Consider the following 72,089-nt stretch of genomic DNA (forward strand, 5'->3'; position numbering starts at 1 on the left):
AGTAGTATTAAATTTTTATACCACCCCTATACCTTCTTATACCTCATATCAAACGACCCCTAAGTAGGTGATGCACCTACTTGTCACCTACTTAATCAAGTAGGTGATTCATGTTAGTTCTTTTCCTATTTGAAACATGTGTCTCATTCTCATTAAATAATTTAGACATGTGTCGAGTAGCTCAAGCAAGTAAAACGGAAAGTAAGTTGGTGAAGCAGGCGCGTCGTGTAACAAAACAGTTCATTTTTATTTGTCCAAAATCTCCTTTCTCACGTTTAAGTGCATTCGTTCTCAACCTAGTCCTTTGTATGTTGAACGGAAATATGAGATGTAATATCATTAGATCACTTTATATACTTTCAAAGAGAATCTCATTTTAGAGCTTACATTAATTGACTTACAGCGTATTTTCACGTACGAAAACATGGAGTGTAACATCATTCCCCCCTTTGGAACATTCGTTCTCGAATGTTGACTGATGCACTTATCGTTCTCATAACCTATAGCTCTTGCAAGTACTTTAATACTCTTCTTTCCATCTAGGCAACTATTCTGTGAATAAATCCAAAGGCCAGGCCATTCCCCCCTTTAGGCCACTTTCTCACACCAAGACTTGTGGTCGGAATTCTTCCAATATCGTAACTATTGCTACCTTCTATCATGCAGTCTGTACGAATTTGTCCGTGTATGTGCGCCTATGCGACTCTTCTCTCCTTTTTCCTCCAGCTTTTAGCCAATATCTAGGCCTCACTTTGTGAACATATATAGAATTATGACAAGTTCTCGCTCTGGGAATCTATGGCTTTACTACATCTAATTCGGTCATACTATACCATAACTCTTACTTCAGTTTATTGTTACTGAGGTCTGTTACCAAAGTCCAGGTTACTCTTGTTGCTTATCGTATATGTATAAATCTAAGTCCTTTAATGCTTCCTCATTATTGTTCATCTTAAGAATGACGCCCTAATCTTATCTCATACTTTGTAACTTTTATCTATCTATTGTTCATTTACCTCAATGTTGATTTATAATCTGCAACTGATAACTTAAAACCTCTTATGTAATACATTGTCACTAGGGCTTATGTCGCATCGAGGAACATTTGAAATGATTTTCTTGATCCACCTAGGGACAATACTACACTTAAATAACTATATTTCATAGCATCCTAATGTGATTCATCTTATGGGGGTATTCTAATCCCATGCATTTCATGAAATCCTTTTTGTCCTTCAAATAATTACTCAATTGAAGGCCCAAACGTCATCCTTTATCTATCACAATTACATCCTTACTCCACTACCATGGCAGTATTCCATCTCTTCTAAATTTTATTTGTCTTAGATTCCTTTGAGTTTATCCAGGCTATACTGAGCTTTATATAACTTAGAGAAACCATCAGCTCTCTTGTTGTCATGGGCTTAAGCCCGAGGACTTATCCATTCTCGTCACCTTCTCACTCACCTTTTCTTATCCTTACTCCTGTCTTCCTAAAACCTTGTCGCTCTACCATACTTTAGATTGCGACCTACAAATATTTATTTATACTTACTCGCAACCTTACTTCAGTTTGCTTGCGCCATATATTTCCTTATGTTATTCTAGAACATCAAGCGAGACATCATATCGTCTCTAATTCTTCTTTAATCTTTTATCTAGACCTCTCGGTACCTAGAAACCATAGGCCAGAAGATAAGACACTAGTGACACCGCTATCATTCCTGGATATTGAATCCCAATGCTTCTAGCCCTCTATCTGAAGTATGGATTATTCACAACCTTCTGCACCTGAGTATCTCATACGTTGTTCACCTTTACCTTACTTACCTTCAAATCTCACATCATATCTTCTATCTCTTTCATTCCCCCCCCTTCCACATAGGTATAATTCACATCCATAACTTAAAGCTCTCTTATAATACTTGCACCTCTGCTGCATATATAATCTGGTGGGAGCTCTTACTGACTTCTTATGAGGCTGATACTATTCTAACTGGCTTTATCTTATTTCCCACATATGCCAGGATTTTTGTGCAACTCATATGATCTCGAATATTACTTTTGGTTTTAATTCCCGCTCATTAGCCACGATAGGTGTCACTTTCTTATGGAGTGCATACAATGTTGTAGTGCAACTGATATTACAAGACCATTTCTTCTTCAAGTTACTATGCTTAGGTTGAAGCTTTATTCCTTATTTCCTTAGCTAATCTTTTGTTATAGTACTTAGGGATACCTTCTGGCTCTAGTAAAGTTGCAAGCTAATTACATCATATACTTGATGGATTTTTTTAATGTTCTTACTCATCTATAATTATCCCTAGTTACTTACCTTCGCGCCCTTGTGCTCGTAGGGTTGCTTCTAAACTAAAATTTTTGACTGTTTCCTAGTGGAACTCTCTTTCATTTCCGTAACTCTTATATGACATCTTTAACTACCCTAACTCCAATCTAAATATTTCTCAAGGACCATGATGTCATATCTGCGAGACTGAATTCCCCATGTTGAGGTTCACTATGTTTATCTTGCATGATCTATTGATTTGTTTGTATCCTCTTGTCTATCCATAACTAGGCTCTTCCTTAATCAACTACTAACTACTCGTTGGCCCATTCTCATATCAATATTCCACGTAATCTTTCTTGGGTTATTTCTTTTGCTTAACTTACCTCTCGCACTGGCTCCTTATTTATCAATAACATCTCGAGTCGGAACCCTTACTTCCTCTCCTTGATGTCGTGCTTGCATAATATTCTGGAATCATAGCATATCTGTAAGATTTGAATAAGTTCAATCTCATCCCTTTTTCATTTTTATCGCATTCATCCTTTACCATTCCATAGTTACTAGAACCACTTAATTCTAACTTAATTCCACATCACTCCATATTCCCCCCTTTGGGAGAGTACTAAGATTTAGTGCTACGACGATCTATCTATAGATGTTTTACCTCTTCATCTTTGGCATCTTTTCACATCATCGATGATCCTTATGTGCCTTGAGGTAATCATTTTGTACCAAGGATAGCGAAATTCCTTACTTACGAGGGTGACACCTAGTGTAACTGGCACACATAGTCCCTTAAGCTTAACTTTGCTCACATTGCTTTCTTTAGGGAAACGCCTTCCTGAATGGCATTTAAAGGGTATTCTCATGTCATCCATTTTATTATCGCCGGAACGCTATCTCTGAAATTCTCATGATGCCGACTGTTATCAAATCACACAGTCTCTAATTCATGTTTGGTTTATATTATTTACCAGTGCATACTAATTTTTATTACTCTGGGGGTCTAACTTTTCCTTCTGGTAATCACGTTAGAGTTATGAACTTATATCTCGAAATGAGGATATGACTTTATGGCCTATACTCTTTTGTTGTCTCAAGGCCTGTCACATCTCGTCTTATCCTTCCCTTGACTATAGACTCTATAAAACTGCCATTTTTGCAATATACCGTTGTTATCCATGTATCACATCTTACTCATAATGATTCATTAACTTTCTTCTTATTTACCTGCTAACATTTCTATCTATCACTTTATTCTAAAAACTTCAACACAACATTTTTTTGCTTTTATCTCCATTCAATGGCTCTCCGGGTTGAGTAACATTTTCTCTCTACTAGGGATGAGAGCCACACTAAGGTAATATTTATCCCTTCCAGGATTCCAGTGCCTGCCTTTGTGGTAAATATTTTTTTTGAACATTCTAGTATTCATATCTAGCTTTACTATTTTAGAGTACACCATCTGGGTGTCTCACAAGGAGATCTATTAGCATATTTGCAATATCCTTCAGAAATGTCAACTAACGCAAATATTCCATCCACCATTTTGGGTTACTCTATCCCCAACTAGATCCTAATATCCTGTCCTTCTCTTAAACTATATCTGTTAGTTCCCAAAGGTCACAACTAAGATGGGTGTGGCCAATTGTACATACCTCTGTTACTGCTGAAGGTAACTTAAAATGCTTATATTTCTCTTCCTGAATGGTAAATAATGATAATATTCACTAGCTGGGTACCTCATACCCTTTTTCACCTTGCCTTTTTTACTTGTTGAAACGTGTATCTACCTTATGAATCTCTCGTTGCTTTTTATCAAAAGTGTGGATAGATATTCGTACCTTAAGGCTCCTTATCAAAATTCTTACACGTCTTAGTACATACTGATCTGCTAAAGACCTTACATTTACTCATCACAAGCATCATGAAAAATCAAGTTACTCTGAATCAACACTTCCACAGCCACATGCAATCTCTTACCAACTGTCTTTATGTATGTAGGTATCATTGTTTTACGAATAAAATAAAGTTTAGGAGTTTGAATTCTTACAACTGAGCTCTACCACACGATCAAGAGTAAGAATAAAGAGTGACAGTCCTAAATTCCCCGTAGCCTCCTGCTTAGAAATGTGGTGCACAACACACCCATAAACAAGACTCTACTAGACGGCTTGTAGACTCCCTAAGATAGATCTGCTCTAATATCACTTTTGTCACGACCCAAATCAGAGGGCCGCAATGGGTACCCGGTACCTTACTCAGCCGAGTACCAATGTAACATATCCTTTCTTATCGTACTATCATGGGTGAATGGGCCAAAAGGGCCGCCATGAGATAACCAGAATAAAACATAAGGGAATACTAGACATCGGACAACCCAACATGATATAGAAACTTATACATGTGATATATAGGCCTATAAGGCCGACATGATCATTTGTAAACTCAAAACATATACCGACAAGGCCATACAAGTATCCATATACATGACATCCGTCTACACACCTCTAAAAGTACATAATCATCATAAGGCCGGGACATGCCCCGACATAACAATCAATACATATCCAAAGCATACTAACCAAATAGGCAACTTCGAAGCAAGTGGAGTGAACCAACACCTTCCACTGAGCTGATAGCCTATTAGTAGGACTGCCGACTTGTCTATCGGTACCTGCGGGCATGAAATGCAGCATCCTCAGGAAAAAAGGGATGTCAGTACAAATAATGTGCTGAGTATGTAAGGCATGAAAATTAGTATATAAAAGACATGAAAGAACATGGAGTAAATGACTTAACCTATAAGTCTGAATCTCTCTGTGAATCATGAAACATTTATAATGCCATGCATATACGTATAAATGTCATATCATGCATAGGTATATGCATACATAACATCATCAAGCCTCCGAGGGTATCCCATTATTTCATCTCAGCCTCTATGGGTGAAATCATCATCATATACCAACTGATCAGGTGGTGGTGCATATATCACGATATAACCTTTTCCCATACCCTATATACATATACTATACGAATATATAACACCATCTAGTCATGAGTCAATATACATCTATAAATGAATGCAATGCATAACGAAGTGACTCAATAAGACCTCTCGAAGTGTCACGAGACCTATGAACAGGAGATATGATAGTAGGACACATGGGCAATTAAGAACATAGGCAACCCTAGTACTTCTAAGAATAGAATCATTTGTGAAAGTTGTGTGCTTGCTCGTTTCGTTGTGTCATATAGATCATGCCAAAAGGAAAGAAGGGATAGCCTTAAGATACCTTTGTCGTTTCCTTAACCATGCAACATCGGTTTATCCCATTGGTACTTCAATCTAAAACAAACAATAAGTTACCAATGTTAAGCTTACGAAAGCTAGAACTCAACACAATGAGTGACTAGCTCATCTATGAAATTTTGGACAACACCTTGTTGCGCCCCCTTTTTCTCGTGAAATCAGGTTTATGACATTTGGGAGGATAACTCATTCCCTTTTGGGAATTGTTTTTTTTTTGATTTGACGAGTCTCCACCTAATGATTAAGTGCATTAGGACACTAGGAAGAATTTGTTTAGAAAAACTAGAGTTTGGGTAAGGGCTAGAAATTATCTCGAGGGGAAGGTGTTAGACACCCCTCAAGATCCACTAGTGTGGTTCCCGACCATGCTACAATTATGACTTAAGTACAAACAATAAATAAGCAATTAAGGGTTTCAAATATGAGGGGTTGTCACATTGTGATTGCAAATAAGTTAAAGTTTGAAGAAACAAGGAAGTTGAAATTTGAGAAAAAGGAGTTTGAAATTTTGAAAATAATAAAATAAACAAGTAAAGGGAAGGGGAGGTCCTAGGTTTATAAATAATATGGATCACATCAATGCAATACCCGGTAATCACTCCTCAGAAGAGGGGTTACACGTGGTATTAGCACATCGGTCATCATATCCATATCTACCCTTTCCCACCCCGTTGAGGTATTTAAACGCGGAATGGTTTTGTTACTTATTGCATGCTAGTAGTAGAGCAAAATTGCAAACACACAGCCAGAAGATTTCAGAAGAGAGTAGAGTGTTGAATTGAGAATGTAGGAGTATTGAAATTGAAAGTGTTCAATAAGTATTGTCAGAGTATCGAACTCAAGGTCTTAAAGAGTATTGAATTGGAAGTGTGTAAAAGTGCAGAAGGGTCATGCCCTTTAGAGTGCCGAAAGCAAGTAAGAAAAGGTAAGAAAATAGTTTCGAAATCAATCACATAAGGTCTCCCTTCAATTAAGGGATTTTGATTTCAAACGGGCAAGAAATTTAAGGAAAGAGTTTGATCAAAATCTTTTCCAAAGTAGCACAAGAAGGGTAAATACACAGAAGTTATGTAAGGCAAAAGTCCAGTGGTACATGGTTTGTGCATATAAGGAAAGACGATCACTCAACAGCCAGTAAAATCAAAATTGCAGGCTTTGTTCGAATGAACCAAGTCAGAAAAAATGAGGAAAGGGTTTTACTTAAGGAAAATCAGTAACAATCAATCAAACCTTATTAAGAGGAATTCCGAATCAATCACAAGTTGACAAAACCTTTTGAAGGCAAAATTCCTCATATATAAAGCATACAGACATATCGAACAAGAAAGAACTATCATGCGAAAAAGCCTAGTATAGAAGAGTTCCGGGTCATAACAAAGAGGCTCAAATCCAGTACATAGACTCAGAATGAGATTGAGAGTGTCCAGGGTCCTAAATAGAACCCTAGTCCATAACACAAGATCAAACTTGCCAAAAACCCCCAAATCCCAGGGTTTTCAACTCGAGTTAGATACAGAGAAGAGAAGACAAATAGCTGAAATAGGCTCAGAGGTCTCTTTCAGTGATTCATGTGAAAACAAACAGATAAAATAGTAGGTTCAAGGCAAATAGAATGAAGAACTGCTTTGAAGCATAAAGAACACGTTTTAAGAAAGCTTGGAACTTAAACAAGTTTCAGAAGAGAAACGAGATAGTATAGCACTTAAGATAACAGTAGAGGAAACATGTTTAACAAAGAACTCAAACAAAATCCAGAGGAAGGCAACTAAAGACCTAAAAGTTAGTAGAAAATACAGTAAAGGAACGTAGGGGTAAACGAATACATAAGATAAACATGTGAAAGCATGATATAAAAATCAGTAGAAGAAAAAACGGAGCACAATAGAAGGACATGCAAAATAAGGCAAACATAAGAATACAGGGGAATGACATGCGAGGTAGAAAAGAGAACATAAAAACATAGCATAGACAAATTCACACAAAGAGAAGAAGATGAGGAGTCAGAAAACATTTTAAAACCTTTTGAGAGACCCTAAATCGAAGAGAAGTAATTTTTGAAAGAAAATTAGGGAAAACGTTTAAGAACTCAATTAGAGCACAGACATAGCATAGATATAAGAAAACAACCAAAGAAAAACCTCGAATAGCTTAGGGTTTCAGTGAAACCCTAGAAATGAGAAAGACTTGGAAGAAGGTCCGATCTTGAGTCGGAGAGGTCAGAAATAGGCTTCTGATGCTTGAATACGCCAGAGCCAGGCCGGAGAGGCCATAGAACCTTGGATCTGTAGAGATCTGAAAGGACACCATCGAGGTCGGACCTCAAAACTTCGAACACCCAGGGTTTAATGGTTGAGGAGGGTGAGTACAGGCCATCCATGGCATGAGAAGCCATGGGTTCCAGTGAGATTCCGGTTGAAGGGGGGTGAGAGAGGCTAGGGTTTCAGGAACCTTCGAGAGAGTTTGAGAGAGGGAGAGTATTCAGAGGCGGCTGAGATATGGAAAGGAGGGTATTAGGGTAGGGTTAGTGAATTAAAAAAGGTAAGGGGTAATCGTGGCCATTGATCTAAATGATCAACGGCCTGGATTGAAAGAAAGGGCCATGCGGGTTAATTGGTTGGGTTGGGGGTCGGGTTAGATTAGAATTGGTCCAGTCCAATTGAGTTTCAAAATTGGGTCAATTAGGGGGGTCAATTTGGCTATGATTGAAAGACAAATGGGCCAGATTTTAAATAGCTAGTTTTTCACTTTTTATTTTATAAAAAAATAGTAAAATGATTTTGAAAGTAAATTAAGAGTACTGGATCAGTTAATAATATATAAATATTGATTTAAAAATGTTGGAACCAATTTTATAATTATAAAAATGCTATTAAATCTTAAAGTAGGCTAGAATTGCAATTATATGCAATTTAGCTTTAAAAATACCAAATAAATTTGTAAAAATATATAAAATTTACCTTAACTATATTTTGGTGTATATGGGAAATAAAACAAATTATCCACCAAAATGATAATTTTGGGAATAATTATTGGTTTTTATACTGTTGAAATGAGCAATAAATTGATTTTAAAAATATTTAAAAAATGGAAAAAATGCTAAAACAGTTGGGCATGCTTATATACACGTACATATGTTATTTTGAAAGTATTTTGTATATATGAAAAATATACAGGGAAAAATTGGGTATCAACAACTGCCTCTCTTTACCCGGGAAGGATGAAAGAGTTGTCGGGTAAAGATATGATGGCCAATTTTGACCGAACGAGATGGTTTGAAGAATTTGACCATGCTCTGGTTCCTGAGCTGCCTACATATCCCTGGTCTTATAGGAATCAGGTCATATGTAGTTCAGGATCCATCGACGGAATATGCTGACGGAGGTTTTACAAGAGCATACACGGTATTTAGGTCAAGAAGGATAGTTAAGGTCTAATCCGGGCTGCGGGAAATGGAGTGGGATCGCTCCTGCTGAGACGACCGTTGCTAGTTGGTTTACTTGCAAATGAGCAATACGAACATATATTGTGCATAATTTTATTGGATCATGAATGTTGTCTTTGGACGGTTAAGATGATGTCCTCAGACCATGACGTCTTGGGCCATGAAGCGTATAATAAAGGATTCGCAGGCCATGAAATGATGCTCTTGGGCTATGAAGATGATGCCTCCGAGCTATGATGCCTTTGAATAATGATATGAAAAAGATAAAATGGGGTCCTCAGGCCATGACATGTCGTTCTCGGGCAACGAAAATGGTGCCTCCGAACAATGATGCCTTCGGACAATTTAGCGATCTTTCAGCCCATAAGATGCAGAAGGATGCGATCTTTCAGCCAATGCAAAAAATGTAAATGCGGTGGTGGTATTTCAGCCGATGCAAGATGTAAATAGAAAGTGGCGATATTTCAGCCCTGCAAGAAAAAATAAAGTGGCGATATCTCAGCCGTGCAAGATATAGATGAAGGTGGCGATCTTTCAGCCATGCAGGTGGAGACATGGCTTAGTCTCGAAAGGCAGAATGGTAGCCTTATGCGATGCAGCGAAATGCAGATGGAGGTAGAGCTTCACCTCGAAAGGCAGAATGGTAGCCTTATGCAATACGGAGAATGCAGATGAAGACAGAGCTTAGTCTCGGAAGGCAGAAGGGAGCCTTATGCAATGCAGTGAAATACAGATGGAGGTAGAGGTTAACCTCGGAAGGTAGAATGGTAGCCTCATGCAATGCAGGAAATGCAGATGGAGGTAAAGCTTAACCTCGGAAGACAGAATGGTAGCCTTATGCAATGCAGATGGAGGTAGAGCTTAACCTCGGAAGGCAGAATGGTAGCCTTATGCAATGCAAAGAATGCAGATGGAGAGAGTGCTTAGTCTCAGAAGGCAGAATGGTAGCCTTATGCAAGAACTAAAAGGCAGGTGGCAGTAGAGTTTTTTTAGCTGATATCTGATTTCGATATTGTGGCTGCTGAGGATATTGTGTGCGTATAGCAACTGTGAGTAGGTGACGGTTCTGAGAGTTGTATTCCTAATCAGTATGAGTGTATAGTATTTTCGATGATTTTCCAACTCAGGTTCCTGCATCCAAAGAAAAATCGTGAGTTTTGTAAAGGGGAAAGGTAAGTTCGTATCCCCGCTGACTTTGCTTGACCTGCTCGGCTCTGTTTCGGTGATACTGTGCGTATTATTGGGGTAGCATTGCTAAATAAAGCAATTTTGGTAACAGACATGCATGATTTAGTAAAAGCATAATATAAGTGCATAATTAAGAATAATTTTCTTTAAATGAACCGACGACTGCGACGTGGTTCAAATCATTGCAACTTTGCTTGCTCTGGAATTATGAGTGTCCTCCTCAAAATTCTGCCCCAGTTTACTGGGATGCTGCTCCTGATGGTTGTTAATGATAAATGGCTGGAATCGACTTCGGAACCTCAAAATTCTGCCCCAGTTTCCAATAGCGGGGAAAATGGAAATTTTATTGAATTGTGACCAAAACCATAGGGCTGCCTACGTATCCCCTCTTAAACGGGAATCTGGTCAGGCGTAGTTCAAATTACATCCTAAAAGAAAGCATAAAGGTCACACATAGTATCGCTTGACTGCGTCTTAATTGATCAACTTTGGCGAAACTTCTCCGTCCATTTCTGGAAGTATGAGGGCTCCTCCTATTAGAACTCGGTGAACCATGTAGGGACCCTACCAGTTGGGAGAGAATTTCCCTTTGGCTTCCTCTTGATGCGAAAAATTTTCTTTAACATCAACTGCCCCGGTGCGAATTGTCTCGGCTTGACTCTTTTGTTGAAGGCTCTGGACATTCTGTTCTGATAGAGTTGACCGTGGCAAACTGCATTCATTCTCTTTCCGTCAATAAGAGGTAGTTGCTCGTAACGACTCTTCACCCATTCTGCATCGTCGAGCTCTGCTTCCTGTATGATCCTTAAGGAAGGAATTTCTACCTCAACAGGTATGACTTATTCTGTACCATATACCAACGTGTAGGGAGTTGCCCCAATTGATGCGCAGACTGTGGTACGATATCCCAATAAAGCAAATGAGAGCTTTTCGTGCCACTGCTTATGCTTCTCTATCATTTTCCTTAGTATATTCTTGATATTCTTATTGGCAGCTTCTACGGCTCCGTTCATCTAAGGTTTGTAAGTTGTAGAATTCTTGTGTTTGATCTTGAAGGTTTCACACATGGACTTCATCAAGTCACTGTTGATATTGGAACCATTATCAGTAATGGTTGATTATGGGATCCCGAATCGACAAATGATGTGGTCACGGACAAAGTCTGCCACAAATTTCTTAGTCACTACTTTGTATGATGCTGCTTCAACCCATTTGGTGAAATAATCAATTGCCACTAGAATGAACCTGTGCCTGTTTGATGCGGTGGACTCGATAGGTCCGATGACATCCATTCCCCAAGCGGCGAATGGCCACGGCGAGCTTGTTGCATTAAGCTCATTTAGGGGCACCTTTATTATGTCTGCATGTATCTGATAGTGGTGGCACTTTCGGACATACTGGATGTAGTCCGTTTCCATAGTCATCCAAAAATAACCAGCCCGGAGTATCTTCATGGCTAAGACAAAACCTTTTATATGTGGACCGCAAGTCCCAGCATAGATTTCCTCTAGTAGCGTGAATGCTTCCCTTGCGTTGACACACATTAATAATCCCAAATCAGGAGTCCTCCTATACAGGATTCCTCTGCTGTGGAAGAAATTGTTAGATAACCTCCGAAGTGTGCGCTTCTAAGTGGTGTTGACAAGCTCTGGGTATTCTCCTTTTGCCAGGTATTCCTTGATATCATGAAACCAAGGTTTTCCGTCCGCTTCTTCCTCGACATGAGCACAGTAGGCTGGCTGATCATGAATCTTCACCGGAATAGGATCAATGAAGTTCTTATCTGGATGTTGTATCATAGAGGACAGCTTAGCCAATCCATCGACAAACTCATTCTGGACTCTGGTGGAGTTCTTGGTTGCCCATTATTCTTGGACCTGATGTATAAGCAAGTATGAATCCCCGATTACTAGCAACTCTTGGATGTTCATGTCAATGGCCATCTTGAGTCCCAAGATGCAGGCTTCGTACTCGGCCATGTTGTTGGTGCACAGGAACCTGAGTTTGGCGGACACCGGATAATGTTGACCGGTTTTTGATACTAGAACTGCTCCTATGCCAACTCATTTGAAATTTGCTACTCCGTCGAAAAACATTATCCAACCATCATAGGATTCTGCAATGTCTTCTCCTATGAAGACTACCTCCTCGTCAGGAAAATACACCTTTAAGGATTCGTATTCTCCGTCCACGGGATTCTCGGCAAGATGATCTGCCAAAGCCTGTCCCTTGATCGCTTTCTGAGTCACGTAAACAATGTCGAATTCACTCAGCAGGATTTGCCACTTGGCTAGCTTGCCAGTGGGCATGTGCTTCTGAAAGATGTACTTCAACGGATCCATCCTTGATATGAGATACATAGTATAAGCACAGAAATAGTGCCTTAATGTCTGAGCTACCCAAGTCAGAGCACAACAGGTGCATTCCAATAGAGAATACCAGGCTTCGTATGGGGTGAAATTCTTGCTGAGATAATAGATGGCCTTCTCCTTCCTTCCCGTTTCATCATGTTGTCCCAAAACACAACCGAATGCTCCATCCAATACTACAAGGTATAGCAATATAGGTCTGCCCGGCTCCGGCGGGACCAAGACTGGTGGTGTGGATAGGTACTCTTTGATTCTGTCGAAGGCTTTTTGACAGTCATCAGTCCGTTTGGCAGCGGCGTCCTTCTTCAACATCTTAAAGATTGGCTCAAAGATGACAGTATATTGAGCTATGAACCGGCTGATGTAGTTGAGTCTTCCCAAGAAACTCATTACGTCCTTCTTGTTCTTTGGCGGTGGCAACTCTTGAATGGCTTTGACCTTTGATGGATCCAGTTCTATTCCTCGGCGACTCATAATGAACCCAAGTAGTTTTCCGGCAGGAACCCCGAATGCACATTTTGCGGGATTCAGCTTCAAATTGTACCTTCTTAGTCTATTGAAGAACTTCCTCAAATATTCCATGTGATCAGTGGCTTTCTTGGACTTGATGATGACGTCATCTACATATACCTCGATCTCCTTGTGTATCATATCATGGAAAATGGTAGTCATGGCCCTCATGTAGGTAGCCCCAGCATTCTTTAATCCAAACGGCATCATCTTGTAACAATACATTCCCCACGGCGTAATGAAGGCTGTTTTCTCAACATCTTCTTCATCCATCCAGATCTGATGATACCCAGCAAAAAAAATCAACAAATGACTGCAACTCGTGCTTGGCGTAGTTGTCAATTAGAATGTGTATGTTTGGCAAGGGGAAGTCGTCTTTGGGACTGGCCCAGTTGAGGTCCTGGTAGTCGACGCAGACTCTTACCTTCTCATCCTTCTTTGGTACTGGCACGATGTTGGCTAACCATGTTGGATACTCTACTACTCTAAGAACCTTAGCTTTGACTTGCTTGGTGACTTCTTCCTTGATTTTCAAACTCATGTCAGGCTTGAACTTCCTGAGCTTCTGCTTTATCGGTGGGCATGTCGGATTAGTTGGAAGCTTGTGCGCCACAATAGATGTAGTCAAACCAGTCATGTCATCATACGACCAAGCAAATATGTCCTCATATTCCTTCAGAAATTCTGTGTATTCTTCCTTTTTTGTCGGTGACAAATGAACGTAGATCCGAGTTTCTTTGACATTTTCTGCATCTCCTAGGTTAACAATCTCGGTCTCGTCTAGATTATACATAGGTCTGTTCTCAAAATCCTCAACCTCTTTAACAAGCTCTTCTGGTATATCATCTTCCTCTGAGTCCGTTTGTCGCCTTGTCTCGTTACATGTCACAGTCGTTGGTTCATCAAGATAAGTAATAGTAATACTGTAAATAAAGTAAATGAGAGAAAGTAATAAGAGTAAGATTAATAAGAAAAATCAAAATGCTTTGAAAAATTCCACAATTGTTTTGAACATTGAAGATATTATTGCGAAATTAAAAGGCAAAAGGAAAGTCAAAATGAAAAAATAGTGCATGATACTTGTTCAGCCTTGCTACCCCGAGGCTTTCCGGGCTCTGGTGGTTCTAATGGACAAATTGTTAAGGCACGCTCCTCGGCTCACGGCTTTTATGGAAGGGCCTTCCTCCCATTCCTCCTTGAAAATGACAAAGCAATCCATGTCATCCTCTTCCAAAACCAAATCCCTCATTGCTGCCAGTGCTTCCTCTTCTTTTGACCCATATATAACATCAGCTAGCTGGAAATCTGCTCCAAACGAGGTATTGGGTGCTCTAGTGGATAATAAGGCCCGCGCCATGGCGGAGACCATTCATTGAACTCTTTCCAGGTGTACTCGTATCCCAGACCGAAGGTGGTACCATGTTTCTTTAGGTTGACAGGCTTAGTGATCCCTTGTAGGTTCTTACCAAGTCCCTTGCCTGGCTCATATCCGCACCAGTTCAATATGCTTTCGATTTTGTTGTCCTACCATTTATCCTTGTCAATAGCGTTGACTCGCTCGATGTGGTGATAGGTTTCTCCGCCTATCTTCCTTCTTCATCCGATCGCTGGGATGGTCTGGCGACAGTATATGGGATTGCTACCGTCACCGTGGATGATAAACCTCTTGGTGATTCCACTCAAATTTCACTGCCTGATGTAGGGTTGATGCTACAGCTCCAGCGGCATGAATCCATGGTCGTCCCAAGAGCAAGTTGTAAGATGCCGGCATGTCTATTACTTGAAAGTCGACATCAAACCAAGTAGTCCCCATCTATAAACACATGCTGATTTCCCCAATAGTGGACCTTTGGGAACTATCGAAGGCTTTGACGTTAATGGCCCCATCTTTGATCTCATGCAGCCCTTTCCCTAATATTCTAAGTGTTACCAGCGGAAAAATGTTGAGGCTGGACCCTCCATCGATTAGGACCCTAGTGATAAAATAATCCTCATACTGCACGGTGATGTGCAATGCCTTGTTGTTGCTCAACCCTTCTGGTGGCAACTCATCTTCATGAAAAGTGATTTAGTGACTCTCCAATACCTGTCCCACCATATTTGCCATTTCTCCTTCGATGATGTTTCTTGGTACATACGCCTCACTCAGCACCTTCAATAAGGCATTCTTATATGTGTCAGAGCTTTGTAGAAAAGCTAAGATAGAGATCTAGGCGGGCGTTTTGTTCAACTGATCAATGACTGAATACTCTTTGGCCTGTATCTTCCTACAGAGGTCGTCGGGCCCAGCTTTAGTGATGGATGGCCGTCCAGATGCCTACTTACTCAACTCAGCTAAGTGTTCTGGAGTATAAACCCTGCCGGTCCTTGTCATGCCCTGTGCCGCAACTGCTTCTCCGAACTTGGTTTTCCTTTTCCTTTTTGCCTCGGATGTGTAATCCCATGGTATGGCCTTTGTGTGGAACGGTGTTATGGCTGTCATTGCTACCAGAATGGGCACCCTTGCTTTGGAAGGTAACACAACAACCTCAAATGGCGCAGGTGCCTTTGGCATCTTCGGCTCGGCACCCTCTGCGATTAATCCGATCAATCCTTTGGGGTCCCAATCATCCTCTATCTCAATCATGTGAACGCCTCCACCCTTGTAGTCTGGAAGAGGGTTGCTGCAGACGTTCGGGGCAGGCTCTTTTGTCACGATGATCTTGTTGTCAATCAAAGCTTGGATCTTATCCTTCAGAGAGCGGCACTCATCAATGGTATGCCCTTTCATGCCCGAATGGTACACACAAGTTTTGTTTGGGTTGACCCATTGGGAGGGGTTTTCGGGGGTTATGGTAGGGATAGGGGTGACATAACCAGCAGCTTTGAGCCTTTCATACAGCTGGTCAATTGGTTCGGCAATAACGGTATACTGTCGAAATTTGGTCGGTGTCTAGGAAAGTTTTGGCTAGGGGGAGGTGATTAATAGTGGGCTTGTTGGGTGATGTAGGCTTGGTAGACGTGTACGGGTTGGGAGTATCTGGGGGAAGTAGGTTGATATGTGGGGGGTGGAGGTGATTGGTAAGTAGGTGGTGGAGCTTGGTAAGAGGGCGAGAGTGCTTGGTAATTTGGGATAGGTTGATATATAAGTGGAGGTATTGGGTAGGTTCGGTATTTGATTGGGGATTTTGTTCTCTGTGCAACCATCACGACACTTACGTCCCTTTTCTTGGATGTGCCACCAGACTGTAGAGCCTTGTTGGTAGCCTGCAAAGCTTCAAGGTTTGTGACCATGCCACTTTTGATACCTTCCTCGATCCTCTCCCCCAGCTTGATGATGTCGGAAATTTTCTAGCTTTCAATCAGCATCAACCTTTCGTAGTACTGTGGGTCTTGAGCTCAGACAAAAAACATGTTCATTTGTTCTTCTTCTAAAGCCGGTCTGACCTTAGCAGCATCTGATCTCTAACGAGTAGGATACTCGTAGAAAGTTTCTGTGGGTTTCTTCTTTAGGTTCTGGATGTAGAACACATCTGGCGCATTCTCCGTGTTGAACCTGAACCTGTCCATGAAATCAGACGTCATACTTACCCAATTCGACCACTTCTTCGGGTCTTGGATAATGTACCAAGACAGAGCATCTCCTTTCAGACTTCTCATAAAATGCTTCATGCGAATCTTTTCGTCCTTGCCTACTCCAACCAGTTTGTCGTAGTATGTCCTTAAATGACTCTGGGATCCCCTGTACCATCAAACATTTCGAACTTAGGAGGTTTGTACCCCTCGGGCAGTTCGACATCTGGTTGTATGCAGAGGTCTTCATAGTTTAATCCCTCGATTCCCTTGCTTCCTTCAACACTCTGAACTCGGCTAGTCAACTTCTTGAGTTCTATGGCCAGGTTCCTGATAAGGGAGTCTTTATCATTAGACTCGGGTGTGCTTGAGACAGGTTGGGTGGAGGGTGGCATGGCTTCCACATAGATGGGGGTGTTATGGTAAGTGTGGAGATGATCATTTGTGGAGTTCAGTGGTTCAGGATGAGTAGCAGGGTGTTGTTGGAAGTGTGGCAAGTGTTACAGTGGTGATGGGGAGGGGGATGGTTTTGTGGTTTCGGGATGTTTTGTGGAAGTATGGGGCTTTGAGTGTTAGGAAAGTTGACATATGGGGTAGTGAGGGAAAATGATAAGCTTGTCAAATTCCGGACTTGATCAAGTTCCTCCTGAAATTTCAGTAGTTTCTACTCGAGTTGGGATGCACCTTCTTTGGAGACATGAGTACCCTGAGTTATTTCTACATGTTCAACCGAGTTTTTCTTTCTGATGTTGCTCAAATCTTCCATTTTTCCCTTGTTCCTGTTTCTGACGGGACTAGGAGGAGGAGTGGGTGGAGGGCCCTTGGATCTTGTGGAGTATGATGACGATGCCAGAGTGCACGAACTAACCTTTGGAGAGGGGAATAAAACAAAAGTAAAAACAAAAAGGTAGCAAGTTAGTGCGGATTATAAGGAAAAGATGTTGCGATATTTAAACACATAGTGCGAGAATATAAACCGTGTCCTAATTTAGGAGCCTCGTTGTGCCCGAAGTAGGCCTAGCGACATGTTGATTTGGAGAACTTATAATGCTAAATGCCTCATTTTATTGATAAAGATAAAACGAATCCCAAAATGACACTAAAATAGCAGAAGGTAAAATGTCACTAATGGCCATTGGCCTTATTACATTTAAAGCAAAAGAAAAGGAATCCTAACTACTTGGTCCCAGAAGGACCTTCCTCAGGTTGAATGCTCTCGTTCATCAGATCCTCCAGTTCGCGTAGGTTCACCAGTAAACATGCCTTTGCCAGGTGCTCTCCTTCATTTCCCTCAGCATTCTGGCAGTCGGTGACTCTTTTCCTCGCTCTTCCTTCCAATTCCAGCAGACTGTATTCCAGACATTCCAACTTTTTGCTAGCTTTGGCGGCCCTCTCTTTCCACTCATTGATTTAGTCATTTGATGGAAGACTCCTCCACCAGTCTAGCAAGAGTGAGGGTATGCTAACCATACCAAAGTTGGGGACCTCGTTCTTCATTTTCTCCAAAATAAAAGGGTTAAGACCCTAACCCCACCAGACTCGACTATTAAATATCAATAATTGGCATAAAAACATTTAGTTCTCTAAATAAATGCACAAAACGTGGTAGTGTCCATTTGGGTTCCAAAGAAACCCAGTGGACTTTGGACAAGGCTATCTTAAAGAGTCATTTTGTGGACAACATAACTGACTCGGCTAGGTTTTGACAGTGATGCATGCACAATTAAATAGAGTAGGGTTTCTATGGGGTATTAGACTGGTACCCTTGAGTGTACAACTCAAGAGGGAAAGGCACGGAACCGTCGACTACACCGTTGATCGACTGGGTTTACCGCAAATACGTCTTTGCCAAATTTAGGGGGTAATAATATCGGAAGGGCGCAACCACTCATTATAAGCGTTGCTATGGTATTTTGTTTGGCACGAGTGAAATATGATGTTGAATATGCAGTTACAATAATTAAACAAATTGTCATGTATTTGCACATTCATAAGGTAATAATTAGAATAATTGCTCAAAATTACAATAGTATTAAAGGAAAGCGGTAAAAGAAAGCATTAAGAGAAATAAAGAGAAGAAACAAAGAGCCAAGTCAGTTTTTGAAATAGGAGAGCAAAATAAATACTTAAAGGCATTAAAGACATTCAAGGAAGCATAAAGTCACAAATAGCATGAAATGGTAAAATCCTTAAAGAAATCCCCAGCAGAGTCGCCACGCTGTCGCGGCCCCTTTTTCTCGCGAAATCAGGTTTATGACATTTTGGAGGACAACTCGTTCCCTTTTTGGGAATTGGATTTTTTGATTTGAAGAGTCGCCACCTAATGATTAAGTGCATTAGGTCACTAGGAAGAATTTGTTTAGAAAAACCAGAGTTTGGGTAAGGGCTAGAAATTATCTCGAGGGGAAGGTGTCAGGCATCCCTCAAGATCCACTAGTGTGGTTCCCGGCCATGCTACAATTGTGTCTTAAGTACAAATAATAAATAAGCAATTAAGGGTTTCAAATATGAGGGGTTGTCACATTGTGATTGCAAATAAGTTAAAGTTTGAAGAAACAAGGAAGTTGAAATTTGAGAAAAAGGAGTTTGAAATTTTGAAAGTAATAAAATAAACAAGTAAAGGGAAGGGGGGTCCTAGGTTTATAAATAATATGGATCACATCAATTCAATACCCGGTAATCACTCCTCAGAAGAGGGGTTATACGTGGTATTAGCGCACCGGTCATCATATCCATATCTACCATTTCCTACCCTGTTGAGGTATTTAAATGCAGAATGGTTTCGTTACTTATTGCATGCTAGTACCCGCCCCAATCCTATCAGTCCCGGAGGCATTTGGGACTACTAGTCCTAAAGGGAAAGGAGATTTGGGCTTTGTATGGTTTAAAAGGATAAAATTCTAAAGCGACAAACAAAAATATATAAGGCAGATATGGAAAACACATAACAATTTAAGAGGCTCAGATGGGCCTCCTCACTTAAAGACAAATTGTTTAGCATGTCTTGCAGATACTGGTTATGGTCTGAATTAAACTTAAACGTTAAGGAGGTAGACTGGTCTATTACACATTTTAGATAAGAAACTGGAATCAGACCTGCCTGCTGGTTGGAATTAACAGAGTGTGATTCAATTAGCTAATTTTACCTTATAGCTTGCCTAAGTGAAACCAACAGGCATGACATCTAATAATGCAGAAGTGTACTGATTTTTACAAGAAGAAGGCCTGTTGATTATAGAAAACATAAGTTCTGCAGACATTGAGTAACGTTACTACTGATTTTAGACTTGTAAACGATTTAGATCAGTTGGTTACTCCTATAGACATGCTTTCTAAGCGTTATTGAGTTTAACCTTTACGAAAATGCAGAAATCCTATAGGCATGGTGTTTAAAACGTTGATTTTTATTATTTAAGCCTATTGTCACACCTCCTTTTTCACTGCACCCCTGGAAGGGAGTATAAGGGAGTTTTTTCTAACTTAAAGTGACAATCGAAACGGGATTAATTTATTAAAAATTCAGAGTCACCACTTGGGATAATTTATGGTGTCCCAAGTCACCGGTTTAAATACCGAATCGAGGAATAGATTGACTCTGTATTACAGTCAGTGAACACAGAAATCCGGGTAAGGAATTCTGTTAACCCGGGAGAAGGTGTTAGGCATTCCCGAGTTCCGTGGTTCTAGCACGGTCAACTGTTATAATTGGCCTATTATCTGATTTTAAAACATGTTTTAGCCTATGGTATAATTTTAGATTATTAGCCGCTTTTGATTATTTTTAAGGAAGATTTCAACGTCATCTAAAACATGTCTTTGGACCACGCCACATGAAATGCACCCGCAGTCCGAGACATATTTTATTTAACATTGTTGAGATTTTGGATTTGAGTCACATGAAATGCACACCCAGATTTGGAAATTGTGTGTCACGGCTACATCACGGGAACCATACCCGTATCTATGACACTTTATTTAATTAACATGGCTAAAGCAAACTATGAGAATTCAAAGTGCTTTCTACACCTAGTTGTAAACTTAATATGAGGGTCATAAGCTATGTGATTCAATTGTGTGAATGGCGCATCTCAATTTCTTTAAAGTAGAGATTTGTATTCAACTATAACAATCGAACACAATCGAATTCCTCGAACCAGACTGTGTTTTTACATTAGCCCAAATTCAAATCATTTCCCCTTTTTCTTCAAAAATAGTCCAGTAACACCCAATGCTTAGCTAAATCAAAGATCTGAAATTATGTGTTTCTAATACTGCCAATCAACTTTTGAAATCGAGCCACTTAACACTAATAGACAAACCCAGCTCACATTGTTCTTTGTGTCACTATTTATATACTTAAGGAATTCAATTTTTATTAAACAAACCAAAATGATAATATCTAGCATAAAATTAATTCATTAGTGAAGAAATTAAAACAATAAATTAAAACAAACAAAACATCAGCTAAAAGAAACAAACCTCATTCCATCTTTCCAAAAATAAAGAAGTACAGAAAGGGCCAAAGAAACAAATATTCCAAGTAACAATATATATTACCCCAAACTTTAATGCTTATTCAAACAATTCAATAGGTCATAAAGACAAAATATGAAAAGAAAATACCTCTAGCGAATCAACTTTATTCTCAGCACCGTGGTGACCTCGACGATGTCGAATGGTAACCTCGACTCAGAAACCTTAGCTATCTTTGGCAGTGTTGTGGAAGTAAGGATCTAGGTTTTTATGGCGGGTTTGGTTCTGTACAATTTTATAGTGGAGATTTTGCTGTACGGAGAAGTTAAAATGGAAATTTTGTTTTGAAAAACGAAAAAGCCATTTTTTGGACAGTTGGGGACTTGGGGTATTAAATGAATGGTGAGGTAACGTATGATACAGTGATGGGTTACTCGGGAAGATTGAAATTAAGGAAATCTAGAGAGGGGAAGAGTAATAATCAGGCTCAAAATTTTGGATTCTTCCGGGATTGGGTTCCTCTTTTCAGAAAAAACGGCGCTTCTCTTCAGACGCCTTCTTTCTTTTAGATTTTTAGGCATCCGTCTTTTGTGTTGTATAGGTCTAGGGATTGAAAACTTAAGGGTAGGGTTTCTATAATTGGGTATTTTATATGGAGGTGAGAAGGGATGATGACCATTGGATTAGAAGGAAATAGATGGATAGGATTAAATCTTGTACTTAAATGGGCTAATGGGTTGGGAAGAATGGGCTAAGGGTAATTGGGTTGGACCATGTCTTTTTGTGTTTCAATTTTGGGCTAAGAAGACTCCAAAAATTATTATTTAAAACCATAGCTAAATTCCCTTAATATAAGATAACTATACTACATGATACAAAAATAAATTCTAATTAATTAAACTAAACTATATTAAAACATGAAACTATTACATATTTTTTGTATTTTTCAAGATTATATAAAGATAAAAATAAGATACTATTTTCTTTGTATTTTTTTTTACTTTATGAAATGTACATAAAATAAAAATATTTTTTTTTTGTAATTTTCATTTTCTTGTAAAAAAAATAAAGTAAAAGAGTAAAAATGAGTTGAAATAACTATATTGGGCCTAAATTAAATATTTACGTGTTAAAATATGAAAAATCTGGGGGAGGGTCAAAAATCACATGTCTACAGCTGCCCCTCTTTGACTGGAAAGACGAAGTATTTTCAGACAAAGAACACCTAGACATGTTTTTTGACCCGACCCTTATTTGGAGAGACTAAAACTAAGAGAGAGATAGAGAGGGGAATGTGACCGAGCCCTGGTATTTGAGCTGCCTACATATCCTTGGCTATAAAGGAATCAGGCCACGTGTAGTTCAGAGGTGAATGAGATGATGGAGAGTGCCGAGGTGGAGAGCCGAGCGACGTGTCGTTCCGCTGAGGTTCCGGTCTGTAGTCCTGTTATTACATCAAAATCAAAAATGAAAAAGACTAACTAAGCCTATCAACTACGAGTTACAAGATTCCTATCTATGAGTCTTCTGAAGCTTGATCTTGAGTCTTGGTTGGTTCTTCATGCGGACCCAGATCTGAATCTTGATGCTTGTTAGCCACATGTGTTGGTTCAATCTTCTTCAGCTTTTCAAACCAAGACGGGACATGCAGAGCTTGTGACCTCAGCCCTGTCTTGAGCAGCTCACATCTTTCATTAACTTCTGCATTTGGATTCACTTCTTGTCTTTCTTTTTGTTTTTATTTTGGATTGTGACTAACTTTTGTTGATCATCTCGGACTACTGACTCGCATTCTTGACGCGGGCTTCTTTTTTTGCTGACCTAAAATGCATTCTGAATTGAATTCCCCCCTTTTTTCCAGGTGGGCGCCTGATTGCTGAACTTGAACTGTCTTCTCTTGTTACTTGACACTATTTTCCCTTGAAACTTGAACTGTCTTCCTTCGAAACTGCTTTCCCTTGAAACTTGAGTTGTCTTCCTTCAAAACTGCTTTCCCTTGAAACTTGAGTTATCTTCCTTCAAAATTGCTTTCCCTTGAAATTTGAATTATCTTCCCATGTTCTCCAGGTGGGCGCCTGATTACAACAAAACAGACAAAACAAAAAAAAAATTCTGCCCCAGTTTGCACTAGGGAGATTTGTGAGTTGTTAGCAAAATTGTAAACTACTTGTACTATTGATGCAATGATGAGAGTAAACTAAAGAATAGCCTAGGAAAACTATAAACTAAGCTTGACTAAAGTAAAAACTGACCCTATTCTCCAGGCGGGCCTCCCCTGATTTCAGGAAAACTAAACATTGATAATCTTAAGAAAACTTAAAAAATGACCCCTTTTTTTCAAATTCAGACTTCCTCTTTTTTTTCAAATTATCCTATTAGAAAATTCGTCAGACTAGGTTCTTTTTCCTCTCTTTTTTTAGGTATCTTAGGAGAAAGATTCATCCGACTAAGACGTTTATCCTAGGAGAAAAATCATCAGACTGGGTTTTCTATCTCTTTTTTTTGGTATCTTAGGAGAAAGATTCATCCGACTAAGACGTTTATCCTAGGAGAAAATTCATCAGACTAGGTTTTCTATCTTAGGAGAAAGATTCATCAGACTAAGATTTCTATCTTAGGAGAAAGTTCATCAGACTAGGTTTTCTATCTTAGGAGAAAAATTCATCAGACTAAGATTGTGATCCTAGGAGAAAATTCATCAGACTAGATCACTTTTTTTTTCTTTTTTTTTGATACCTTAGGAGAAAGATTCATCAGACTAAGATTTCTATCCTAGGAGAAAGTTCATCAGACTAGGATTTCGATTGGGAGGAAAATCCATCAGACTAGGACTTTTTATCCTAGGAGGAAAAATGTGAAGATAAATGGCAAGATTTTATGCACAATAGCAAGACAAATAAAGGCAAAGATTCGAGAAACTTCCCTTTGTCGGCTCCTCTCGTCTTTCCTTTTTCTTCCCTTTTTTTTGTTTTTTTTCTTTTTCATTTTTTCTCTTTTTGAATAACTTTTCTTGCACCGCTTTGTTCCTGTTTCATACAAAGAAAAATTTATCAGTTTTGAAAATGGTGGTCGGTTTGCGGCCTTGAGTCTTGGGTAACTTGGCTTCTGCTCAATCAACTTGAGTCGGTCTCAAAAGACTTCTGTTCTACACCAACTCTGATTGTTTCACACCCATTACCATTTGTATTTGCAGCTCAAACACCCTTATCCTAATCGGAGATCTTTGCTTAGGTGACCTTTTCCGATATCTTGAATGACTTCCTGCTTTTTGAGCAATTTGTCTGTCAGAGAGAATCACCAGTTATCTTTGCTTGCGCTAAGTAAGCTGACAAGAGTCTTGGAGGGGGGAGCTTTTGCGTGAATCCTCAAGGCATGTTAACTGTAACAACTGAGTGTGCTGGCTAAATTTACTTTGTGCAACTGAAAAGCTGGTAGCAGATTTTGAAATATTTTCTTGCTTATTTTCGCAAGGACTAACTCAGAGTGAAGGACAGAATGATGCAAAGAAACAAGTATTAACAAGAAATGCCCCTGTCGGAAGGACAGAAGGAAGAGTTTTTTCCTTTTCTTCTTTTTTTTCTCTTTCTTCTTTTTTTCTTTTTTCTTTTTTTCAATAACTAGCCTTAATGGTCATAACATGCATTTTGGTCTCAATGGCCTGATCAATCAAACTAATCCGATTTTTCCTTTTGCCATTCTTATGACCTTTGAAGTTGGGGCTTGTTCGTGCCAATTCTTTGCATCAGCTTCATGACTCACTTTCGACTAGTGGTGCCCACGAGGGGTTTTCACCAACAAGCCTCTCTCATTTATTCATCTCTACTTATCATTGCCTTACTGCGCCCATGAAGGTTTTCACTAGTAAGACTCTCATTTTTCTTTTCTTTTTCTTTCTGTTGCTTTCTTGTGTGGGCAACTTGACAGTGTTCTATGTCGTGTGACAACTGTTGCTCATTGCATGCGTCTCTTGGCATTCTTGAAGGCATATTGGGAGGTCTTTATTTGGAAGCTTTTTGGATAGGATTGGAAAGAAAGGTCGGCATGAAGGCTCAAAATAAACTCAAAATGAGGGGTTGTAGACTTACAACTCTTGGAATCGACTCTTTCAAAAATGAAATAAAATTTTTGCCCCAGTTTAAGATGCTGGGGATTTTTGGATTTTTCTATTTTTTCTATTTCTTTCTTTTTCTTCTAAATTCTTATTTGGTTGGACCGAACCGTGAGGCTGCCTACGTATCTTTATCTTTTAAGGAATCAGGTCGAACGTAGTTCAAACATCTGACCTAAACTATTTTTCATCTTTCTTCCCGTATCTCTTTTCTATTTTCTTTTTTTTCTTCTTCTTTTTTTCTTTTTTTTCTTTTTTTCTTTTTATTTGCCCCAGCTTCTATTTTTGAGGGCATGGACTTTCGACAGTTCTTTTTTCTTCTTCTTTTTTTCACTTGAACTTTCAAAGAGCTGCCCCAGTTTATAGTATTGGAGCATGGACTTTTTTTTCTTTTTTTCTCTTTTTTTTTACTCTAAACTTGATTCCAAAAGAGGGGTAGTCAAAGAAAATAACACAGGCTCAAAAGGGGTAACAAAGGGTATAAAGTGTTTGGGTAGCAGAAAAAGGGCCTCCCATCCTTGAGAACGCTAAACATAGTATCCTTTCACAATCACGGCATTGATGAACATGTCTGTCTTCTTGGTGTGCCGTAGTCACAAGACATTTCTTCATACCTTAATGACAAACTTTCCAACAAACTTCAATTGATTAAACATCCTCAAGACCGATCTTCACAATAATTTGAAGGTGAATTTTACTCGACCTTAGTTCCAAAGTATTCCAACTCTTTATTCATCCTCAAAATTATTTTTCTTTAGTTATCAAATTCCAGATTAAATCAGTTCTTAAGATCTGGCCAAAATTTTCGCATGCATGTCATGTCATTAAGACTAGCGGGAAAAGAACTAAGCATGGAATGACACAAAAGGACAAACTGTATTTCATTGAGTAAACAACAAGACAAACAACCTAAAATCCGAGTTACAACCCTAAGTAACCCGGCTAATGAAAATAGAAACAGAACAGAAAGACAAGACTCACACAAATAGAATAGAGTGATAGAAGGGTTTGACTCAATAAAACAAATAAAATCTGGATCACAACCCTGAAATAACCCAGATAATAGAAAAAACATCAAAACAAACTACCAAGATTCCTTCCTAGTGAGGAGGGAATGACTTTTCAATTGCTAAGCTTGACATTTAACCACAAATTTGCTCATCAGGATCAGCATAGCCTTCTCCAATTTCAAAATCATTAACTTCAGTTAGCAAATTCACGAGAGGATTCTCATACTCCCTGTTACCACGCATCATCCCCACAAAGTGTGCATCATCATGTGCAGGTAAAGGATTCTGCACGATATTCTGGGCGCCACTGTCTTGGATCACAATCAGTTTTTCCTAGATCATCCTTTCTATTTCTCTTTTCAAATTCCGACAGCTTTCAACATTTGCCCCTGGGCATTGAAATGGTATTCACACCTTTTAGAAGGGTCAAAGATTCTTGTACGTGGGTCCACATGATTTGGAGGAATAGGTGCAATCATGTCATAATGCTTTAATTTCTCAAACAAGCTTGCATAGGACTCTCATATTGGTGTAAAATTATCTTTCAACTTTTGTTCCCCTCTATACCTCTGGCCTGGATGTGGGTTATAGGGTACCTGAAAATTTTGTGGAAGCTGGTGGAGATTTTGTGATGCTCGCGCTCGCCTTCTGGGGTGTTTTGGTGGCTGGACAACATACTGATGTGGAGCGACAGAGTATTGCGGGTTCTAAGGTGGATAGCGATGCTCAGGGGAGTCATGGGAAACCTGATGAGGCTGCGCATACCTTCGAGGTGTTTTCCTGGGACCTCTTCTCGAACCTGTTGTCATCATGGTTTCTTCAACCTTCTCATTTGTATCGCTAAAATTATTAGATTAAACCCGGACAGCATGAGTTGCGGCTTTAAAAATTGTTTGACTTATAATTTTGCCTGTCTTAAGACCATTCTCTACCATTTCTCCCATTTTGATTGCTTCCGAGAAGGATTTGCCAATTACGGATATCATGTTTTGAAAGTAATCTGGCTCTTGCGCTTGAAGGAAGACAGTGATTAGCTCGTGATCATCCATGGGTGGCATAACTCGAGCTGCTTGCTCTCTCCAATTAATGGCATATTCCCTGAAACTTTCACTTGGTTTCTTCTTCAGGTTTGAAAGGGAAATGCGATCTGGGGCAATGTCGATGTTGTATTGGAACTGTTTGACAAAGTCCTATGCCATGTCATCCCAGACATACCAGTGAAACGTGTCTTGATCCATAAACCATTCGGAGGCTACTCCCGTAAGGCTTTCCACAAAATAAGCCATCAACAATTCTTCATTTCTTCCCGCACCTCTCAGTTGATTGCAATACCTTTTCAGGTGAGCTATAGGATCTCCATGTCCATCATACTTTTCAAATTTGGGAGTCTTGAAACCAGGCGGCAAGTGGACATCGGGGAACATACATAGATCTTTGAAGGCAACACTCTTTTGACCTAACAACCCTTGCATGTTTTTCAACCGTTGTTCTAAGCTTTTCACTCTTTGGGTCATTTCTTCCTGTACCATCTTTCGGGCAGGCTTCTCAATCTTTGCAGGAAGATCAAACGAGTATGAGTGGTACTCAGGAGAGTGGTACTGCTCTTGCTGTGTCGCAAATTGTGACTCATGACGAGACTGTCCTTGACCACTGGCCCATGCTTGACACATTTCGGTCATTTGTTGTTTCAATATTCTATTTTTCTCAAACACAGTAGACTCTTGTTGAACCCTCTGACCCTGAGTCTCTTGAGCACTTGTAACAGCTTCGATGTCAGTTATCATTTTTCCTAGGATCTTGTGTTTCCAGATTACCACAAACCGACCACCTCAACTTTCTTCACAATTCAAAACAAAACATGTTAGAATGGACTCAGTCGGTCCTTATTATTATCAATATTTTTCATTATGTTTTTCATTTTTTTTTCATTTTTCTTTTCAATGGTTGATCGAACCTGATGTGGGTTGCCTACGTATCATGTGGGAACATGAATCAGATCTTGCGTAGTTCGGGAAGATCATAAATAAAGTAAATACACTAACTTTTTTTTTGAACTTTTTATTTAATGTTTTCGAATGAAAGCCTTATAAAGAAGAAAGGGAATATTTTTGGATTTTTGGAAGAAATTAAAAGAAAATATTTTTGTATAATATTTTTTAAAAAACAATTAGGGTCTAAAAGAAATGCTTTCTAAAGAAGCAAGTAATGAAAAATATTTTTGGATTTTTGAAAATTGGGGTCTTAAAAAAAGACTTTTCTAGAGAGGGAGTAAAGGAAAATATTTTTGGATTTTTGAAAATTATGGGCCGGAACCGATGAGGTTTGCCTACGTATCTCACATCCGGTGAGAATCAGACCCGCGTAGTTCGCCCAGTTTTGACGGAACAGAAGAAAATAAGACTTATTTTGAAATGACTTTTTTTCAAAATTTCAACAGAATTTCAGAGTAATTCAAATACCTGCCTTTCACTCTCTTTTCTTTTCCCTTTTCTTTTTGATCTTCATTTTTTTTCATTTTCTATCCCTATTCTAGAAGACAGTCAGCATGCAAGCCGAAATAGACAGATACGCAAGTAGCACGTAAGATGTATCAGGATGGACTTTTAATTTAGGTGCATCTGTCCTAGACGGACCCAACCCCTATGTTGAGTCCTCAAAGTCAAATGCACATGATACAAACAAACGTTCCTACTAGGGATCCGACGTGAGGTTAAGTTATTCTAAGCTAAAAACCTGGGTATATTATTCTAGACTTGTGTACCTGAGCGGACAACTCGAGCCGAGGAGGGGGCTACATACCGGGAACCAAAAGGCCATCTGACTTTGTCACTTGTCCGAGCCTCTTTCTTATTTCAAGGTATGATACTAACAGAAGGAGGAGTCAAGCCAGCATGCACATCCCCGAAGATGAGAAGAGAAGGGTTTTGTAGCAGTTTATATACAGTTCAGATAATATCAAAGCGGTAAAAAATAACATTTAGCACATTGGGCCCAAACATGTAATTAAACCAGATAATAAACAAAGCCAACTATTCTAAGCTCAAATTCTGAACCCTGAACCAGAGATTCTGGTTTCTTATCCCCAGCGGAGTCACTAGAGCTGTCACACCTCCTTTTTCACTACACCACCGGAAGGGAGTATAAGAGAGTTTTTTCCAACTTAAAGTGACAATTGAAACGGGATTAATTTATTAAAAATTCAGAGTCGCCACTTGAGATAATTTATGGTGTCCCAAGTCACCGGTTTAAATCTCGAATCGAAGAATAGATTGACTCTATATTATAGTCTGCGAACACAGAAATCGGGGTAAGAAATTCTGTTAACCCGGGAGAAGGTGTTAGGCATTCCCGAGTTCTGTAGTTCTAGCACGGTCGCTCAACTATTATAATTGGCCTATTATATGATTTTAAAACATGTTTTAGCCTATGGTATAATTTTAAATTATTAGCCATTTTTGATTATTTTTAAGGAAGATTTCAACGTCATCTAAAACACGTCTTTGGACCACGCCACATGAAATGCACGCGCAGTCCGAGACACATTTTATTTAACGTTGTTGAGATTTTGGATTTGGGTCACATGAAATGCACACCCAGATTTGGAAATTGTGTGTCACGGCTACGTCACAGGAACCGTACCCATAGCTATGACACTTTATTTAATTAACGTGCCTAAAGCAAACTACGAGAATTCAAAGTGCTTTCTACACATAGTTGTAAACTTAATATGAGGGTCATAGGCTATGTGATTCAATTGTGTGAATGGCACGCCTAAATTTCTTTAAAGAAGAGATTTGTATTCAACTATAACAATCGAACACAATCAAATTCCTCGAACCAGACTGTATTTTTACATTAGCCCAAATTCAAATTATTTCCCCTTTTTCTTCAAAAATAGTCCAGCAACACCCAATGCTTAGATAAATCAAAGATCCGAAATTATGTGTTTCTAATACTGCCAATCAACTTTTGAAATCGAGCCGCTTAACACTAATAGACAAACCCAGCTCACATTGTTCTTTGTGTCACTATTTATATACTTAAGGAATTCAATTTTTATTAAACAAACCAAAATGATAATAGCTAGCATTAGATTAATTCATTAGTGAAGAAATTAAAACAATAAATTCAAACAAACAAAACATCAGCTAAAAGAAACAAACCTCACGCCATCTTTCCAAAAATAAAGAAGTACAGAAAGGGCCAAAGAAACAAATATTCCAAGTAACAATATATATTACCCCAAACTTTAATGCTTAATCAAACAATTCAACAGGTCATAAAGACAAAATATGAAAAGAAAATACCTCTAGTGAATCAACTTATTCTCAGCACCGTGGTGATCTCGGCGATGTCGAACGGTAACCTCGACTCAGAAACCTTAGCTATCTTTGGCAGTATTGTGGAAGTAAGGATCTAGGTTTTTATGGCGGGTTTGGTTCTGTACAATTTTATAGTGGAGATTTTGCTGTGCGGAGAAGTTAAAATGGAAATTTTGTTTTGAAAAAGGAAAAAGCCATTTTTTGGTCAGTTGGGGACTTGGGGTATTAAATTAATGGTGAGGTAACGTATGATACAATGATGGGTTACACGGAAAGATTGAAATTGAGGAAATCTAGAGAGGGGAAGAGTAATAATCAGGCTCGAAATTTTGGATTCTTCCGGGATTGGGTTCCTCTTTTCAGAAAAAATGGTGTTTCTCTTCAGACGCCTTCTTTCTTTTAGATTTTTAGGCGTCCGTCTTTTGTGTAGTTTAGGTCTAGGGATTGAAAACTTAAGGGTAGAGTTTCTATAATTGGGTATTTTATATAGAAGTGGGAAGGGCTGATGACCATTGGATTAGAAGGAAATAGATGACTAGGATTAAATCTTGCACTTAAATGGGCTAATGGGTTGGGAAGAATGGGCTAAGGGTAATTGGGTTGGACCATGTCCTTTTGTGTTTCAATTTTGGGCTAAGAAGACTCCAAAAATTATTATTTAAAACCATAGCTAAATTCCCTTAATATAAGATAACTATACTACATGATGCAAAAATAAATTCTAATTAATTAACTAAACTATATTAAAACATGAAATTATTACATATTTTTTGTATATTTCAAGATTATATAAAGATAAAAATAAGGTACTATTTTTTTTGTATTTTATTTTTACTTTATGAAAGGTACATAAAATAATTTTTTTTTTGTAATTTTTATTTTCTTGTAATAAAATAAAGTAAAAAAGTAAAAATGAGTTGAAATAGCTATATTGGGCCTAAATTAAATATTTACGTGCTAAAATATGAAAAATCTTGGGGAGGGTCAAAAATCACATGTCTACACCTATAAATGCGTTTGCCTAGTGATAGATGCATATGCAGAATTCAGGAAACTCTATAGACATGTTCTATATGTGATAGGCAGAAACGCAGAAACTTATAGACATGGTCTCTATGTATGAAATGCAGAAGCTATAGACATGGTATCTACGTATGAAATGCAGAACCTGTAGGCATGGTTTCTATATGAAAAACACATAAATGCAGGACTTGTAAACATGATTTCTATATGAAAAATGCAGAAGTGAAAATAGGACATGATTGCAACAGTAAATACCTGTGAACATGATATCTACCCTTATGCATACATGAGAGACCCTCCCCTTTTCACTAAAACCCCATAAGTTATTACAAATTATTACAGCCCTGAATGAATAAAGAAAAGTAAAATAAAATTACATTAGAAAGCTAAAAATCCCAACTAAGGAGAGCCTGATTCAGACTTCTGTCTGAAGCATGAAGTAAACCAACTCCAAAGATCAAATTCCAAAGCCTTTCTCCTATTCGGGATGTGTCAGAGTTCCCTAAGAGTCTCAAGTGGACTCCGGGCAGTGCTTACACCCAAATATATTGCATAATTGGATTATAGTGCAGTGTGGAAGGGCCAACCCTCAAATGTCTAAGTTTAGAGGGAGCTCAAGGTCCCAAAGCAAGGCTCATAGGAGGGGGGCAGAACTTAGAATCTAAGAGAGAGTGCAAGTGCATAGAGGAGATTTTGGGGAAAGCCAAGACAGGCTGGTGGTCGTACCCAGCAATTGGAAGTGCTGGCACACCCCAACCATCCTGTTAGCCACATTGTTTGGGAGTTAGAATCCATTAAAGGATCAAGTCCAGACATGAGCAACAATTTGGATGTTGCCATGCTTTGAACTTTAACTTAAACGCATAGAAGGGAATAAGGGTATGGGGAATTCACACAGAAAAAGATGCAAAGAGACAGCATATTCATTACAGAACATAAACAGCAAAGTAGACAAGATTGTTGAGACTGTAAAGCAAACACATAGGGATGAAGCTGAAAGTTAAATTAGAACATACCAGTTTCAGGGAAATAAGAAGAGAAGAGCAGTAGTAAAGCCAAATTGCAAACACACAACCAGAAGATTTCAGAAGAAAGTAGAGTGTTGAATTGAGAGTGTAGGAGTATTGAAATTGAAAGTGTTCAATAAGTGTTGTCAGAGTATCGAACTCAATGTCTTAAAGAGTATTGAATTGGAAGTGTGTAAAAGTGCAGAAGGGTCGTGCCCTTTATAGTGCAGAAAGCAAGTAAGAAAAGGTAAGAAAATAGTTTTGAAATCAATCACATAAGGTCTCCCTTCAATTAAGGGATTCTGATTTCAAACGGGCAAGTTAATTAAGGAAAGAGTTTGATTAAAATCTTTTCCAAAGTAGCACAAGAAGGGTAAATACACAGAAGTTATTTAAGGCAAAAGTCTAGTGGTACATGGTTTGTGCAAATAAGGAAAGACGATCACTCAACAGCCAGTAAAATCAAAATTGCAGGCTTTGTTGGAATGAACCAAGTCAGGAAAAATGAGGAAAGGGTTTTACTTAAAGAAAATCAGTAACAATCAATCAAACCTTATTAAGAGGAATTCCGAATCAATCACAAGTTGACAAAACCTTTTGAAGGCAAAATAAGCATACAAACATATCGAACAAGAAAGAACTATCATGCGAAAAAGCCTAGTATAGAAGAGTTCCGGGTCATAACAAAGAGGCTCAAATCCAGTACATAGACTCAGAATGAGTTTGAGAGTGTCCAGGGTCCCAAATAGAACCCTAGTCCAAAACACAAGATCAAACTCGCCAAAAAACCCCCAAATCCCAGGGTTTTCAACTCGAGTTAGATACAGAGAAGTGAAGACAAATAACTGAAACAGGCTCAGCGGTCTCTTTCAGGGATTCATGTGAAAACAAACAGATAAAAAAGCAGGTTGAAGGCAAATAGAATGAAGAGCTGATTTGAAGCATAAAGAACACGTTTTAAGAAAGCTTGAAACTTAAAAAAGTTTCAGAAGAGAAACGAGATAGTATAGCACTTAAGAGAACAGTAGAGGAAACATGTTTAACAAAGAACTCAAACAAAATCCAGAAAAAGGAAACTAAAGACCTAAAAGTTTAGTAGAAAATACAGTAAAGGAACATAGGGGTAAACGAACACATAAGATAAACATGTGAAAGCATGATACAGAAACCAGTAGAAGAAAGAACGGAGCACAATAGAAGGACATGCAAAATAAGGCAAACATAAGAATACAGAGGAAGTACATGCGAGGTAGAAAAGAGAACATAAAAACATCGCATAGACAGATTCACACAAAGAGAAGAAGAAGAGGAGTCAGAAAACATTTTAAAACCTTTTCAGAGACCCTAAATCGAAGAGAAGTAATTTTTGAAAGAAAATTAGGAAAAATGTTTAAGAACTCAAGTAGAGAACATACATAGCATAGATATAAGAAAACAACAAAAAAACCTCGAATAGCTTAGGGTTTCAAAGAAACCGTAGAAATGAGAAAGGCTTGGAAGAAGCTCTGATCTTGAGTCTGAGAGGTTAGAAATAGGCTTCTGATGCTTGAATACGCCAGAGCCAGGCCGGAGAGGCCATAAAACCTTGGATTTGTAGAGATCTGAAAGGAAACCATCGAGGTCGGACCTCGAAACTTCGAACACCCAGGGTTTAATGGTGGAGGAGGGTGAGTATAGGCCATCATTGGCCTGAGAAGCCATGGGTTCCGGTGAGATGCGGTCGAAGGGGGGTGAGAGAGTCTAGGGTTTCAGGAACCTTCGAGAGAGTTTGAGAGAGGGAGAGTATTCAGAGGCGGCTGAGAGATGGAAATGAGTGGATTAGGGTAGGGTTAGTGAATTAAAAAAGGTAAGTGGTAATCGTGGCCATTGATCTAAATGATCAACAGCCTGGATTGAAAGAAAGGGCCAGGTGGGTTAATTGGTTGGGTCGGGGGTTGGGTTAGATTAGAATTGGGCCGGTCCAATTGGGTTTCAAAATTGGGTAAATTAGGGGGGTCAATTTGGCTATGATTGAAAAAGAATGGACCAGATTTTAAATAGCCAGTTTTTCCTTTTTATTTTATAAAAAAATAGTAAAATGATTTTGAAAGTAAATTAAGAGTACTGGATCAGTTAATAATATATAAATATTGATTTAAAAATGCTGGAACCAATTTTAAAATTATAAAAATGCTATTATATCTTAAAGTAGGCTAGAATTGCAATTATATGCAATTTAGCTTTAAAAATACCAAATAAATTTGTAAAAATATATAAAAATTAACTTAGTATTTTGATATAAATATGGAAAATAAAATAAATTACCCACCAAAATGATAATTTTGGGAATAATTATTAGTTTTTATATTGCTGAAATGAGTAACAAATTGATTTTAAAAATCTTTAAAAATTGGGAAAAAATACTAAAATACTTGGGCATGCTTATATATGCGTAAATATGTTATTTTGAAAGTATTTTTAATATATGAAAAATATACAGGGAAAAATTGGGTATCAACACACCTCCCTTTATTCATTTCATTTTCCTCAAATCAAACAACAAGATATCTAACCTCATATTCATTACAACGCATCACCAAAATATCCCACACCATCTCACCCAACAACCAAGTTCTAACTTGCACTTTCCAAGCCTTCTCTTCTTCTAAACACATCAACCACAATAGTAATAGTATTCTTAAGATATTTCTACTGATTTCTAGCCATAAAACATCAAAAATTCAACTCCAAAATAGTTCAGCAACTAAACACCTCAACATGAACTTCAACCTACTTCACAAGTTTCGTTTAACAAATTAACTAGATATATATAGATGATCTTAAATACATATAGGAGAGTTAAACCTTACCTTGGTAGCAAGAGTACTTTTCAAACTATGCTTTACTTCAAGCTCAAGCAAGCTCTTTACCCCAGACAACAAAGCAGAAAGAGATAACTAGGTGAGCTTGATCTTCCAAAGAGAGAAATCACCTTACCAACTTGTGGATTTGGTTTTGAGCCCTAAGATAACTTTGAGAGAAACTTTGAATTGATGTTTTGGAGCTCCTTCACATTTCAATATAGAGAGAGTAATTCTAAATTGTTTTCTTAGTAAAATATCTATGTATATATGGCCCTACAAATGGGCTTGGGTAGATGGGTTAGGCTGCCCATCTCTATCCTTTTCCTTTCCCTTTTAATTTGGTCCACAAACTCTTAAGTAGGTGATGCACGTACTTGTCACCTACTTAATCAAGTAGGTGATTCATGTTGGATCTTTTCCTATTTTGAAATATGTGTATCATCCTCATTAAATAATTTAGACATGTGTCGAGTAGCTCAAGCAAGTAGGACGGAAAGTAAGTTGGTGAAGTAGGCTCATCAGGTAAGAAAGCAGTTCATTTTTATTTGTCCAAAATATCCTTTCACCCGTTTAAGTGCATTCATCCTTAACCTAGTCCTTTGTATGTTGAACGGAAATATGAGATGTAATATTATTAGATAACTTTATATACTTTCAAAGAAAATCTCATTTTCGAGCTTACATCAATTGACTTACGACGTACTTTCACGTACGAAAATATGGGGTGTAACAGGTATCGTAGATCAATGAAAATGAGGTGGCCCCGGTACTAGACTTTGAAGTTGTATGGCATGCCTACAAGACTTCGGTCAAAATTTCCTTCCATTTGCCTTTGGCATTGGTCAACCTCTTTTTTATGCTTTGGAATATGATCTTGTTTGTCGAATCTGCTTGTCCGTTCCCACTAGAGTGATAGGGTGTCGATAGTATCTTTTTAATCTTGTGGTCCTCGAAAAACTTGTTTACCTTACTGCCGATGAATTGCTTCCCATTATCACACACGGTCTCGGCTGGTATCCCGAAACGACATATTATGGGGTCCCAAATAAAGTCAATGACTTATTTTTCCCAAATTTTCTCGAATGCTTGAGCTTCGACCTATTTAGAAAAATAATCAGCCATAAATAATATGAATTGAGCCTTACCAGATGCCCGCGGCAGGGGACCAACGATGTCCATTCTCTATTTCACGAATGGCCATAGGGACAAGACCGAATGGAGTTGCTCTCCGGGTTGATGGATCATCGGTGTGTTTCTCTGACAGCCGTCACATCTTCGTACAAAGTCCTTTGCATCTTTCTCCATGTCTATCCAGTAATAGCCAGTTCTTTATTAATTTTCGAGCCAAAGATTCCTCCCCTGAATGGTTTCCACAAGTGCCTTTGTGAACTTCTCTCAAGACATATTTGGTATCTCCCAGCCCCAAGCATATGGCGAGCGGGCCGTCAAATGTTATTCTGAACAAAGTCCCTTCAAATAGGCTAAATGTGGCTGCCTTCGTGCATAGAGCTTTCGATTTTTTATGATCCGAGAGCAACTTCCTAGTCTTCAAATAACTTTCGTATTTGTTCCTCCAATCCAAAGTTAAACTTGTCAAGTTTATTTCGGCATGGCCTTCTTATGCCACCGACTTGATGAGCTGTACGATTATTCCCGAACTAAATTCATTGTCATCAACCGATGACCCTAAGTTAGCAAGAGTATCGGCCTCACTATTTTGATTTCGGAGCACATGCTGTAGGGTCCATTCTTTGAATTGATGTAGCATTACTTCAGACATCCCATTGACTTAATTTACCACAAGTAGGGAATTAGCTTCGACCACCTCGGCTCCAAGATTTTTAGCCAATTCAAGACCTGCAATCATGGCCTCATACTCGGCCTCGTTGTCAGTCAATTTCACAATTCTAATAGATTGCCTAACTACGTTACCCGTAGGTGGTTTCAGCACGATGCCGAGCCCGAGCCACTTTGCGTTCGAAGAACCATCCGTAAAGAGTGTCCAAACTCCTGAGGTAATCCCCGAGGTTAACAATAATTCCCTTTCAACTTCGAGTATCAAGGCCGATGTAAAGTCGGCTACGAAGTCTGCCAAAATTTGTGATTTGATAGTGGTTCGGGGTCGATACTCGATATCATACCCTCTAATTTTGACTGCCCATTTGGCCAAATGGCCTGAGAGCTCAGGTTTGTGCATGATGTTCCTCTGTGGGTAAGAGGTTACGACACATATGGGGTGTCATTGAAAGTATGGTTTTAACTTTCTGGAGGCATTTAGCAATGCAAGCACCAATTTTTCCATGTGAAGATACCTTGTTTCGGCCTTGCCTAGAGTTATACTAGAATAGTAAATAGGACATTGTGTGACTTATTCTTCCCCGACTAAGGCTCCACTTATCGCCACCTCAAATAGCGCCAAGTAAAGGTCAACTGCTTATCCACCTTCGGAATATAGAGCAGGGGTAGACTCAAAATGTATCATTTGAGTTCTTCCAAAGCTTGTTGGCACTCCGAGGTCCAAGAAAAGTTATTATTCTTCTTCAATAATGAGAAGAATCGATGGCATTTGTCTTAGGACCTCGATATGAACCGGCCCAAGGTGGCTATATGCTGGTTAGCCTCTAAATGGTCTTAACACTGTCCACCACGGTGATATCTTTTATAGCTTTGCTTTTATCGGGATTGATCTCGATCCCTCGGTTGGACACCATGAAGCCAAGGAATTTTTCAGATCTGACCCCAAATGTGCATTTTTCTGGGATCATCTTCATATTGTATCTCTTTAATTAATATGTCAAAGGTTTCCTGCAAATGTTTCAAATTATACTCTACTCGCAGGGACTTGACTAATATATCATCAATATAAACCTCCATTGACTTTCCTATCCGTTCTTCGAACATCCAGATTACTAGGCATTGATAAGGGGAATTGGCAATATTTTAACCAGAATGGCATTACATTATAACAATCGGTGCCGAATTTAGTGATAAAAGAAGTCTTTTTTATTGCCCGTGCCCATACAGATTTGGTTGTACTCAGAATAGGTGTCGAGAAAGCTGAGTATCTCATGCCCGGCCATCGCATCGATCATGCAATCGATGCTAGAAAAGGAAAAGAGTCCTTAGGGTGTGCCTTGTTCATGTCTTTGTTATCTACGCATATTCTTAATTTATTTCCTTTTTTAGGCACTACCACTAGTTAGCTAATCAATTCGGGTATTTAACTTCCCGAATGAAACCTATTTTAAGGAGTTTAGATACCTCATCTTTGATGAATGCATGCTTAACTTCGGACTGAGACCTCCTATTTTGTTTGACCAGCGGGAACTTCGGGTCCAAACTCAACTTGTGAGTGGTTATCTCCGACGGGATCCCTGTTATATCAAGATGGGACCATGTGAAACAAGATATGTTAATTTTAAGGAAACTAATAAGTTCTTTCTTGAGCTCGGCGGTTAACCCTGTGCCTAGGTATAACTTCCGATCTGGTAGGTGGTCGTTCGATATGACTTGTTCCAGTTCTTCAACCGTTGATTTGGTGGCATTGGTATCATCAGGAGCTATGGACGATTTGGCTGGATCACTCAGAAATTCTCGGAGATGCCCGATGTTGAATAATCAGGCCACTTCTTCTCTTAATTGTCGGTAGTACTCGGTCATGTGGCCATGAGTACCATGATACTTACACATCAAGTTAGAGTCTCTCAAGGTAGGGTCAGACTATAATAGTCGAGGACACTTGGCATCCTTGATGCGTTCGATAGCAGACATGATGCTGGCAGCATCGATACTGAAGTTATACTCTGATAACCTTGGTGCCTCCCTTGCTTAGAGTGGTTTAGCGAAACCATTTTTTCTCATCAGTCCCCAGCTAATGTGGACCCAATCGCTTATCTTCTCGTTCTTATTAGGGTGACTCCTAGATCCATTACCCCTATGATTTCTATTATAGAGTTGGTATAGATCTCTGCTTGGTCTCGGCTTTTGATCGATGACTTTCCTAGACCTATCATTGGTTTCGATGGGTTAAACAGACCCAGAAGGGCCCCGAGCTGATTGTCCTCAACTCTGATTTTTGACTGTACCTATTGTGGACGTCGGCTCAAGTTACCGCTAGGTACTTTACCAAATTCTTTTTAACTATTCTGAATCCAAGGAGGTTCGGGGTTAAGTCCTTGAGTGAATACCTGAATGGCCAATCATTCGCAATCGGAGGCAAGTCCATCCGTTCCATTTGAAACCTCGATACGAACTCCCGAAGCATTTCGTTGTTTCTTTGTTTTATCTTGAAAAGATCCGATTTTATGGTCTTGACCTTGATGGCCTGTCATGAGCTTTTACAAAAGTATCTGCAAGCATAGCAAACGAACCAATAGAATTCGAGGGTAAGTTGTGATACCACATCATTTCTCCTTTTGACAGAGTTCCTCCGAACTTCTTTAGCAAAACCGACTCAATTTTGTCATCTTCCAAGTCATTCCCCTTGATGGCACATGTGTAGGAGGTCACATGCTCATTTGGATATGGAGCTCTATTATATTTAAGAATCTCGGGCATATGAAACTTCTTCGGGATCCTTGGGGTCCAAGACCTTCAATATCGGATGCGTTCTTGGGATTTGATCGACTCGGGAATTGTACGTCTCTACTTTCATATCGTTTGACTCAATTTTCTTTTCACCTGACTCCACCCGTTTGGTTAATGCTTCAAGCATTTTCATTACTTCAGAGCTGACACTAGTCACAATTTCACCCAGCCTTTCTGTGAGCTGCTCATTTCTTCCGGTGTTTTCCCGGGATAGTTCGGGCTCAATTCTACTGGGGGCGCGACTTTGATTCTGTAGCTGTGCTATCGCCACCTGTTGGGCCTATAACATTTTGAATATCACACACAGATTGAACCTGTCAGCTTCACCTTCGGGCGTACCTCGAGTCGTTGGTCGGACTCCTCTACGAACGCTATTCTCAGGGTCGGTTGGCAGGTTGGCATCGATGGCCACATGCGAGTTAGAATCGACTGGGTCTGCAATGGGACTCTGTTAGAATCAATTGGAGGGACCTTGTTGTTAGGCACCATATTGTTGTTTTCGCCTTAATGGTCAGACTCAACATCAATATTCAAGTGAGCAGATAGAGAATTTGACATTTTTGGGTTGATCTGAAATTAAAATATCAAAGAACAAGCGTAAAATAGAGTGTGTTATGGAAATTTGTATCAAACAACCACTACTATCCTTAGCCCCACGATGGGCACCAAATTGTTTACCCTTAAAAATGGATAACAATTGAATTTATAAATAGTTTTAAGGATATCTGGATTAATTCAATACAAGTGACCAATAACGTTAGATAAGCGAATTAAAGGTAAAATAAATAACCAAACCAGTCGTGATACTAAGTATGAGCTCGAATTTGAGCTTAGTAATTGTTCTGCCCTCGATTTGTAGCCAAATATTTATGATGAACTATGAGCAACAATAAGAACTTTGAATAACTTTGAAGCAGATAGAACAAGTTTATATTGCTTTGATATGCGTGTTATAGTGTCCTACTTGAATAAAAATTACCTCTTTATATAGTAGGAGAGTTTCATCTCTAGTACAATTATAAGAAAAGGTAAAAATCTTCTTTTTCGTTAATTACTGATTGTTGTCGATACAGGCTGAAATCTATGTCGTGATATCCTGTTGGGCACGGATATCACAACCCTTTGTTAGTCTTGTGCAAACGTATGGTAATGCTTTCCGAGGTCTTGGAGCTCAAACCGGATCTGGAGGGCATGGCCTCGATGGCTTCGGTGGTAATCGCTTTGCTCGGGCCATAGTACGAGAGGTTCCTAGCTTTGATCCCGATTCCTTATACTTATATCATTGCTTCGTTTGCCCCTCCGAAAAATCAGGGTTCTCATAAGTCCCGATTTTACACGTATATACATTGTCAACTATTTCTCTAGCGATATCTTAATTAGATTGAGATTGCGAGCATGTACACTGAATTTTGTCCTTCTAAATTCAGTATCTTAGGACCTACTAAATTCCACTTATTTGGATCTATAATTTCCACTGCCTTTTGGAATCTTAATATGCATCTTTCACGTCTAACACAATTGACTACAGTAATGTTATGACAATCTTCATATGTATTAGAATGTGTTATAGAAAAAGTAATAGTTTACTCTGCAATCGAGTAATATAACTGACAGAAGAGGGCTTAGTAGAGCGTTGGGGGAAGCTCATATTTTATTTATAGATAGCAGAATAGGAATGAAAGAGTGAAGACACTTATTTTTCACTTACCTTGAGGATGTGTGGGTTTTTAATTTAGAGAAAAGAAATTATGTGGTTTGTAACAGTATAAGATTCTACAATATTAATGTGTAGATATGAACAAATACAAGTGGATCTAAGGCACCAGACACAATGTTTGGACGATCAAAAGCAAGATGAAGAAGTTTTAATAAACAAAAAGAATGGGAAAAGACATCAAGAAAAAGAAATGAGCCGTACGTTGGCTGTAGTGGCATAAATTTGTTACTTCCACCTATGGCAATCTTTGGGACATAAAGTTTTGAGAAATGGAGGAGTTGGGGATATTTAGGAATTTCAATGGAGATTGGATCCTAGGATTCCAAATAAGATCTTACTCGAGAGCGCCTATTCAAACATAACTTCAAGCCCTCTACCAATTAGGACTTCACCTTGCTCATGAGATGAAATTATATCCTTTGGAATTGAAAACGAATGCTACACAGGTAATTGTTTATCTTAACAATGGTTGCACAACTTACAATTCTATTATTAATACATGCAGGTGGTTAATCCTCATAACAGGCATGATAGTGATCCAGCATAACTTTCGTCAAGGTGCAACGAAGTGACTCACCTTTTGACTAAGCATGCAACTATGCTTTCTAGTATCAATAAACTCTGTTGTTTAGCTATTCCTCCATCCTATATCATGGCCAGGATGTTGGCGGACAAAATGAGAGATATTTATGTAAAAATTGTTTATATTAATGTTTGTAGGCATTTAGTAAAACTTGGTAATCAGCATGCCATGCATGAATTATCTTCTCTATGTAATGATTCTCAGGATCATAACTGTTGTAATGAGTAACTTCTAATAAATAAATTTCCAGTTCATCAAAAAAAAAGTTTTGAGACAAAAAAAAGAAATTTTTTAGATTTGCGGTCTTTAACATAACATATTTTTGCAACTAAAAAACTTTAAAACTTATAATTTTAAAATTGTAATAATATTTATTTGGTTAATAAAAAAAATCATTAATATAAAAAATTAAAATTAAATTATTTCCAAACACAAAATGTATTATTCGCTTTTTTTTTTCTGAATAAATCTAATTTTAAAATAGTACAATAGAAAATGAAAGAGAGTAGTAAATATTATGAATGGGTCGACTGGCTGCTTAGGTTCATATGAATCTTGGGAATACAAATTACCAATTGACAATGAATCCAAGCAAAAAAAATTGGTTCACCGAAATTCTAGTGGTCAATGGTCCCCTATGGACGATGTAGTTTAGCTCCAAAGACCAAAGCTCTGCTTTTTTGGGTTTTTAACTGTTTATAAATAGAAAAAAATGATCTTATAAATATTTTTTATATATTATTTTCAGATCTTTTATATGTGAAAAAAAGACATATTGTAAAAAGATGTAGTAGAAATAAAAACAAATTTTTAAAAGGGGTATAAAGCCAATCGAGAAAATGATCTCTTTGATAAAATTTATTTTTTAATTTTTGACTATCTTAAATGCTGAAAAGATATCCGGAATGAACATATTTTACACCTATTGAACTTCATTTGTAAGAATCTTAGCTCTAATTACACGTTTCCCTTGTTTCGGTTAATGCTAAAATTTGGTGCAGAGCGTTTATCTAGAAAACTTTTTGTAAGATATACTCAAGTCCTATCCCCATTCCACTATAAGTATATGTAACTCTAAAAGATAATTAAATTTATAAGGTATTTCCATTAGAATGCAGTCCAGTGCACTAAGCTCCCGTTATGCGTGTTTGACTCAAAAGATATTGAAACCTTTTTGAACAAATCAATCAAAGATGAAGGGGTAAATCTTAGCTAAGTATAATAATCTCTAGACGGAAAGATGGATAAGGAGAAGACAGATAATAAGATTTCTTTATCGATCTGAATCAGCAAAATCCTTTCAAGAACACTTCTCATTCATAAGTAGAATTATGACCAATAGCCTGAATCCCCCCTTTACAAAGTTATGGTTCGCTATATATATAGGGAGTCAGTCTCCTCTAATCTGTAAAAGACTGATTATAAGGAATATTCTTAGTATCCCCTAACAGGCCTATACTATTACAAGGGTCGTACAATCTCTTATTTGTCTTAAGGTCGTCCTCTGCAAGGCGTCAGGTTATGGGGCACTCGCCGTTTCGTCGTACACGTCGGTGGTTGTTCAAATTTGGACCCATACAGTTAGTCCCTCCGCCTGTTGAGGTTGCAACCTGGTGCGTCCTCGATGAGCGGATAACATGCGTTTCTACGGGAATATTTGACCCTTCGAAGCGTTATGGCATTGGCCAATGGTGGGCGGTCAGCGTGCTTGGCAAGATACCAGGTTATACATTTTACCGGAAAATGATGTCATCTTCACGTGTGTCATCATTACGCGTGTTTTCGAGACAAGAGTTGATGGCTTGTTGCTTAGATTCTGGTGCCTCTCTGTGACCTTCCGCTTCGATTCTGGCACCACCCATTCCTATAAATAGGAAGAGGGTTTGTTTTTTCGAAAGTTCTTGGCCATTTCATCTCTGAATATCCCTCCTTATCTACCCGAGCTAGCACTGACGATCTTCCGCTTCTTCTTCTGATATTCTTTGTTCACAACTTCATCTTCCTCCCTTGCTTCTACGGTATCAACACCTTTTTTCGCTTTTAACGAAAGCATGCAAAGGAAACACCGATCTCGCGAAGGAATTCCTGAAGCCGCCCCATTGTCCATAGTGTCCCCTTTGGGAGGTGAAGATACGGTGGTAGAGGAGGGTGACAGCCTTCCTACGGTGGAGGAGTTACTGCCGAGACATCCCATGTCTCGAAGTGACTTCCTCAAAGAACCCCCTCCTACACCTGACCCCGTACTCTCTGAGATGGAGAAAGTTCACATTGATGCTCTTCGCGTAAAGTATGGCATTCCCGCTCATGTCGATATGGTTCCGGCGGGGAGAGATTTTGTAGAGGTCCACAAATCTGGGTACTGCGCTTTCTAGGAGTACCCTTTCGCGATTGGCTATACTTTTCCTCTCTTCCCATTAGCGAAAGAATTCTGTAGATTCTACCACATCTGCCCGGCACAACTTTCGTCATATACACTCAAGATACTCCTGCTATTGACCAAGCATGCAGAGTTGGCAGGATGTAACGTTTCCATCCATCACCTTTTGCATCTGTTCTCACCCAGTTTCCACAGGGGTACCATGGTACATTTGAGGCATCGTGGCACAAAAGGGCTGGTGGTCAGGACAGAAGACCGGGTAAGTCGCAAGTATTGGCACAAGTACTTCTTCGTCAAAACTGAACACATTGTTTCTGATTCTGCCAGGTTCCCGGAGCAATGGAATGAGATTCGTAAGTTTCACCGCTTGTTTTACTCTTCCTTTGTCTGTATTCATTATGATGTTTGTGTGCTTCTCGTTTGCAGCTATGGGACGTCTACCTCACCCTATTGTAGGCATAAGGGATTGGGTAGCCCGTCTGTTGCCCCATGCAGCGGAAACCCGAGATTGGCCCACCTTCGTAAAGCGTTATGGCCCTAGAGTTCCATCTGGTAAGTGTTTCTCTTACCATTTCGTTAGCTATATGACGTCGTTTATTGATACGACCCTTTGTGACGACAGGTCGAGGAGCTTCCAGGCGGAGAGTGCCAGTCCCTGCGTTCCAACAGGCTTGCTTCCGCGAACACGTAGTTTGTTTTGAGTGAATCTGTTCGAGAGGGTCGTCCTCAACCTGTACAATTAGAAGGTCCCTCTCGGGTCGTGGTCGTGAGGGAGGAGGCTTCTTCAATGCCGACCCCACACCTTTTGGAAAAATCCTCCAATGGCGACAAACCGTTATCGAGAAAAAGGAGGAGAATGGAGCTCGAGAAGGGCGTGGTAGTGGACGATGATAGAAGTAGGGCATCGGAGGCGGCACCCGTACCCACATTTATGGCTGACACCATTTTATCGGGGAGATCTCCCCAAGCGGAAGGAGTTTAACCAAGAGCTAGCTCCGTGCACTCTTCTGAGGGCGGTGCATCGTCCAATGTTGGAGGTCGTCGTGTCTAGGGTGATGACTCAGGTTCAGATGTCGACCCGGAGGATGTCAACGAGTTCGTAGTTGCCATACTCACGTGGAGGTCAGAGCGGAAGGGGCTGATCATCACATAGTCGTCCTAGGGTACTATAACCTGCTGCTGAACTGTGAGCAAGTGGCGGCTGTTTTAGCTCCTCTATGTGCTGCCCCCTAAAACGAGGTGCTTACGGCGATGAGCGACATGGAATTGTCTCAGAACATCGCTGGTATGTCCTTGCGTGTAAGTGCCTTTCCTTTCCTCCTCATCATTGGGCTTGTATGGTGATCGACGACTTGTATTTTGTTTCTAACTTCTCCTTTTCCTTTGTATCAGACCCTCATTATGGAGACCGAGCGAGAGCGTTGGGAGAGGAGGAGGATGGCCATCTATGAGAAGATGTCGTCTAAGTATCAATGGTATCGTGCTAAGCACCACGCGATGGCTGACATTTATAATCAGGACCCTAAATTTCAATTGTTTTGCGAGGGGATCAAATAGAGGGAGGGCCAATTGGAGCGTAAGACTGAAGAGCTGAGGGAGCGGGATGAGGAGCTCAGGAAGGCTGTTGCCTATAATAGTGAACTCGAGGCTTCCCTTAAGGTGAAAGAGGACGATCTTGAGTTGAGCAGGGGGGTGATGGACGAAAACCTGCAAGTAAAGGTGGCCAGTTTGACCGCTGAATTAAGTGCGAAGGCGGTGGAGGTTGAAGGGCTTAAGGGCAAGCTGAATGTCGGTGCTAATAAGTTTGCGGAAGCTATTTCTGGAACTGCATCTTTGGAGGATGACCTCCGTGTTTGTAGGTCGGAGCTGACTGAAGAGACGGAGGCCTATAATCGTAGGGTCGTGGGGCTTGGGGGCGTGTTAAATAACTGGAGGTGGAGCTATCTGCGTTGAATGAACAAGTGGCCTCGCTGAGGGTGGAGTATGCAAGTCGACGCTCTCAGCCTTTTACGTCTCGTGCCTCAGCTGATACGGTCATGCCTCGTCGTTTATATGAGTTGCGGGTCCTTACTGAGGCTCGTCTTGATGTGTACAAGGCTTTTCACGCCGAGAGGAGGGCAATAGAAGCGGAGCTTTAGGCCGTGCATACCGAAGCTCGTGTGGCTCGTGAGCCATGCGGGTATGACCCTCTTACACCTGACGTGGATGACATCAACTCTGATTATACAAATCGTCTTGCTTCGGACTCTTGGTACGAGGATGCTTACCCCGCCGGGGATGACGTGTAATCTTTTGTTTGTACTTACTGTTAATTTTGGGCTTTTTGTAGGGGGCGTGCTTTAGCCCGTTTGTAAGAATAGGTGTACATACCATTTTGATGTAATGTAGAATATATTTTTCCAATTTGTTGGTGTCTTTTGCAATGTCTATGATATCCGGGATATATGTCGAGTTGTTAAGTCGACTTAGTTTTTGGACGAGGTCGATCCCCTTTTTGGTCGATGGCCTTGGCCATTGGGATGTTGCTTCAAACTATCGTCGAAGTAGGATACCGTCATGTTTCGAATGAGGTCGAACTCGTGTTTTAGTCGATGGCCTTGGCCATTGGGATGTTGCTTCGAACTGTCGTCGAAGTAGCATCCCGTCAAGGTTTGAATGAGGTCAAACTCATATTTTCATCGATGGCCTTAGACATTCGGATGTTGCTTCGAACTGTCTTTGAAGCAGTATCCCGTCGTAGTTCGAACGAAGTCGAACTCATATTTTCATCGATGGCCTTGGTCATTGGGATGTTGCTTCGAACTGTCGTCGAAGTAGTATCCCGTCGTAGTTCGAACTCATATTTTCGTCGATGGCCTTGGGCATTGGGATGTTGCTTTGAACTATCGTCGAAGTAGTATCCCGTCGTAGTTCAAACGAGGTCGAACTCATATTTTCGTCGATGGACTTGGCCATTAGGATGTTGCTTCGAACTGTCATTGAAGTAGTATCCCGTCGTAGTTCGAACGAGGTCGAACTCATATTTTCGTCGATGGCCTTGGCCATTGGGATGTTGCTTCGACCTATCGTCGAAGTAGTTTCCCGTCGTAGAGGTCGAACTTATATTTTCATTGATGGCCTTAGCCATTGGGATGTTGCTTCGAACTATCATCGAAGTAGTATCCCGTCGTAGTTCGAACGAGGTCGAACTCATATTTTTATCGATGGCCTTATCCATTGGGATGTTGCTTCGAATTATCGTCGAAGTAGTATCCCGTCGTAGTTCGAATGAGGTCAAACTCTTATTTTTGTCGATGGCCTTGACCATTGGGATGTTGCTTTGAACTTTCGTCGAAGTAGTATCCTGTCGTAGTTCGAACGAGGTCGAACTCATATTTTTGTCGATGTCCTTGGCCATTGGGATGTTGCTTCAAACTATCATCGAAGTAGTATCCCGTCGTAGTTCGAACGAGGTCAAACTCATATTTTAGTCGATGGCCTTGGCCATTGGGATGTTGCTTCGAACTGTCGCCGAAGTAGTATCCCGTCGTAGTTCGAACGAGGTCAAACTCATATTTTCGTCGATAGCCTTAGCCATTTCTCATTTGAGGTTTGATCATTTTCCCGTAGGAAGACACATGTTGACTTTATTCATGCAATGAAGATTTGATTATATACTTGTAAGAATCACATGTCGACTCTATACATACGATGGAGATTTGATTATATTCTTGTAAGAATCACATGTCGACTTTGTACATACAATGGAGATTTGATTATTATATCCAGTCCCTTCATTACTTTGCTCCGAAGATCATGTCGACGGGCGGGGTAATGAACAATACTTAGAACCTCAAGATGTCTCCCTTGATGCCTTATTAAAAACCTCGCCGGGAAAACCCGATTGGGACAAAACCCGGATGAGGGAAAATGATTACGACTTAGGTGGCGCCTTCTTTCAAAATTGGAAGTATTTGACATGGGCGACATTCCAGTTGTTTTGGAGTAATTTTCCCTCCATTGTCTCTAACTGGAATGCTCCTTTGTTTGCTGCAGCTGTGATTTTGTATGGTCCGTCCCAGTTTGTTCCCAGTTTTCCCTCATTGGGGTCTTTCGCTGCTTATATTTTAGCCTTGAGGACGTAATCTCCAATTTTGAGTGGTCGCACTTTGTCCTTCTTGTTGTAGTAGCTTTCCACTTGTTGTTTCTGGGCTACCATTCTTATATGGTCCATGTTTCTCCGTTCTTTGACTTCATCCAGATCTTGTAGCCTACTTTCGTCATTGCTTGGTCCGCTCTCGTTGGAGTATCTCAAACTAGGCTCTCCGACCTCGATGGGTATAACTACATCAGTCCCATAGACTAGTGAATATGGCGTCTCACCAGTACTGGTTTTTGGTGTGGTACGGTATGCCCATAATACTTCCAATAGTAGTTCAGGCCATAGCCCTTTGGCGTCCTCAAACTTCTTATTCAATATATTCAGTATTACTTTATTGGCGGATTCGGCTTGACCATTACTGGCAGGGTGATATGGCATGGAGAGTATTTGTTTGATGTGCCATTTCTTGAAAAACTCGGTCGTTTTCTTTCCGACAAACTGAGGTCCGTTGTCGCAGCTAATTTCTTTGGGGATGCCGAAACGGCATATTAAGTTTTTCCATATGAACGCGATGACCTCTTGCTCACGTATCTGTTTGTATGCACCTGCTTCCACCTATTTAGAAAAGTAATCAGTTAATACTAAAAGGAAACGTACCTTACCTCGTCCGGCTGGGAGGGGTCCGACTATATCCATCCCCCACTTTATGAATGGCCATGGTGAAGTGACAGAATGGAGGAGTTCCCCTGCTTGATGTATCATAGGAGCGTACTTCTGACACTGTTCGCATCTTCTAACGTAGTTTGCAGCTTCTTTTTTCATGGTGGGCCAGTAGTATCTGGCGCGGATTCCCTTGTGGGCGTCGAAGTGTCCTTCGTGTATTTCTTCCAGTACTCGTCTTGTTTGGTTTGGCCCAAGGCATTTGGCCAGGGGGCTGCCGAACGTTCTTTTGTAGAGATCGCCGTTTACAAGGTTATATCTGGCTGCCTGTATTCACAGCTTCATACTCGGCCTCATTGTTAGTCATCTCGGGGCATCGTATGGACTGGCGAATTACTTCGCCCGTAGGAACTTCAAGGAAGAGTCCTAGTCCTGATCTCGAGGCATTAGAAGCGTCGTCGGTGTAGAGGACCCAGAGGTCGGTGTGTGCGGAAGCGCGGAGCTTTTTGCTCTACTTCAGGCAATATTTTCGCACTGAAATCAGTGACAAAATCGGCAAGCACCTGCAACTTAATGACAGTTCGCGGTTGGTATGTTATATCATGATCGCTTAGTTCTATGGCCCATTTGGCCAATCTACCTGATAACTCGGGTTTGTGTAGGATACCCCTCAGGGGGAAGGTTGTCACCACTTTTATGGGGTGACATTGAAAATATGGTCTAAGCTTTCGTGAAGCTACGACTAATGCCAAAGCTAGTTTTTCAAGGTGAGGGTACCTTGTTTCGACATCGATTAAGGTTTTGTTGATATAGTAAATCGGAGATTGCGTACCTTCGTTTTCACATACCAAGACTGCACTTGCAGCGACTTCAGAGACTGCTAGATACACAAGTAGACATTCACTTGGGTCTGCCTTGACGAGTATGGGTGGCGAAGATAGATACGCTTTCAGTTTTCTCAGGGCATCGACGCATTCTGCATTCCATGGTCTTTCCTTAGCACATTGAAGAATTTATGGCATCTATTCGATGATCGTGAAATGAACCTCGACAAGGCGGCTATTCGTCCTGTTAATTTCTGCACCTGCTTTTTGCTGGTCAATACCTCCGGTATTCCTTCGATGGCTCTGATCTGGTCCGGGTTGACCTCGATACCCCTTTGTAACACTAGAAAACCAAGGAACTTTCCTGAAGTTACGCCAAAGGTGCATTTTTCGGGATTCAGCTTCATCCCGTATTGCCTCAATATCTCGAACGCCTCCTTCAGATGGCCAATGTGATCCTCTTTCTTTGTCGATTTTACTAGCATGTCGTCGATGTAAACTTCCGTGGTCTTACCAAGTTGTTCTTTGAACATCTTGTTGACTAACCTTTGATATGTCGCCCCTGCATTATTGAGTCCGAATGGCATTACCTTGTAGCAGTACGTTCCTCAGTGAGTGATGAAAGTGGTCTTTTCTTGATCTTCTTCAGCCATTAGAATTTGGTTGTAACCGGAATAGGCGTCCAAAAAGCTTAGGATGGGCAGCACTATTTCCTTTGAGGTTCGTTCCACTGCATTATTAAAACCCGTTAGTGTTATGCAACGCAGTATTATTTTATCCTCGAGCCTCATCTATATGAGAACTCGTGAGTGAACAATACACGCGCCACTTCCGTCTTCCACCATTATTCTTTTGACATCAGTATCTGCGATGCATAAAGTTATAACCAAAGCATCATAGTGAGGGAAAGACAAACCGTCAGTATCCGACTTATCGAAGATGATACTGTCTTCGAGGTCATCATACCGTTCGTGGGCATCCGTCCATTTGAGTTTATGTATGGTGGTGAATTTCACATGGTTGATTATTGTGTCGTCACTACCGCCAATGATCATTTGTATGGTACGAGCTAGTGATGGTGGTTTTGGAGGACCTTGAGGTTGATCTCGTCCACAACCGAAGTTGGCCCTTCCTCGGTCGCTCAGAAGTTCTTTCAGGCATCCCTAGTTTAACATTCTGACCACTTCTTGTCGCAGACCTATGCAGTCTTCGGTCTAGTATCCTCTTTTCTGGTGGAATTCACACAGGATGTTCGACCTCCTGGTGCTCGGATCCGACTTCATCTTTTGCGGCTACTGCACCTTCGTACCGAGCTTTTCTAGTGCGTACACTACTTCTGAAGGAGAAACACAAAAGTTATGAGTAAATAACCGTGGAGGCATACCTCTTTTGTTTTGGGGGGAGGGGGTGCAGTATGTTGAGGTGCGGCGTCCACGTGTCGTGGAGAAGGTGGATTGGATGTTCGGATATAGGGCTGGTGCCTTTCTCGATTGAAACGTAGTAGTTGATCCCTTCGACTGTCGTTGCGGCGATCTGTCCTTGTCTCGGTTTGGACTGATGTTAATTGCTGGAGCGGACCGTTCAGGTCATCATCATCTGCCCTCACTTCGACGCAATAGGCATTATGGATTTTTTCCTACGTGGTAGGAGGGTACTTCATGAGTCTACTTAGTAGCTTTTTGGTTGCTTTTGACCCGTTTCTGTTCTGCCCATTTTGAAAGGATGCTACTGCCATTCCTTCTGACACGTTCGGTAGGCTCATCCTTACCCTATTGAATCAGGCTAGGAAGTCCTGAAGTCCCTTTCCCATCGTTTGTTTGACGACGGAGATATCATTGACCCTAGCCTCTGCCTTTTTCGCTCCCGCGTGAGTGGTGACGAACTTATCTGCCATCTCTTTGAACGTTGAATCGAGCACGATAGTAGTTGGGAATACCATGTCAACGCTCCCCCTGTCAGAGTTTGGCTGAACTTTTTCAGCAGTACAGACGACACCTGTTCCTTTGATAAATCATTACCTTTTACTGCGGTAACGTAATGGATTAAGTGATCCTCCGGGTCCGTGAGCCATCATATATTTTTAGATATGACGGCATTTTGAAGGTCTTTGGAATAGAATGGGGAGTTTCCCTTCGCTATATGGTTGTTCGACGAATTGTCCCACATCGCATTTTGGTAACAACTTCGGAGCGCCTGGTAGTTTATTGACCCTTTCCTGATGTTCCTTCATCTGGTCGCGGAGTGTTTTGTTTTCATTTTCCATCTCTTCCATTTTCTTTAAGATGGTTGTAAATGCATCGTCACTTGCATCAGCAATAGTACGGGTGTTACCTGTTCGTGTAGTATTTGGCTCATCGGCAGCAGCTACGGTTTCTGTTGGTAATGTGTCTTCGATATCTCCCCGAACGGGTTTCTCGAGCAAGCTGTTCAAGGTATTTTTCTAATAGCCTTTTGATGACCGGTGGCATTTCTCCTGCTGAGGTTTCCCTCTCGCGCAAGATCGTTAGATCCTCGTGCAGGGGAGGTGAGATCTCTCCCTCAGGTGTAACACTTGGTGTTGCATTTTCGTTATCTTCTCCACTTGCTTCGTTGAGGGAATTTAAGAGGTTGTTTGTGACACCCACTATTGCCTTTAGCCTTGCTTCTCCCTTTTCCGCCATTGTTGGCCTTTATGAAGCTAAAGAAAAGTAATTATTTCTTTCTAGAATCTAGATGAAAACTACGATTTCAGCTATAGAATTTCTCACAGACGGCGCCAAATTGTTTGACTCAAAAGATATTGAAACCTTTTTGAACAAATCAATCAAAGATGAAGAGGTAAATCTTAGCTAAGTATAATAATCTCTAGATGGAAAGATGGATAAGGAGAAGACGGGTAATAAGATTTCTTTATCAATCTGAACAAGTAAAATCCTTTCAAGAACACTTCTCATTCATAAGTAGAATTATGGCCAATACCCTGAATCCCCCCTTTACAAAGTTATGGTTCACTATATATATAGGGAGTCAGTCTCTTCTAAGTTGTAAAAGACTGATTATAAAGAATATTCGAAGGAATATTCTTAGTATCCCCTAACGGGCCTATACTATTACAAGGGTCGTACAATCTCTTGTTTGTCTCAAGGTCGTCCTCTGCAAGGCGTCAGGTTATGGGGCACTCGCCGTTTCGTTGTACTCGTCGATGGTTGTAGTTGTTCAAATTTGGACCCATACAATGCGCGAAGTCCCAGGAAGGGCCTAGCCACAAGGGTATATCATACACAGTCTTACCTTGCATTTCTGCAAGAGGTTGTTTCCACGGCTAGCACTTGTGACCTCCTAATCATATGACTGCAATTTACCAGTTATGCTAAGACTTCCTTTCTACTCCCTCTGTTTCAGTTTATATGAACCTATTTCCTTTTTTGTCCGTTTCGAAAAGAATGACCCCTTTCTAAATTTGGTAACAATTTAGCTTAAACTTACGATTCTACCCTTAATGAGAAGCTTTTATAACCACACAAATACTCTGGGCCACTTTTGACTTGTTTAGGACCACAAATTCCAAAAATCTTCATTTTTTCTTAAACTTCGTGCCTAATCAAACAGGTTCAAATAAATTAGAACGCAAACATTAATATTTTTCATCAGAAACGTTTTAAAATGCACCTAGAAAATCAGGTTGTGACAATTATATGCGAGATCTTTCCAAGAAAATATAAATTAATCCACTTGATTATAGAAAACATGAGTAGTGATACTATGAACTTAGGAAGAATGATTTGCCAACCCTGCCATGTGCCACATGCCTTACGATTCCCTATTTCTCCACCTAATCCTATCAAGAATTGCCTTTGGTTTTCCCTAGGAAACCTTTTTCATGATTAAATAACAGCCACGACTTGCAGCTCCATTGTTCCTCTCCAAACATTAATCTCTACATTAAAAAACTTTCAGAAAACAAAAGAGATGAATGTTACAGTAACGTCTATTCTTATCCTGCCCTCTGTAAACAGAGAAGCCTCCTCAGTTGTCCCACTTGTCTTTGCTGCTGCAGCTGCCGCCTTCCTTGTTGGAGCACTTATTGTTCTGGCCGTAAGAACCACCGTACTAACGTGGATTATGGTGCTTGTACTGCTATCATTCGCCGGAAAACGCCGCCGAGGTGTTGTAAAGGATGGCAACAAGATCACGTCGGAGGTGGTAATATATGCGGCTAACATTATGGTTAAACAAAGAGGGGTGTATGCTTTCACTGGTGCTATGATTTTGGGCTTCACTTCTATGGCATTGTTAATAAGATGATTTGTACAACTATATCGAAGGTGAATTCATAATTTAGAATTAATTTGTTGGCTGATCTTATTGTATATGTAGAATTTTATTTTATTTGCATATCTATACTAAATGTTTAGTCGAAAACAATAAGTTCAGTTGAATCCACGTTTAACCCATCCTAAATTTGTCTCTATGCATCCAGGCTAGCATTGCTGTCTCTATTTGTTGTTGCTAGAACAGAGTTGTAAATTTCGCATTTTCTTATTTTCACTGTAAATATTATGGTGATTATGGCTGAAATTTTGCGCAGGCACTTAGTTAATATCCCCATACTTTACCCTTATGAATGTTTACTTGTAAAATAGTACAATTGAATTTATACGTGGTTTCTAGACAAGTAAATTAATTTGATTTTGAAATAATGAAATAATTGAAAAGATATGTAATACTTAGCCTTGATATGAAGACGCAATAGCAGAAATAATAATTCCGGGTGCAACATATAATAAGAACACAAAGTGAGAATATAAAGTTGTATAGAACTTTGAATAGATTATAGTATCAGTTTGCCAGAGAATGTCTCTCTCTTTATAATGTTAGCAGAGCTCACTATTTATCGCTACGTCTAGGAAACAAGGTCATAGGATCGTGCTCTTCTTTAATATCAATTATGAGGACAACTGGTAAAGGTGTAATAGAGAGCATAAATGACAAATTCTCTGTAACGCGTAGTGCACTCAATGATGTGAAATATTCTTCATTAATGTCACCGGACGGAGGGTATTTATTATATCTATATGAGTGTTATTCCTTCTGGTACCAAGCGAGATAATTGCCTCCGATTCCACGTATCATTCTTTTAAGCAGCCATCTGGCATAGCACATTCTATCCTATACAATAAAGCTCTCTGGTGTTTCTAGTAATTTTTTTTATGTAGGATAATAATCATTGATCTCTAGATGCGTTTGTACGTTCTTTTTCAATATTGGTTTTGGTCCTTCACTAATTCTTCTATCAGGTTTAATTTTTGGGACTTTTTTTTTTTTTTTGTATATATACAAAATTTTAAACTTATTCATCCAATTTTCTAAGTTTTCCTATTTATAGAAAGTAACTAAAGTTTTTTACAAACTATATACAAAATCTGGTAACAATCCACAATTTATCTACAACTTAAATACAAATTTTGTATGCAAAATTCGGTCAAAAACTACAATTTAAATACAATTGTATACAAGGTAACATAATTATATACAATTATGTTAGCAATATATATTTTTATGTCGTTTCTGCACCCAAAAAATAAAATATATACAATTTATTTATGTCTTCTTCTTCGTTGAGCATCAATCTAAAACTCTAACCAAAACCAACTTAAATCTTCACCAAATTCTCTAAAAATAGAGATATAAACTCCAAAGAGTATTTCCAAACATTTGCAGCAACACTGTCACGACCTCAGTTTATGTCGTAATGGCACCTAGTCTCTTTGACTAGGTAAGCCTAACACTAACTGAATTAATATTCGATTTTAACCAAACAACTATTAAACATGAACAAGATCTCTCTATATAAAGCCAACAATCCCAACATGATATACAACAACCCAAGATCGGTAGTACACGTCATAAGCTCTACTGAGATCACTAAAAAATCTAAGTTCAAATGTTTCGGAATAGAAATAACAGTACGAAATAAACTTCAGAAGGTAACTTCGAGGCCTGCAAACACAACGGTTAGTGTACCTTGAAGTCTCCACGTCAATATCCGATCAACTATCTAATGATCAACAAGCTCTGAGGTACCTGGATCGGCACAAAAATATACAGAAAGCGTAGCATGAGTGTACCATATCGGTACCCAGTAAGTATCAAGACTAACCTCGGTGGATAATAACGAAAGACATTTAAGACATCTACTAGACATAATAACCTGTACAATTATGAATATAAAACTAACAGGAAAGAATATAAGGCTAAACATGGTAAGATTATAATACATGCAATAAGAACTAGAACAACAATTAACACCAAGGAGCAACACGTACTAACGCCGTAAAGTAACTAGAATACAGTTAAAGCCCGGTGAAACCAAGTAAAGAAAAAACAAGTAACAACCAATAAAAACGATCACTTTCACACAAGGTTTATGCAAGAACTTCCTTGAGGTACCACACCTCATAATCATATATCACGGGTCCCAAAACACGAACCCTAGTCACTTGGCATCTTGTGCCCGCATTACAAATTGCAATCGCACAGACAACTCATGCGCCAATACCATTAATACCTCATATCTGCACGAGCAACTCACATGCTAAGACTAAGAGAGTAATAATATCTCATATCCGTACGGACAACTCACGTGATAGTAGTAACAATATCTCATAATCTCACGGACAATTCACGTGCCAATAGTACAACTCAAGCGCAGAGGGAAGGTGTAAAAGAATACATGTAAATGATCAATAAACATCAAGTTTCATCTTTTTCGACTGGTGACTAACTACGGTGTATGTTTGTGCAAGTATTCTATCACAACTGGAGTAAACAAGTAAGATCAGAGACAACGAATGGTACATAGGAAACAACACAACAAAACGTAAAATGCATGACTCATACAAAGTAAGCTCACCAATACACAAATTTTATCAAAAACAATGCCCCAAGCTATGACAGGGCATCATAATTCATCACAATTCATCCCCAATATAGCCCCTCTTCTCTCGCCACGTGCATAACAATAAAGTAAATGCCTGCCTTGTCTTGCCACACATGCATAATAATATTTCCGTCTTGTCTTGCCACATGAGCAAACCTACATATATAGCCCGCCTTGTCATGTCGCATGTGCAATATGCATATAACAATAGCACGGACAACTCACGTGCGAACACCCCAACAATCCTTTCAACAATACCACGTGTGCCAAAAACATAACAACATAATATAACAACTCGCACCACATATGCCACAACATTTCCTCGAAACAATTCTAATAGCACAACCATACATATCCCTCGACCCAACAACACTGAGTACCATAACAACAACAATAACACGGGAGTATAACAAGTAAACCAACACAAGAATTACAAAACATAAAGAAAACTTCAATGTCAATGCTTCCATGTTATCGGAATATAACTTCAATGTCAATGCTTCCAGCATCGTATATGCCATCAGGCCCATTAAAGATACCAAGTGGCCCCTACTATTGCAGTCCGATCCTGCCCAGAGAGATCCTAACTTGATGTGTAAGTATCGTGGCACTCATGGCCATAGAACTAAGGATTGCCGACAACTAAAAGAAGAAGTGGCCCGGTTGTTCAATAACGAACATTTTCGGGAATTTCCGAGTGATCGAGCCAAAAATCACTTTAGGAATAGAGACTCTAAAAATTAGACCGAACAAGAAAAATCATAGCATGTCATCAACATGATCATTGGAGGAGTCGATGTCCACCAAGGACCAATGCTAAAGCGCACTAAGGTGTCCATCACTAGGAAAAAATGAACCCGAGATTATATACTGGAGGAAACCATTTCGTTCAGTGATGAGGATGTCGAAGGCATCGTACAACCGCATAATGATGCACTGGTAATATCTATACTTATAAATTAATCTCGAGTTAAGAGTGTGTTGATTGATCCAGGTAGCTCGGCCAACATCATCAGATCGAGGGTCGTATAACAATTAATTTCTATATTTACAATAAAGAAAATCTCATAAACTTTCTCATATTATGTGTATAATTTAAAGCATATTCGAAAGTAGTAATATTAATAACTATATAAAATCATATTTTTCAAACTTTTTTACAAAAATGCTCCACTCAAAATACTATATCAAATGTGTATAATGTTATCAAGGTTGTTAAACTTGCGGGGTCTTATAATAATATAATCACAAATCCTCTATAACCTTATGAATGATCTTAATCACTTCAAGCTCGTATAAATTACTACAACTCATCCTAATATTAAAGTATGGGATGTAACATCCTTCCCTCGTTTAGAAATATTCGTCCTCGAATGTTAACTCTTAGAAACTTACAAAATTTTTGCCAAAGTCTCCTCTGTAAACTAAACTAAAACCTAACCTCTATCTGAAGTCTGGACAATTCGCAACCTTTTGTACTTGAGTATCTCGTATCTTCTTCACCTTTACCTTATTCAGTCTTACATTGTTTCTTCTATTGCTTTCATAATCACCCTTCCACATAGGTGGAAATTACATCCACGCCTTAAAGCTCTAATGTGATACTTACACCTCTAGTGCATACAAAATCCGGTGAAAGCTTCATACAGACTTCTTACAACTCAGCTCTATGGCACGATCTGGAAACAAAAAAAGGGTAACATTTCATAAATGCCCTATAGCTTCTCAATTATAAGTGTGGAGCGCAACACACCCATAAGTGGGACTCTACTAGGCACAGCTTTATAGACTTCCTAGGACACAACCTTCTCAGATACCACTTTGTCACGCCCCAAACCTAGGGAGGCGTGGCTGGCACCCAATGTTGTACTGGATCGAGCGAACCACTCTGCAACTCTTTTTTTCTTTGTAACTATGATGGGCCAACATGGCCTCAACTCATAACATATAACTATAAGTGTGCCACAACTCGTAATGTATAACTGTAAGTGGGAAAACACTGTATCAATGAATTATCTTTCATAAAACGTGAATACATATGGGCCGTCAAGGACTCTGACATACTGTACAAAATGAACCTCTGTCTACAAAGAATCTAAGAGTATTAGACATCAAATAGGATAGGGCAACAACCTACCCATAAGTCTGTAGCAAAATTCTGACACGACAACTCATAGACACGGCTGCACTCCGAATGAGGTGGAGTCTTACCGATCCTTCGCTGAATGCTAACCTCGTCTACTATGAGGGCTCATCAAACTAATTATCTATACTTGTAGGAATGAATGGAACTCCCCAACAAAATGATGTTAGTACGATTAATGTACCGAGTATGTAAGGCGGAACTGAAATATGACAATAAGTGAATATTAATTAAAGACATATAAGAATCAACCTGAATCTCTGAAGTGCCACCACACACACACACACACACACACATATATATATATATATATAATGCTTCTCTTTGGGATTATTATTCATATCTTATGATGCATGACTACACAACTGATCAGTGGTAACTGCCCAACCGGTCATAGCGCGGTGGTAAATGCATGACTGCTTGACCGACCGTAGCTCGATGGTAAATATGTAACTTCCTAACCGACCGTAGCTTGATGGTAAATGCATGACTGCCTGATCTGTCGTAGCTCTATGGTAAATATGTAACTGCCTAACCGGTCGTAGCTCGGTAGTAAATGCATGACTAGCCGATCGGTCGTAGCTCGGTGTAAATATACAACTTCCCAACCAACCATAGCTTGGTGGTAAATGCATGACTGCCCGACCGGCCGTAGCTTTGTGGTAAATAATCATACATATAATACCATTATGAACATTAACATCTTTATCAAATACTTTAATAGGGAACTAGATACATACTTAGACATGCTTGAATATCACTTTACGGGAATAAATAACATAGACATCCTTAAATTCTAAGAGTAGAACCGTTATGGAATGTCATTACGTTTTCGTATCGTTACTTGGAATATGCCAATAGAAAGAAGGACTAGCCTTAACATACTTGAGCCGATTCTCTTGACAATCCCTCTAACACACGTCTTTTTGTAAAAAGCACACAACGACAGATCAAAGTAGGGGAAAATCCGTATGATATTTTTGAGAAAGATTGCACCATACTCCCTCAAAATTGCAATATCTCACGTTGCTAAGATGCTAAAAGGACTTGCTTGAATTTTGTTTCAAAAAAAATAACGTTACTTAAGATACTAAGATGCAAATTGTTGTTTGAGTTGGCTGGAACCTTCCTTTCTCATATGATAGACATATCAACATCTCCTAAAGTGAATTAGAGATGTTTTAAAGCTTTGTGGGTGTGGGCCCCACATACTATATGACTAAGCCACATATGTACCACCTATATATGGACTTAATGAGTCACAATCCTTGGCTCTCTTGGCTGCCACGTTAAGGCCTTTTAGGCTTTATCCAAGATCCTAATTAATCATTCACTAATTGTTAATTAACTTGTTAATCTCCCACTAACCAATAATTAATCAATTACACACGTAATTAAGAATTATCTCAAATTACTTAAAATACTACTCACTTTTAATACAATTTATACATCTTACTATCATGGTCATGTGGTACCATATAAAATCAATACATACACTATTATTTCATTAAAATATTCATGTAAAAATATATATATTTTCTCAACTTATAATTTTCCTAATCTCATATAAAGAGTACAAATTTTCATATGCTTAATTCTTAAAATGGTAAAAAGATAACCTTCTTTTCTTGTGAGAAACTAATTTCTATCTTTACAATAAAGAAAATTCATAAACTTTCTCATATTATGCATATAATTTAAAGCATATTCGAAAAAGTAATATTAATTACTATATAAAATTATATGTTTCAAATTTTTTTACAAAAATGTTTCACTCAGAATACCATATCAAATGTACATAATGGTATCAATGTTGTTAAACTTATGGAGTCTTATAATAACATAGTCAAAAATTCTCTATAACCTTATGAATGGTCTTAATCACTTCAAGCTCATATGGATTATTATGACTCATCCTAATATTAAAATATAGGATGTAACAATAACAGAGGTTGGTTTTTCGATTATAATATCGTTCCATTCTCTGCTTTTGGGCTGCCATTCTTATATGCACCAAGTCCATGCGCTCATTTAGTAGCTCCAAGTTTACTAACATTGCTTCGTAGTTTGACTCTTCATTTGCTTGGAAATATCTCAAGTTGGGTTCCCCTACTTCCACTGGAATTAAGGCTTCTACTCTGTACACAAGGGAAAAGGGTGTTTCTCCTGTGCTTGATTTGGCCATTGTTCAGTACGCCCATAAAACTCCGGGTAGTTCCTTGGACCTTTTACCTTTAGACGCTTCCAACCTTTTCTTGAGGTTTTGCATAATCACTTTGTTCATTGACCCTGCTTGACTATCTGCCCTTGGATGGTAGAGTGAAGATGTGATCCTCTTTATTTTCAAATCTTCGAGGAACTTTGTGATTTTTGCGCCAATAAATTGTGGCCCATTATCGCATGCTATCTCTTTTGGTATTCTGAACTTGCAAATTATGTTTTCCCACAAAAAATCCACCACTTCGCGTTCTCCAATCTTTTGATAAGGACTTGATTCCACCCACATAGAAAAATAGTTAGTTAAAATCAAAAGAAATCTTACCTTACTGGGAGCGACAACATTGGTCCGACGATATCCATCCACATTTCATGAATGGCCACAGAGACAGAACCGAATGCAGTCGCTCTGCCGGTTGACGTACCAGTGATGTGTAGCATTGACACTTATCACATTTTTGTACAAAGTCTTTGGCATCTTTTTCCATGCGGGGCCAATAATATCCTGCTCTTACCAGTTTTAGTACTAAGGAATCCGCGCCCGAATGATTTTTGCATAGCCCTTCGTGGACTTCTCGTATAACATAATTAGCTTCGGATTTCCCCAAACATTGGGCCAGCGGGCCTTGGAAAGATTTTATGTACAGTTGGTATCTTTTGAAGCTATATCACGTTGCTTTGGTGCGCAGCACCTGAGATGCCTTGGAGTCTTCGGGCAGCTTCCCGTGCTTGAGATAATCGATGATTTCTATTGTAGCTATCTGTATCCAGGATCGAGTGCATCAGTTATACTATCGTTCCAGACTCTGATCCCTTCATTTCTATTGATGAACTGAGTTTAGCTAGTGCATCTACTTCTGTGTTTTCTTTCCTCGGGATTTGAGTAATCGACCACTCCGGAAATTATGCTAGTAAAGCCTGAACTTTTATCACATATTGTTGGATGCGCCTCTCTTTGGTTTCGAAGATCTCGCAGACCTGATTTACCACCAGCTGTGAGTCGCACTTAATTTCTATGGCCTCAGAATATAGTCCCCGGGCTAGTTCGAGTCCTGCAATAAAAGCCTTATACTTTGCTTCTCTGTTAGTTAAAAGAACCGTTCTGATGGCTTGCCTTAGGGTTTCTCCCGAAGGCGTGGTTAATACTATGTCATGCCAGAACTGTTTCACGTTGGAGGCTCCATCCATAAATAAGGTCCAAACTCCTAATGTCGATTCCGACACCATCACTGCCTCTTTGTTTGCTAGAGGCGGTAATCCCGGACTAAAGTCGGCCAGCAAAGACTTGTGACTTAATCGCAGTCCTTGGTTTATATTATATGTCTAACTCACTCATTTCGATTTGGCCAACCTACCCTAGAGTTCGGGTTTGTTAAGGATGTTCCGTAAGGGAAATGTGGTCACCACAGCTATCAGGTGACATTGGAAGTAGGGCCTCAACTTCCGAGCGATGACTATGAGAGCTAAGGCCAACTTCTCCTAATGCGGGTAGCGAGTTTCCACTCCCGTTAAAATTTTACTAACGTAATAAATGGGAGATTGTGTACCTTCGTCCTCATAGACTGGAACAACACTTACAACTACATCCGATATTGGGAGGTAGACCAATAGTGTTTCACCTTCCTTTGCTTTTGAAAGTAAAAGAGGGCTTGACAAGTATATTTTCAAATCTTTCAAGGCCTACTGGCATTCCGAGGTCCATTGAAATTGTTTTTCTTTTTGAGCAATGCGAAGAAATGATGGCATTTTTCTGACGACCGGGAAATGAACTTGCTCAAAGCTGCCAATCTTCCCGTGAACTGTTGAACTTCTTTCATGCTTGACAGTTGGTCCGATATGTCTTCTTTGGACTTGATCTTATCGGGGTTCACCTCAACCCCCCTTTGTGACACCAGAAATCCTAGAAACTTTCCCGAGCTAACCTCGAACGTGCATTTATCGGGGTTAAGCTTCATGTTATGCTTCCTTAGGATGTCAAAGTCTCTTGCAGATGCTTAAGGTGATCACCTGCATTCAAAGACTTAACAAGCATATCGTCAATATAAACTTTCATAGTTTTTCCTATTTGTTTTTCAAACATCTTGTTTACGAGCGGCTGATAAGTGGCTCCAGCATTTTACAACCAGAAGGGCACCACATTATAGTAATATGTGCCAAAATTTGTTATGAACGAAGTCTTTTCCTGATCCTCCGGGTTCATCATAGTTTGGTTGTATCCAGAATAAGCATCAAGAAAATGCATTAACTCATGCTCGGACATCGCATCGATCATTTGATCAATGTTTGGCAATGGGAACGATTTTTTCGTGCATACCTTATCCAAGTCCTTATAATATACGCACATGCAAAATTTATTGGTCTTCTTAGGAACAAATACATTAGATAGACAGTCTGGATACTCTACCTCTCGGATCGAACCGATATTAAGTAAGCGAGTTACCTCCTCTTTCATGATTTTATTTCTGGCCTCTGCAATAGGGCGATTATTTTGTCTTACCGGAGGTATGTTGGGATCCAAACTTAACTTGTGTATGGCTATCTCTATCGGGATACCTATCGTATCTGCATGCGACCATGCAAAACAATCGGCTTTATTAAGAAATTTAATAAAGCCAGACCTAAGTTCGGGTGCAGTCCTATCCCAAGTGGAATTGCCTTTCTAAGAATTCTTCGAACAATGCAACTTGCTCCAGCTCTTTCGCCGTGGATTTTGTTGTATCCATCTCTTTTGGTACTTGGAAATATCTTGGCACCTGATAGGATTCCTACGCTTCTACCCCAGGGCTAAATTTATTCGATTCGGGAGCGGGCGGCGGTTCCTATAGTTGTTATGCCGCCTAAATTATTAACCCTAGAGACCATCCCATTAACCGTAGAGACCAACTCCCAATTAACCAAACCCTAAATTATTTCATCTCTGACCTCGCCGCCTCTCTTTCTCTTTCATCTCTCTTTTCTCTCAACCTCATAAACCAAATCAATCCAAAAACCTTAGACTAATTCGTGCAAGGTCACAAATCGACCAAAATGTATTTGCTTTGCGTTCTGAATCCATGAATCTCGTTGGTTTCTTATCTATTTCATCGATCAAATTCAAATGCAAAAAATCTAGAACCCTATCTTAAACGTGTAACTTCAAATCCTCTTATGCTCCGCCAAATCGGGGTATTCATGGAACTTTCTACAGAGATTCATCATCAAATTCTATATTCAGAAATCAAACACAGTGACCTCTGGGTTTTAGGGTTTGTCCGTTGGTTCAAAGCCTTCAACAATCGATTCCCCATCTCATGTAAACTCAACAATGAATCCCCCTCTGTTACTTTCTGATTTTCACTCGATTTGCTATCATCATTTACCATATGTCACTCTCCACTACTGGTTTGAATTTGACAACCCATATAGCCTTAATTACACTATAAAAGGGCCTTTAATACTCTCACCAAAGACACGAATGCCAACCTAACACTGATATCATCTAAGAGCAATTGTGAGTTCAAAAAGCCTAGGGTTCCTTACTGTTCTTTTCTTTTCATTTATGAGTACTGTCGCTGATTGAACTTGATATTCTTGGGGTCTTAAGAAACTAAGAGAGCCTTCTTTCTCCCATAGATTATGGTATCCTCGCTCTAACTCTTTTAATTAGAAGGTTTTCCAGATGCTGACCTTGCAGGTGATAAGGAAGATAGAAAAGGGCACAAGTGGTACATGTCAATTACTTGGAAAGGCATTGATATCCTGGAACAGTAATAAAACAAGCATCAGTTGCCTTATCTACCACTGAAGCTGAATACATTGCTATTGGACAATCCTGTGCACAATTACTGTGGATGTCCCATTAATTGGGTGACTATGAACTTTCTTTTAAACTTATACAAATTTTTTGTGATAATTCAAGTGCTATTTGTCTTTTTAAAAATCTTGTTCATCATTCTAGGGCAAAGTATATTGATATCAAACATCACTTTATTAGAGATCATGTTCTTAAAGGTTATAAAAATATCCTTTGTAGGAATAGCTGATCAACTAGCAGATATCTTTACTAAGCTATTATTAGAAGAAAGATTTTGTTCACTTAGAAAACTTCTTGGAATTATTTGCATTAATAGCTAATAGTAGGACCTTTGTGTCATTATTTAATCTCATATATAGAAAAGTCCACATTCTTTTTACGCATTAATTACACCTCCATTTTCCCTCCTTTTTCGTCTCTTTTCACATCAGTCACAGAACTCAAAAAAGGAAAACCAACCATCGCGTCTGATCAACTAACGCCTTTTCCTTTTTTGTACACAACTGTTAGAAAACCCTTTTTATGCTGTCTTCTCATACCAATCTCTATTGTCTCTATCGCCCATATACCCCTTCTTCGAAATCTTGCTCCACCACCAACCTCCTACAATGGCTAAACAATCTAAAACTCCTTCTGCCTCCCTAGAAAGAGCACCCGCTCCAAGGGAAAACCCCCTTCTCAACCCCCTGAACAGGTAGACCTAGGGTCCGATCACTCTGAGGGGTTTGCCTCTTCTCAGGTGGATTTCTCTGATAATTCTTAACCTTTAGGAGAAAAATCCATGGGTAAAAGACCCACGGAAGAATCCCTTGTCTCCACCACTCCAAAGAAATCAAAAGTTGACCTTTCCAATTCCCTTGAGTCGGAACTCAATTTTTGGGATTCTCCAAACAGGGACCTCTTTTTTGCCCTATCAGACAAGACTATTGCTCATGGGAGGGTAGTCGACCTTGATGACATAGAAGCCCTAAATTGTAAGGTAAAGGACCTTTTTGTTTATCAAGGGTGGTAAAAGTTCTTTTCTGTTCCTCCTCCTAATGTCTATGAACCTCTAGTAAGAATGTTCTATCGAAATCTTTATTCCAGTATGTCTGATAAGTTGGAATCCTTAGTACTAGGAAAGCGTATTGTTCTTGACTATTCCATGTTTGATTCAATCTTTCAGTGCAAGTGTTCTGGTTTCCCTATGCTCTTTAAGAATTCCTGGCCCGATGATTTTGAAATTTCTTTTGATCAAGCCAAAAGATGTATTGCTGAGTGTCCATCTGAATCCCTTCCAAACCAACTAGGTCCTAGTGATGTTAGTTTTGAAACTCGTGTTCTAGCTCACATTATGGAAACTACTCTGCTTTTCCGTATTGGCTCTTTCTCAACCTTCTCTCTACGAGATACTTTTCTGGTTTACTTTCTTGTGACCAAACTCAAAATCAAGTTGTCTTCCTGGGTTATCAATTTCATGATTGAAAGTGCCGCAGATCCCACTAGTCTACCCTATGGAATGACCATCACCCACATTCTGGAAGCCCACAACATTTCCCTCTCTGCATACTCCTTTACTACTGTTTCAAAATCATACAACTCTAGATACTTTGCTATTATGGGGTATGTGTGTGTGAAGGGTTTATGGGTCAAGAAACAGGAGAGTGATGTCAAGACTGCCCATACAGACTCCAAGCCCAAACCTTCTGCTTCTCATCCTAGCCTAAGTGGATCTGACCTATCTGAGAAAATTAGCGCCATTGGCAAAGAGCTCTCTACAATCAAGGATCTCCTCATTGCCACCCAGTTCATTGTTGGTACCATTCATGCTACCTCCAAGGAAATAGGGTCTGATGTCTCAAAAATATGGGTTGCAGTTCTCAGAGTTAGGGAAAACGCTGTCAAGGCTTTCAAGGAGGTTCTTGACAGGCTTGATGGAATGAGTGTCTCAGCCAACACCATCTTTGATCGACTGAAGAAGCTGTCTACAACACTCTTTCCTATTTTCTACGTTGTTATTGTGGAAGTTTAAGACAATATTTTTGCTGTGCTATTTTTTGGGCTGAGATATCAGTCTGTGGATATTTTTCTTTCTTCATTTTTATGGTCTAACTATACCAGTACATTCTGCTATGGATTCTATTTATGCATGCTGTCGTGTTATTCCCTCTTTGCTGATGTCAAAAAGGGGGAGAAAGGATATATGTATTGTGTGTAGGTACATAACAAGTCAACTATAACACTCCTTGAGGGGGAGTCATAGATTCTGAAGAAGTCGACTACATGCGTCTCAAGCCTCTCAGTGCTCCTATCGAGGGGGAGTAAACTACAGAGAAGTCAACTGATGCAGTCGACTACATGCACCTCAAATTACTTACTGCTCCTATTGAGGGGGAGCAAACTACAGGGAAGTCAACTGGTGTTTATACATATTTTTGATACCCAATTTTTCTTCTTATATTTTTAATACATATATATACTTTCAAAATAGCACATATGTAGTTATAAGCATACATAAGCATTTTTATAATTTTTTTATAATTTCTAAAGCACCAAATCAATTTATTTCTTCTCTTTTTTATTTATAAAAAATCCAATAATTGTCCTTCATATCCTTTTGTTGTGATTTAGCCATTTAAATTCATTATTTATTACAACATAGTGTTTAAATATTTTTAGTGTATTTTTTGTAATTGCATTTATGTTTTTATGCTAAATTGCACATCTTTGCAATAATAGACCATACTAATGCATAATTACAATATTGATGCATAAAATGGTCTTTTATATTTTTAAAACGTTAAATAACTATTTTTGAATCATTTTACTACACGAAATATTTTTTGAACTCATTTATTGTTTTTATAAATTATGTAGTTACTAAAAGTGGCTATTTAAAATCTGACCTATTTTGTATTTCAATTTTGGTCCTAATTCAACCCAGCACCAGCCCAATTTCAATTTAAACCTACCCAGCCTAAACCCTAATACCCAATCCGGCCCCAAACCCTTTTAATCTCGATCGTTGATCATATAAATCAACGGCCACAATCAGTCCCTTCCTTTTTTAGTCCCAAACGACCCCCCAAACCCTTTCATTTCCCACTGTCCGCCGCCATGAAATCTCTCTCCTCTCTCAAACTCTCTCAAACCTAACCCTAATCGGACCTCGCCTTCACTCATCTATGGCTATCTATGGTTGTTCCTCACAACCCCCAGGCCTCTATTAGCCTCTCTTATACTGGTATCACCATCTTCAGGGTCCTCAAGGGACCGGGGTTAGTTTGCTTGCATCTATGGCCATTTCTCGCCTGTTTCAAGCTGTCCTGGTTTGATTCCGAGCGAGATATTCCTACATCTATGGGTTTCTAGGTTTGATTCTTCATCTATATGATTATTCTTCTCGAAACCCTAATTTCTTTCTTCTAAACTTCTTAGATCCGTATAGATCTGAGATGGTTAGACCTATTTCATATGAGTTTTACAAGAGCCTTTTGGTTTTTACAAGAATCGTGTGATTTTCGAATGATTTTTCTTTATTTTCTAAACTAGGGTTTTCAGAAATTTCTTTTCCGAAATGTTTGATGATTTTTGAGTGTTTAATCTTCCGCTTCTTAAGTGTTTTTGACTGATTTCATAAGTTTTCTACAACCTTAACTCATTTATACTAAAAGCCCTAATTTTGACATTCTTTGTTTGGTTTCTGAGTACTGGTGTATTGACTGTGTTCTTGCCTTGGTTCTTGTGATTTCTCTTCAGCCATCTGAATGTCTCATAGTTTTATTATCCTAATATGCCTCTATTGAGTTTCTTAGTTCAACTTTTCCATTGATTCTATATGTGTATGTTCATTCTGACTATTCTTTCCTACTTTATTTAAGTTGTCTGTGAAACTTGCTGACTCTTGACGTGATTTTCTCTTTGATTGAACTCTTGACTATTCTGAAGTTCTTATTTCCCAGTTTGATTTGAACTCTTTTCCTTAAACAAAACTTTTGATTCTTACCTCTCTACTCGGTTTGATTGAATTTATTGCCTTAATTAGTTTTTCCCTTGCCTTATTTGTTATCTGCTGATTCTTATTGATTGTTTCCTTAATTGAAACTTCTATTCAGAAGTTCTTTTTAGTCCTAAGACCTTTCTATTAAAGTCTTTCAAACTATCATGCACTTCTACTTACTCTTAGAATACTAGGTCCTGCCCCTCTAATATGTGTACTTCCTTGAGACCCTGGAGATCTCTCTGAACTCTGGCATGTCAGGGCTGACATTTCCACACTGCACCTAAATCAGTTACTATTTGACACAGGTCTAGGTGTGAGCACTGCCTGGGATCATCGAGGTCCTTAGGGAACTCTGACACACCTAGACATGAAATTGGCTATGGAACATTGTGTATTTGAGACTACTAGAGGTTTGGAAATAATTTGGGCCTACTCCAGGATCCTTATATATTAATTTCCATTCTTTTTTTATTCAATTCACTAGTCTGTAATAATTATTATAAACAAACAGTGGGGTGATTAGTGAAAAGGGGAGGGTAGTTATATATTGTAAAATTGGGTAGATACCATGCCTATAGGGTTTATGTTGATTCAAATGTATTAGATAACATGCCTATAGGCTGATTTGGTTTAAAATAAGTTTTGTTTGCTTAACTTCCACATAATTAGAAGCCATGCCTATAGGAATCTAAATCAGCTTTTAATAACTAGATACCATGCCTATAGGGTTTAAATATGCTCTAATAGAAATCATGCCAATAGGGATTTCACTTTGGTTAAATGATTGTTGTTTGTTTCACCTTATGCTCAATTAGAAATCATGCCTATAGGACTTAAAACCAGTTTAGTTAGAAAAACAATTTAATTCACGTGTGTTTATTCTGAATTGGTTTAACTAACTAATCTGTCCACTTATTTAATAAGTTTCAACGCTGCATTAAATAATATTGCTAGAAAGCATGCCTATAGTACCTCAAGTTGTCCATTTAAAACTGTTTTACTGTATGCCTAATCAATAATAGATACCATGTTTATAGGACATCACTATGTCGCGCCCCCTTTTTCCCTTTGCGGAGAGAGTCCGGGTTTCGACATTCATGGTGGTAATAACTCATTTCCTTTTGGGAATTGGGTATTTGAAGAGTCACCACCTAACGGATTATGGTGCGTTAGGGCACCTAGAATGATTAACTCTTGGATTGGTTTGGTATTACCAGAGATTAGGGTAAGATCTCGAAATGAACTCGACAGGAAGGTGTTAGACACCTCTCTTGGTCCACAACTATGGGTACGGACCGAACTTATATTCACAAATTAGTCAATTAACAAATAAATAGTTGAATCAAATAATTTGCAAGTAAAGCACGTTGGATGTTGTATAACTCAAATAATTAGACAAAGGTTTTGAACAAATTGTATATAAAACAAAGTTTTAAATAGAAGGGAATTCGGGAAGGAGGGGTCCTAGGTTGGTTAGCCTACAGGATCACCCCACGCAATGTCCGGTAAACACTCTTCAATGAGGGGCTACACGTGACATTAGCGCGTAGTCATCATATCCATATCTACCCTTCCCACCCCTTAGTGGTTATTAAAGCGAGTGTTGGTCAGCGATCTCTATTGCGTGCTGTTACCAGTCCCTTCTTAATGGTCCTGGAGGTGATTTAGGACCTCTACCTATAGGCAGTTCTAGACCGACCCCTAAGGTTTAAAGAAAAAATACTAAGGCGACAAGCAATAACACATAGGACTCTCAGCAAATAAGAACAGGAGGGAGCAAATAAGAGGCTCAGTTTTACCTCCATAGATAAGGCATGTAAACAGCACAACTCAAACATAGATAAGGGCATTAGTATCGTAAAACATGATGTCTAGATGAGTATCAGAACACAGTAGATATGTAGGTTCATTTTACAACTCAGAAGCAGGGGCCCTAATCAATTTGCCTACTGATTTTAAGCTTGTTAATCATTAAGCAGTACATACAAAGGGGCAGTTTCTAGTTTTACAAGAAATTAGATTACCTACGGCTTTCCTAGGCGTAGGATAATGCACAATTGTTACCAGAACCATTAGCACAATGAAGGAGTTGTTTTACCTAAAGCATACTGTTCTAAGTGTTATAAAATGCAGGGACTATTACCAGTTTATTTTAAACAGGATAATCAAATGTGAAGCAGTTTTTACATCTTCCATAAGCAGTGGTTTACACTAGCTGTGACTGAGCAAGTACGAATGAGATCCTAAAGCATGGTATCTAAGATGCATGTATAAAGTTCACAATGGTTTATATGCAGAATTCCTAAAGCATGATTTCTAAATGCACAACAGGTTGCAGCATAATTTCAAAACTCATAGGCGACAGTTTATCTTTAAAGTCGTTTATCCTAGAAATAGGATTTCTAAGTGATAATAGAGATTTCAAAATGAATTGCTGAAAGCAGTAGACATGGAACCTAGGAGCATGGTTTCTAATATGATATGATTTGCATGTATTGGTCATAAATATGAATTCTAATGCAGATACAGGAGGATATAAATCTAAAGCATGGTTTCTACCTCTTTGATATCTATAACATGCATAGCTACCCTCCCATTTTCACTATCCAAACCCCAATGTTCGTTTACAAATTATTACATGACAATATCGAATGAATTACATAAGTAGATAAGAAAAATAAGAAGTTACTCTATAGGGATCCTACCAATAGGCCCAGATTTCCAAAAGTCTCAATGCCAAATTGCTTCATATC

At 39.3% G+C, this 72,089-nt stretch overlaps 1 long non-coding RNA gene across 2 annotated transcripts; it reads right to left on the reverse strand.

The window, feature by feature from the left end:
- Positions 1–4,684: 4,684 nt before the first annotated feature.
- LOC142162800 (uncharacterized) lies at positions 4,685–31,145 on the reverse strand. 2 transcript variants are annotated; one of them, XR_012694207.1, is made up of 3 exons: positions 30,566–31,145; positions 21,291–23,267; positions 4,685–4,967 (listed from the first exon to the last, which is right to left on the reverse strand). It is a non-coding gene; the product is annotated as an uncharacterized LOC142162800 (long non-coding RNA). The 2 variants fall into 2 exon arrangements; XR_012694208.1 differs by lacking the exon at positions 4,685–4,967 and adding an exon at positions 17,727–18,158.
- Positions 31,146–72,089: the final 40,944 nt, after the last annotated feature.

This window comes from Nicotiana tabacum, chromosome 8, assembly GCF_000715075.1.
Source record: "Nicotiana tabacum cultivar K326 chromosome 8, ASM71507v2, whole genome shotgun sequence".
NCBI lineage: Eukaryota > Viridiplantae > Streptophyta > Magnoliopsida > Solanales > Solanaceae > Nicotiana > Nicotiana tabacum.